This window comes from Apium graveolens, chromosome 5 (assembly GCF_009905375.1).
Source record: "Apium graveolens cultivar Ventura chromosome 5, ASM990537v1, whole genome shotgun sequence".
NCBI lineage: Eukaryota > Viridiplantae > Streptophyta > Magnoliopsida > Apiales > Apiaceae > Apium > Apium graveolens.
This window is the reverse complement of record NC_133651.1, coordinates 86,275,812-86,347,900: the sequence shown is the minus strand read 5'-3', so window position 1 is coordinate 86,347,900 and position 72,089 is coordinate 86,275,812. Positions and strand designations below refer to the sequence as shown.

The 72,089-nt window shown below is 35.8% G+C and overlaps 4 protein-coding genes across 4 annotated transcripts; 2 read left to right on the top strand and 2 right to left on the bottom strand.

Annotated features, from left to right (window-relative positions):
* Window positions 1–24,301: 24,301 nt before the first annotated feature.
* LOC141660237 (uncharacterized) lies at window positions 24,302–24,703 on the bottom strand. The gene has a single exon (XM_074467204.1). It carries the CDS (start codon window positions 24,701–24,703, stop codon window positions 24,302–24,304), a length of 402 nt encoding a protein of 133 aa, XP_074323305.1.
* Window positions 24,704–44,766: 20,063 nt separating this feature from the next.
* Window positions 44,767–47,736, top strand: LOC141724228 (nucleoside diphosphate kinase 1-like). The gene is made up of 4 exons (XM_074526288.1): window positions 44,767–44,993; window positions 45,387–45,435; window positions 46,690–46,921; window positions 47,418–47,736. Exons 1-4 carry the CDS (start codon window positions 44,943–44,945, stop codon window positions 47,530–47,532), a joined length of 447 nt encoding a protein of 148 aa, XP_074382389.1. The 5' UTR covers window positions 44,767–44,942; the 3' UTR covers window positions 47,533–47,736.
* Window positions 47,737–48,500: 764 nt separating this feature from the next.
* LOC141724227 (uncharacterized) lies at window positions 48,501–56,454 on the top strand. Its single transcript, XM_074526287.1, has 5 exons — window positions 48,501–48,902; window positions 51,587–52,030; window positions 52,466–52,558; window positions 53,150–53,289; window positions 55,885–56,454. The coding sequence occupies exons 1-5, from the start codon at window positions 48,528–48,530 to the stop codon at window positions 56,315–56,317; spliced, it is 1,485 nt and encodes a 494-aa protein (XP_074382388.1). The 5' UTR covers window positions 48,501–48,527; the 3' UTR covers window positions 56,318–56,454.
* A 1,510-nt stretch (window positions 56,455–57,964) lies between these two features.
* LOC141661471 (blue copper protein-like) lies at window positions 57,965–58,908 on the bottom strand. The gene is made up of 2 exons (XM_074468487.1): window positions 58,679–58,908; window positions 57,965–58,533 (listed from the first exon to the last, which is right to left on the bottom strand). Exons 1-2 carry the CDS (start codon window positions 58,833–58,835, stop codon window positions 58,097–58,099), a joined length of 594 nt encoding a protein of 197 aa, XP_074324588.1. The 5' UTR covers window positions 58,836–58,908; the 3' UTR covers window positions 57,965–58,096.
* Window positions 58,909–72,089: the final 13,181 nt, after the last annotated feature.

Below are 72,089 nucleotides of genomic sequence, written 5' to 3'. Positions count from 1 at the left end.
GGCTGGTTTAATCTGCAACACATGCCTCATGTTCCTCATACCATGGACACGCACTCACTTCATGACTCTATCCACGATTGTAATAAGAATTTTGTAGTCTTGGAATGAAGTGAGGGCGAATGGGGGTTATACTTCAGGCGCGATTTCAGCAGCCAAGTGGATAATGCCCCCTACATCCTCCATGTTATAGATGTTGAGCTTCACGACATTGATTGCCTTATTGATGACAACAGGAAAACCCCTTATTGGGAGTTTGTCATGGAGACCAAGCTTGTCGAGGCTGGCATTACCAGCCTCTCTAGAGAGGGTATTTATTTTTATTTTATCTCAACTTTGTTCAAATTTGTTCTTATATCAACACTTCTTTCATTACATTTCAACCGTTGAGGCCCTAGACGTGATGATTGACAATAACGACCAGATCACGGGAAAGATGGCTAGAGAAGCAGCTAAGCAGACTAACCGCATCCCCAAGGTTCCAGGTTTCCTCGAGGCCTATGGCTCTGGAAAGAAGAGGCTCAAATATTTTTATTGAAATTTGAAAACCCCCTCCGAACCTTCACGGGGGATGTCCACCAATGCCTCGGTGTTTCGGAGTCCGACCTTTGCTCTTGAGTGGTCAATGAACTGCATTACTCCTCCAGACCTACTTCACGTCTCTTCGGCTGAGAAGTTTCTCAAATCCGAGGTGTTGGGGGCTCATGCCTTGTACCAGGTATATTTCGACTTGCATATATTTTCATTCAAGTATACTTTTTTCAGAATTTTCAAGAAGTTTTCACGGGAAGGTCAAGGAAAATCCTTCTGGAGGCCCTGGACCATCCCTTCAGGAGGTCTTGGTCGGCCTTAAGGCCTTCATATGGCCTACTCAGCCCTTCTCGGTCTTGGTCGGCCAGGATCACTCTTTTGAGAAGGTCTTAGTTGGACGGGACTCTATGTGTTCGGGACTTGGCCTTCTGAGTCTTAGTATCTTAACTTCTGTGTGAGTTAGTCCTTTTATGACTTCTCTTTGTGTTTTCTTTGTCAGGACAATGCCTAATTCCTTGCATCCTCTACTCAGATTATCAAGATAAGGAGTGACTATGCAGCGCTGCTAACTTCCATGAACAAGATGAAGATCTCCTCAGATGAATGGGAATCTAATGCTCATCAGGCGGAAGCCAAGGTTGTTGTGTTGGAGAAGAAATGCTCCAAGAAGGTGAAGAGGAGAAATATAGAGTAGAGGAAGCTTAGGGACGTGTATCACAAATCACAGGAGTTTAACCAGATGATAGATGACCAAATGCGCCTCGTGAACTTGGCCTTAGGATGGCAAAGGGGCGTTAAAGCCGTTCATAGCTTGTATGTGAACGTGGTCGATCCGAGTCTCTTCACTTGCCCCCGAGAGATCCCTGTGTTAGATATGTTTGATAATGTCATGGCTAATATGATTTATGTTTAGTTTTCAGATCTTACTTAAACAGGAATAAATCAGTACTTACTGGAAGTCAGGACTTAAGGATATCAGTACTTATATTATCAGGAGATAATCATCAGAAGTTAGATATCAGAACTTAAGTACTGAAGGAAGTTCAGATAAGCACAACAGCTGATTAAGGAAAGAAGATCGAGACAAACACAAGAAGAGATATGCATGAAGAAGGAATTATATGAAGAATAGAATACTTGGAAGAAAAGATATCTGATTGATATATTTTAGGAAGCAGAAATATATTCCATATCAATTAGCAATTATCTTGTAACTGTGTAGTATATAAACACAGATATAGGGTTTACACTATAAGTGTTATCATTATCGAAAATATTATTCGTTGTAACCCTAGCAGCTCTCGTGATATTTGTTCATCACTGAGAGGTAACAGTTCTATACTGTAACAGAGTTTATTGTTTCAATAAAGTTTGTTTTCTGTTACTTGAGTTATTAAAGTTCGATTTGATTGTACTTTACACTGTATTCACCCCCTCTACAGTGTGTGTATGGCCTAACAAGTGGTATCAGAGCCAATTTGTTAGCGTACAAACATTTTAAGATCCAAATACAATCATGTCTGAAACAGAAACTCCAACTAAGCCCACCAAAACTGAAGAACCTCCAAAGACACAAATTCAAAGCCGATATGAGACCATCAGAGTTCCCACATTGAGACCATCTGAATATCCCATATGGAAGGTGAGGATGACCATGTTTCTGGAAGTGACAGATCCAGAATATCTTGATAGAATCAAGGAAGGGCCTCACAAACCAACCAAGCTCGCTGTTGTAGTTGCAGGTGAAGCAGCAAAGACTGTACCAAAGGAGAAGAGTGATTACACTGCTGAAGATATTGCATCAATTGCTAAGGATGCTAAGGTACGACACTTACTGTATAGTGCCATTGATAATGTAATGTCAAACAGGGTAATAAACTGCAAGACTGCAAAGGGGATATGGGATGCCCTGGAAACAAGGTGTCAGGGAACTGATACGATTAAGAAGAACAGGAAGACAATACTCACTCAAGAGTATGAACACTTTGACTCAAAGGCTAATGAGTCATTGACTGATTTATATGATAGATTTGTCAAACTCTTGAATGATCTGTCACTGGTTGATAAGGAGTATGATCTTGAAGATTCAAACCTTAAATTCCTGTTAGCTCTTCCTGAATGCTGGGATTTAAAGGAAACAACAATAAGAGACAACTACAATCTTGATGAAACAACTCTTGATGAAATCTATGGAATGCTCAAGACTCATGAACTTGGGATGGAACAAAGAAGTAAGAGGAAAGGAGGAAAGTCAAGAACAGTTGCTCTTAAAGCTGAAGAAGAATCCCCCAAAGCACCTACCTCAAGGAAAGACAAGGGTAAAGCTCTTTTCATAAAGTATGATACTGAGTCATCAAGTTCTGAAAGTGATGATGACTCGGAATCTGAAAGCCTACCTGAGACGGATGCTGATGAAGAGATGATGAAGCTGTGTGCTCTTATGGTGAAAGGGATCACAAAGATTGCATACAGAAAGTTCAGGAAGGGAAAGAAGTTTTCCAGGAAAGGCACAAGTTTTGATAAGAAGAATTTCAGAAGATCTGAGAGCAGAGGACGAAAGTCTGACAGAGGAGATTATACAAATGTCAAATGCTATAACTATGGTGAGAAAGGCCACATATCTCCTGATTGCAAGAAAGTGAAGAGTGACAAAGGCAAGGCTCTTGTCACAAAGAAGAAAAGCTGGATAGACACCTCAGATTCTGAAAGTGAGGAGAATTATGCCTTGATGGCAAATGCTGAGAAGGCAAGTGTTGAAAGCAGTTCTGAAGCTGCTGAATCAAAAGTACCTCAAACCACTTATGCCTTTCATACTGATGATATTAATGAGTTGAGAAGATATCTTAAAACCATGTTTGTTAGTTATAGAGATCAAACTCTAACATGTGAAAGATTAACTTCTGAAAATCTTGCTTTTAAGAAAAGAAATGATTTCTTAGAAAAGGAGTTAGTTATGTTCCATCAAACTCAGAAAGATAGAGATGATGCTTTTTATGTTAGGGATGAAGTGATAAAAATGAATGAATCTCTAAAAACTGAGTTAGAAAAGGAAAGAGAGGTTATCAGGACTTGGACTAACTCTGGCAGAATAACTCAGAATTTGTTAAGTAGTGAAAACTGGAAAGAGGGCTTAGGTTATGGAGAGTATAAGAATGATAAAGGAACTGTAAAAATTAAGCCTGTTGTTGTTAAGCAAAAGCCAATGTTAAAACCTGTTAAGTTTGTAGTTGTAAAGTCTGATAATGAGAAATCAGAAGTTAAAAAGGGGTTAACTTCTAACAAACTAAAACAGGAAAAGACAGTTGAAGTAAACATAGGCTTAATGACTAAGAAGCAGCTTAAGCATAAGCTGAAAGATGTTAAGAATGCAAACAAGGTAAAATCACTTAAGAAAAATAGGAATGGAAAGGAAGGTGTGAATAAAAGCAATGATTATAAACCTGTTCCTAAAGCTCCTAGGAAAACGTGTCATAACTGTGGAAGTTCTAACCATCTGGCTTTTTTTTGCAGGAAGAATAAGAACATAAACTCCTTACCTTCAAAGTCAGGAGTTAAGAGTCAGTCTGTTAGTAAGCCACAAAATCCTTGTTTTCATTGTGGTAGTTTATGGCATTCCATTTATACTTGTAAGGAATATCATAGTTTGTACTATGATTATTATCAAATAAAACCTTCTTTAAAGAAAGTTTCCATTGTTCCTTCTAGTGTAAATTCTGACTCAAAGTCTGATAGTGTAAATTCTGATAAGAAAAATGTTAACATAAACTCTAATGCTAAAGCCGCTGCAAATGTTAACAAACTTGATAAGGCCAAAGGATCCAAGCAAGTCCGGGTCCTTAAAACTAATCATTAGTGGTCTTTGTGATTGCAGGGCAACAGGAAAAACATCCTAGTTCTGGACAGTTGATGTTCAGGATATATGACTGGAAATAAAGCCCTACTATCAGACTTTGTGGAGAAAGCTGGCCCAAGTGTTTCTTATGGAGATGGCAACATTGGAAAAACATTGGGATATGGCAATATCAATCTTGGGAATGTCATCATTAAAGAAGTAGCTCTGGTCTCAGGACTTAAACACAATTTGCTGAGTATAAGTCAAATCTGTGACAGAGGTTATCATGTTGATTTCTTTGAAGAACACTGTGAAGTTGTGAGTAAATCTACAGGCAAAGTTATTCTGAAAGGATACAGGCGTGGTAACATTTATGAAGCCAAGCTTTCAACAAGTACTGATGGTTCTGCAATCTACCTGATGAGTAGAGCATCAATTGAAGAAAGCTGGAATTGGCACAAGAAACTCTCTCATTTAAATTTTAACAATATAAATGAGTTGGTCAAGAAAGATCTTGTGAGAGGACTGCCAAAGTCTGTATTTGCTCCTGATGGCCTTTGTGATTCTTGTCAGAAGGCTAAACAAAGAAAATCCTCATTCAAGAGCAAGACTGAATCATCAATTCTTGAGCCTTATCACCTACTACATGTTGATCTATTTGGTCCAGTAAATGTCATGTCTATTGCAAAGAAGAAATATGATTTGGTCATAGTGGATGAGTTCACCAGATACACATGGATGTATTTCTTGCACACAAAAAGTGAAACTGCATCTATCTTAATTGATCAGGTCAAACAACTGGATAAATTGGTCAAAGATTCTGTGAAGACAATAAGGAGTGATAATGGCACTGAGTTCAAGAATTTGATAATAGAAGAGTTCTGCAAAAACCATGGAATCAAGCAGGAATTCTCTGCTCCTGGAACTCCATAGCAAAATGGAGTTGTTGAAAGGAAGAATAGAACTCTCATTGAAGCTGCACGCACAATGCTTGAAGAAGCAAAGCTTCCAACCTATTTCTGGGCTGAAGCTGTGCAGACTGCTTGTTTTACTTAAAATGCAACACTCATTAACAAGCAAGGAAAGACACCATATAAGATGGTGAAGAAAAAGAAGCCAAATCTGAAGTATTTTCATGTATTTGGATGCCAGTGTTTCGTTCTTAAGACTCATCCTGAACAGCTATCTAAATTTGATTTAAAAGCTGATGAAGGAATCTTTGTTGGATATCCACTTTCCACAAAAGCCTTCAGAGTCTATAACTTGAGAACAAAAGTGGTCATGGAATCTATCAATGTCTCTTTTGATGATAAGAAGATTACTGGACTTAAAGATTTTATTGATCATGATCAGATGAGATTTGAAAATGAAGATATTGAGTTTATATAGCATCTTGTGTTAGTGTTGTTTACAATTACTAGCATAAGTGGAATGCTTGTGTGGCCTAGTGCTAGTGGGAACTCTTATATTTTTCTTTTCTATTACAAGTTTAATTATTTATATTGATTATTTAATTATTAATATAAAATATATTGAGTAAGGATTATTTTAATCATACTCTGAATATATTTTGTAATATTAATATTAATTAATCAGGATATAATATAAATAATAAGGAAAACCCATTTTGTTTATTTTTTCTGTTTTGTTACTTGGTGTACCACATATTAAACTCTGATACTGAAAATCCTGACAATATAAGTCCTGATACTGCAAACTCTGATGGATTAAACTCTGATGTTATTGAAACTGTGGTGACTACGCCAGAGGAAGATGCACCTATGCAGGGGGGGCATACTCAAGATCTTACCACATCTCAAGAAGCATCAGGACATACATCTGGCTCTTCAAGTTCTGATTCGTCAAGTTCTGATAAGCCAAGTTCTGACAGTACTGAAAATCTAAATTCTGAAGAATCCAACTCAGAGAGCATAGTTTCAGGGGGAGCATCAGAAAATGAAAATGAAGACAGCATGGATCATGGGGGAGCATCCAGTTCTAGAGAAAACCTTCCATCTGCAAGGAAGTGGACTAAATCACATACACCTGATTTGATAATTGGAAATCCTGATGCAGGTGTCAGAACTAGAACAGGTACTTCAAATGAATGTCTTTACAATTCTTTTCTTTCTCAGACTGAGCCAAAGAAAGTGGAAGAAGCTCTTCAAGATGCTGATTGGGTGCAAGCAATGTAGGAAGAGTTAAATGAATTTGAAAGAAACAAAGTCTGGACCCTAGTGCCAAGACCAAAGAATAGATCTGTTGTTGGTACAAAATGGGTATTCAGAAACAAAACTGATAGTGATGGCATAATTACAAGGAATAAGGCAAGGCTAGTTGCAAAAGGATATTCTCAACAGGAGGGAATTGATTATGGGTTAACATATTTCAAAATCCCTATTTACTGTGATAATCAAAGTGCTATTGCTATGACAGGTAATCCAGTTCAACACTCAATGACAAAGCACATCAGCATCAGGTACCACTTCATCAGGGAACATGTGGATGAAGGTACAGTGGAATTACACTTTGTTCCAACAGATCAACAACTAGCAGATATCTTCACCAAACCATTGTGTGAAGCTACTTTTACAAGATTGGTAAATGAACTTGGAATGGTTTCAGGTTCTTTTTCTAAATCTGCTTAGTTTTGTTCTGATGCATCAGACTTTATGATCAGTATTTACAGAAATTACTCTCTTTGTGTATTCTGTGCTTAATTGAAAACTTGTTTAAGTACTGACTGTTGTCTGATGTAACTTTCTAAACTCTGATAGTGATATGTCTGTTTATGTAACTATTCAATCCTATGAGGATACCTGTGCTAGATGTTGTCCTAGTAGTCTTTAATAAACTAGGGATCCCATGTTAGAAGTAATTATTTATGTGGAAATCTATTGACAGAAGCAAATTCTGATATTGAGCTTAGTTGAGTTTACTTTGTCTATCTTATTACTAAGTCACAAACTAGAATAATGCTTCTCATCTGTTAAGTTCTGATGCTAGTAAATCTGTTGAATGTCCTAAGTGCTGATAAACCTCTCTTATCAAAAGAAAAAGAAAAGAATCAAGGATTAAAATCAGGTACTCCTTTGAGATCTAGAGTAAAAAATGTGGAAGGAACGACCCAAGTGTATTGCTGGTATTAAGTAAATATGCATCAGAAAAGCAAAATATTTTCTTGGTGACTTTTCACACTCTATGGTTACTGGAGAAATACTCTGATAATAGCATAAATTCTGATAAGCAGTCGTGACTCACTTACACTGAGAAGCCACTGTAAAATGGAATTTAAAAAGATGCACAAAATAGTTGAGGTGGACTCAAGCATGAACTCATTCAATAGTAGGTTTCAGAATAATGACAAATTTTTAGTAAAGTTTTAGTTATGCCTTATTTCTAAGATGTACTGAAGTGAATCAGACTTTACTCTTTGTCTGATATTTAGCTTAATGCACACACTAAACACTTCATATGAATGATGAAAATTACTGTGGTGATCTATGTTATTTTAGATGAACAGTTTCTGTGTCACATTGCACAAATTCTGAGGACAAGTTCTGATTGCACGTTCTGATGATTAAGTTCTGAAGAATCTATATCAGAATTTGTGTGAGGACTTACTAAGATAGGCATTCATTTTTCGAGTTAAGAAATCATGTTCTGATAACTGTTAAGTTATGATATAAGTCTAAGTTCTGATATTAAAATCTGATCCTTTACTTGACTTATTTGTGGATAAAATCTAAAAACAGTCTCATTTTAAATCATAATATGTTTGGGTAGAATATTAACAGTCAATATCATTAGGGATAGTGGTTCATGTACATGTACAGTAATGTTTACTTGTTACTTGTGCGCATTAAACCCAGACTTACAATTCCAATGACTGTTTTTTGTCTTCCCAGTCTAGGGAGACGAGGTAGAATTAACTCTACCTGTTAGCATTAAATCTACCAGAAGGATGTACTTTTTCAACCCCAGAGGAATCAGCTCTTAAAGAGTTCATGGCTAGTTTGGGGTATGAGCAGAGTTTGGCAAAGCTTGGGCAGTTGAAACGGGCTCATATCAGAAAGGAATGGAGCTTCTTCTTTGACCGCATCACTAAAGCTTTTGGGAATAAGTGTTCAAACTTTGATGTTATCCCTATAATGAGTCAGCACATCGGGTATGCTATCATTAACCAAACTCATTTTGATTTTGCAAATACTGTGATAGGTTTTATTGGGGATAGGATGACAGAAGATAGGAATGTTGTTTACTTTGCTAGATTTTGTCAGCTTATTTATAACTACTGTTGTGCTGATAAACCCCGCCCTACCACTGATTTAACTCCATCTTTCAAAATTGCAAAACGAGCCTTTAATGATTTGGTAAATGCTGATGTTAAGAAAATGGTGGTTAGACCTTTACAGATTCCTCAATCTGTAAAACAGATCTTAGTAAATGCTGATCCTGACACCTACAGATCTGTTTATCCTGATGTTCAACCAACCACCACATCTCAAACACCACAACAACCATCAGCACATACCACTCATACTACTCAACCTACCCTCAGGACATATCTCAAATCATATCTCTCCACTTCACAGACAGCTCAACCTTCATCCTCAGCACCTACTGTGAAGTCTTCATCTTCCAAGCCAAAGAGGACAAAGATTGTTCCTCACACACTTCAGAAGAGAAGGAGGATTGTTTTGAGAGATGAATCTGATAGTGAGGAACAGGTTCCTACTTCAGAACCTGTTGATAAAGAAGCTGAGAAAGTTCCTTCTCAGAAGGATTCTGCAATTGGGGGATCTAAGCTTCTCAAAAGGCTTAGAAGAATGACTGTTGATGAAACTCCAAAGGAATCCATACCTTCAAAGAGATACAAAAAACAGAGGGCAAAAAGGACAGTTTCGGATGATGAGGAAGCATCAGCTAAGGAAGGAGATCAGGATTCTCTGATCTCACAAGAACCAGAATCTGCTAAAGCCACTGTTTCTCCATTAACTCCAACTAAGGAAGCTGCTACTGAAAAGGCCAACACACCATCTGTGTCTCCTAAGTCTGTATCTCCTGTTGATTCAGGCACAAGTACTGATATTGATATCCCGAACTTGGTTGTGCCTGAAGTACTTTACTTAGAAGCTCCAACAGCAACTAATCCATCAACAACACTTGTTACTGATGTTGCTCAAACTCCAGAATTCTCTACTACACCTTCTCTGCATCTAGATGCTGATGATCAGAATATAAGTGAGCATCAGGATATGGCTGTTGATCAGAATTTGGAACCAGATCAGTAATTAGAGGATGATGCTGACGCCTCCATTGTTACTCATACTGTTGTTTTATCAGAAGATACTGATTCTGTAAGTTCTGATGCTACAAATGCTGGAGATACTGGTGATGCTGCTCCAAATGCAGATGCTGATGAAGCAGGTCCTTCAGGACATGCACCTCAACAAACTGTTCTTAAATCTGAACTTGTTAAGAAGTTTGTTACAAGAGAAGCACCAGTGCCTTGGAGTGAAACTCCTGCAGGACAGGAGTGGACTAAGGAATGGAACTCAGTTACCTGTGCTCCAACTGCACAGCATCTGGATGAGCACTTGAAAAAAGTTGATGAGATGTTAAATACTGATGATTTCAAAACACAGCTTAGAGTCACTGCATTGAGTACTAAACATTTACAAGGTCTCCATTCAGCTACTCATGCAGAGTTACATCACTTACGGGAAGAATTAATGAAGCAAGAACAAGTTCAGAAGATTGACAAGAAAAAATTCTTCCAACCTACCTTTGACAGAGTTGCTTATATTGAGAAGACTCAAGAGTCACAACAAGCTCAGATTGATGATATTCTGAAAAATCAAGCTTCTCAGCAATCTCAACTTAATAAAATCCAATCCTCAATGGAATTGCTTGTCTCTCTTCTCTTACCTGCTGATGCCAAAAAGGGGGAGAAAGTAATTAAGTCCAAATGCAAAACTGATAAGACACTGAAGGGGAAGGATGATGAAAAGGATGATCAAGGAAACCCTAGAATGGGTAGAGGTCATAGTCAAGGTAGAGGTCTCTCATCAAGAAAAGCTGAAATCACAAGTCACAGGACAAGTTCTGATACTGGAAAAAGAATTAGTTCTGCTACTGGTAAAAGGATAAGTTCTGATGAACATTTAGATCTTGATGAAGAAATGTCAAGACAGTTATTTCTTCAGGAAAATCCAGGAATGGACTTGGAGTGTTTAATGGAAGAAGAAGCCAGACTTAAATCAGAAAAAGTCAAGTCTAAATCTGAAGCTTCTGGTAAAAAGACACTTCCAAAACTCAAAGGCATTGTGATAAAAGAAAGGACAAATACTGAAGCAACAATGGCTAAATCACAACCGCAGATAGATCTAAGATCCAAGGGTAAAGAAAAAGTTGGTGAACCTATCAAGGTTTATGTGCCTCCTGTGAATGAAGAAATTACTGATGAAAAGGATGATCTTGCTCTGACTTCAAGAAAAGTTTTTAAGACAACCTCTAACATGGCTCAAGTTGTTCAGAGTCAAGAGACAGTAAGTTCTGATATTTCAAAGAAGCAAGTAACCTCTGACATAGCTCAAGTTAACTTGATATCAGAAGATAAATCAAAGAAACTCCTACCAGGATTCACTAAAGCAAAACAGACTCAACCTTCGAAGACTGTTGCAAGTGGTTTTGAAGCAAGAGTGGTTACTGGAAAGGAAACAAGAGATAAAACTGGATTGGGAAGTGCTGATGAAAGAAGAATACAGAACACTACCAATGATCCAACTTCCTTGAGTGAACCAGGTATTGGAGCAACTCCTGAGAGATTGAATCAACTGGAATCTGTACAAATGGTTTACCATACCTACTTGAAAGAACACATCTTGTTGTACTTAATGACAGATGGTAGGGTTTATCATATAAGGCAAAATGCCATTCCATTGAAGTATTTTGAAGAACTGGAGCATGTACTATTCTTACTTCAAGTGAATGACAGATTAACAGAAAGTGCTGCAAACTATTTGAAGGATCAGATTCAGAGACAGAATAGGCTTTATTCTGTTAAGTCTGACAGCACATATCTTCCAAAGTACAGAGATCACAAGGGTGATATAGTTGGAATGAAGCCCAACACTGCTAAGATTATAACTACCTTTCTGGGTTACAGGGCTGTGGAATTCAATTTTGAGTCTAATAAGGCATATTTGATCAGACTGGATCAGACTGAATTCAATCTTTCAAATTGGTGAAGATACTGCAGAACTTAAAGATGCTAAAAGGAGGATGATTGATGAACTCAGATATGCTGAGAGATGTTTGTTGAAGAACTATCTCAGAACAACTCCTGACATCAGAGAGATCAAAAGATGAAGCCAAGTCAAGATCTACAACTGCTTAAATTCTGATATTTGTACAGACTGAAGTTGTTATCAGAAGTTAAAGATTGGTAAAGCTTTAAGGACTGTAAGTTGTAGTTCTCTAGTCTAATTCTCATGCATTTGTACTTAATGTTTTTGACATCATCAAATATTTGTTAAACTTGTATATTATACTAATTTACAAGTTGGGGGAGATTGTTAGATATATTTGATAATGTCATGGCTAATATGATTTATGTTTAGTTTTCAGATCTTACTTAAACAGGAATAAATCAGTACTTACTGGAAGTCAGGACTTAAGGATATCAGTACTTATATTATCAGGAGATAATCATCAGAAGATGGATATCAGAACTTAAGTACTGAAGGACATTCAGATAAGGACAGCAACTGATTAAAGGAAAGAAGATCGAGACAAACATAAGAAGAGATATGCATGAAGAAGGAATTCTATGAAGAATAGAATACTTGGAAGAAAAGATATCTGATTAATATATTTTAGAAAGCAGAATTATATTCCATATCAATTAGCAATTATCTTGTAACTGTGTAGTATATAAACACAGATATAGGGTTTACACTATAAGTGTTATCATTATCGAAAATATTATTCGTTGTAACCCTAGCATCTCTCGTGATATTTGTTCATCACTGAGAGGTAATAGTTCCATGCTGTAACAGATTTTATTGTTTCAATAAAGTTTGTTTTCTGTTACTTGAGTTATTAAAGTTCGATTTGATTGTACTTTACACTGTATTCACCCCCTCTACAGTGTGTGTGTGACCTAACACCCTGTTATGAACCCATCCAAGCAGGCCTTCGGGTCTGTGCCCGAGACTTCCCGCTAGCGGTCTCAATCTAGTTTAAGTCGTGGGGGTTCTGGTTCCAAGGGTAAGGCCCCTTCAGGAAGTCCCAACTCTAAATCGGCCCTCTACGGGAAAATCAGATGAGGAAGAGGATGAGGATGCCCAGGAAGCGGGAATGACGAGGAGGAGGTCTCTTTTGAGGAGTGATTATGATAGCCTTGTATGGCTTTGGATACCTCATGTGGCTTTATTTTCAGAACTTGTTTATTTGAACTATATAGGTTTGTAACCTGTTGGTCCTTTGAGACATAATTTGTGATCCTTTAGGATCTTTATTTATGCATTTCATTTGGTTTCATTTCATACTTGTCTTTTATTTTTGATATTTGGTCCTCGAGATTTGCATTCTTTAGATGCTCGTACTTAAATAAATTGGTAGACAAGATGATAGAAATAAACTCATAAATAGATAATATCTCTGAAAAACGGGTTCAACCCTTATATAAGATGATTTCATCGACCTTATTCATATATCTAACACTAAGTACTAGGAACACATTGCGAATGTCCTCAACATAATAAATTTTCAGGTATGAAGCGCGCCAAGCACATGGTACTTCATCACCACTCAAGGTCTCTAACTTATAGGATCCTCGTCCTAGTGTCTTCCTGATCTTGTAAGGCCCTTCCCAGTTAGGGGCTAGCTTTCCTCTCTCTCCGACTCCCGGCGCCTCAGTATTCCTTAAAACCAAGTCTCCTTGCTGAAATAATCTTTTCTTAAGCCTTCTATTATAATAGAGGGAGGTTCTTCATTGATGCTCTGCATTGCGAGAGTTGGCCTCATCTCTGACCTCATCAATAAAATCGAGAGCGAGCCTCATGCCTTCTTTATTAGTTTCTGGTTCATAAGCTTCGACCCTAGGTGATCCATGGGTGATGTCCAGGGGCACCTCAACTTCGGCTCTGTAAGCCAGCATGAATGGGGTAGCTTCAGTTATCACTTTGTAGGTGGTACAATACGCCCATAGTATAGGCAATAACTCGTCTTCCCAAGTGTTCCTTGAGCGTTCAACCATTTTCTTAAGTCCATCAAGGATGATTCTGTTAGCAACTTTTGCCTGCCATTTTCTTGTGGGTGTGCAACCGAGGTGAAGTGAAGCTCTATGCTATTATCATCATAATATTCTCTAAACTCTGCATTATCAACTTGTCACCCATTTTCTGTGACAAGGATGCGCGGGATACCAAACTGGCATATCATATTTTCCCAGAAAAATTGGGTAATGTGCTTGGTAGTTATCTTGGCTAGTACCTTAGCCTCAATCCACTTTGTGAAGTAGTCTATGGCTACCAAAATGAACTTCCTCTGTCCCGATGCCACAGGCAACCAACCAAGTATATCCATTCCACATATTGCAAAAGGGAGGGGTGTATTGATGGATGTAAGCCTCTCTGGGGGCTGTCGTACTATCGGAGCGTGCCTCTGGCATCTGTCACATTTCTTCACATAAGCTTTTACATTGGCTAGCATTGTTAGCCAGTAGAACCCCAATCGAGTTATCATATGAGTGAGGGCCCTGCCCCAAGTGCTCTCCATAAATCTCCTCATGGGCTCCCTTAAGCACCTCCCCTATTTCAAGAGGTCTCAAGCACTTCAAGTATGGAATAACAAAGGACCTTTTATACAGAAGGCCTTCAATCAATGAATATCTCAATGCTCTCACCGACAGCTTGTGTGTCTCCTGGGCATCATCGGGAAGTCATCCAGTTTCAAGGTGGGTTTTGATTGGATCTATCACCAACTGGTGCTATCAAATTTATGACATATATAGTAGGGGTCTTCAGAATCTGAAAGTAGATACTTCTCAGGTAGTTCTCGATTTCAGACAAGGTGAACTGGGATAGGACATCAACCGTAGTGTTCTTCTCTCTCAAAACGTGTTATGCGTACCATTCATCAAACTGAGTCAGTATTCCCTTCACGACTCTCAAGTACTTGGCAATAGTATCATCCTTGGCTTCAAACTCTCCATTGACTTGAGAAAATACAAGTCCTGAGTCTCCATAGACCATAAGGTTTTTGTCCCTCACGGCTCCAGCCAAGCCTAAGCCGACTATCAACGCTTCATATTATGCTTCATTATTCTTAGTTGGGAAGTCCAACTTTAAAGCATACTCAATCATGAACCCATCGGGGCTTTGCAAGACTAGGCCTACACCACTAGATTTTGTTTTGGACGCTCTGTCAAAAATGGAGAACCCAATACTCTTTCAGAATCATATATTTATCTTTCTCTTTCTCTTTCTCTCCTTCTGGGGTTACTATCTCTTACCCCCGACTTCTTGGTCACTAATGGTGCATTCGACCATGAAGTCTGCAAAGGCCTGAGCCTTGATGGCTTGTGCTTGATGTCAAATTCTCCTAACTCAATCGTCCATTTGATGAGCCTTCCACTGGCCTTCGGGTTATGAAGAATGTTTCTCAATGGTTGGTCCGTCAGGACTTCGATCTTGTGTGCCTGGAAGCGCAAACTTCTCAGTAGTGGAATAGTTCAATTCCTCTCTTTGGAGTACTTTATTCACATAGTAGACAAGCTTCTAGAGTTTCTATTCTTTCTTTATTAGAACTATACTCACGGCTTGTTCAGATACCGTGAGGTATAAATAAAGGATGTCCTTCGGACTAGGTTTGTCTAACAAGGGTGCCTTAATCATGTATTTTTCAGCTATTCAATGGCCTCTTGGCTCTCAGTTGTCCACTCAAAAAATTTCACCTTCTTAAGGGTTTTGAAAAAGGGTAGGCTTTTTTCTCCGAACTTGGAGATAAACCTCCCTAGAGCTGCGATTCTTCCCGTCAGCTTCTGAACGTCCTTGATGGAGCGTGGTGGCTCCATGTACAGGATGACTTTGATTTTATGGGGGTTGGCCTCGATTCCCCTCTTGGAGACCATGAAACCCAAAAATATTTCAGACCCAACACCAAAAGCACAGTTGGTGGGGTTTAACATTATCTTGTGGTGTCTCATCACTTCGAATGTCTCTCTGAGATGATTAATATGATCGAAGTTGTTTAGGATTTTGACTAACATGTCATCTGAAAGGAATATGTCCTAAGTCCAATCATGTATTAGGATTTAGGAATAACTTTTATGTAATCTGTTTTGATTTCATTGATATTAATAAAGACTTGTTTTGTTTTTATTACGGGCTTTATCTATTTAAGTGTTTAAATAAGATATACCATAGTTTAGAGTAAAGCTTTTTATGGATTATGATGAGATCATAATAGTGAGACCTAAAAAGATGATAACTCTAAACTTAAATAGTTCCTGGTCATAGGATTACTAACTGGTAATTAATAATCCGCAAAGATCGGTACATACTATGTTTGCTTCATTTTGAAGGATGTCTGTTCTCATAGACATTTGTGTGGTGACACTATAGCTAGTATGTAGGTGCTTATTATGGAATAAGTTCACTGAACATGACTCGCCCAACTGAACAACTGATGGAGTTCACTCACGTGTCAGCAGTTGTTCGCTTAGTGATAGTTGTACAAGTATCCTTGGACTTGAGGTCATCATAGTCATCTTGTGTACACTGAACTATGCTTTGGTTTAGTTCTTAGTCTCCAGGGAAAATTATTAGGGCTCTTCTGGGTATAGGAATTTGTACACGAAGATAGTGTATGATCAATAAAGGATCTACCCCTTCCAGTGAAGGAAGCGAATGTTCAAGGCTGATCCACTTATGCTAGTTCAGGAATCTCTGGCCAGAGTGAATGAAATTAGAAAGGAGTTTCTAATTTGCATAGAACTACGCATAATAGATGGTAAGCAAGTGATTGAATTAGATAGGCTTGACACGAGATCCATGCCTTGTATTTAATCGGGACATTGTAGGGTAGAAGGAGTTTATTGTACGGTAACTATTCACTGACAGGTTCTTGGTATTCTAAGCAGGAAATTCATATTATCCGGATAGTCGCGATATGTTGAGAAGCATCACTCACGATGTAGAATAAATGTGATTAATTAATTAATCATATTTAATAAATTAGAGAATTTATATAAATAATGATAAAATAGTTTTATTATTATTTATTTCTACTACCGGCTTAATATTGAACCTACAGGGTCACACCATAAAAAGAGAATGATTTTATGGTGGAGGAATTAATTAATAATGGCTAATAATTATTTATTTGTGAAATAAATAATTAATTGGCAAATTTAATAATTGATTAAATGAGATTTAATTGATTATAAATTAATTAAGAAAATTTCTTAATATTATTAATTAAGGATTTAATTTTTGAAAATTAAATCAAGAGAGAGAATTAGTTCTAAAGTGTTTAGAAAAAGGATTAATAATTAAAAGGTGTTTTAATTATTAATGAGAATAATAAATGGGATAACAATAATAATATTTATGGGAAAATTTCAGCTGAAAATTTTGCCTATAAATACACTATTATAGACCCTATTTTATTCTAACCCCAGAAATCCAAAAGTTTCAGAAAACCAAATTCTCTCCACCTCCTCCTCCTCCTAAAAGTCGTTTTCTTGGTGGATACCGGTGGAGTGCTTCACACTTGAGGAGCAACTGCTAAGGATCTCTGATCGTTGTCTCCGAATTATTTTAAAAGGTTAGATTCGATCCTTTGAATTTTTATTCACGATTTATATGCTTTTATTTGGATTTTGTATGTGTAAAAGTATTTTGCCATGCCCCGCTGCGTTTAAAATCCAACAATGGTATCAGAGCATAGGTTGTATGCATATAGATCTGTGGTAAAAATTTCAGAATTTTATGTGCTTGTATGAATTAATTATGATTTTTACAAGTTATATCATGAATTAATTTTGTCTGATGAGAAATCGTTTCTCAGAATAATTTTGAATGTTGATCTGGGTTCTACAAGTGTTGTAGATCGTCTGGGTATTTTTTTCATAATTTTAGGATGTATAGATTTTTTATTATGAATTTTTGAAGTTGTTGAAATTAAATTCGTATTAAATAATCATATATATATATAATTGTTTGTATGTATATATCTATCATATGCATCTGCTGTGATCTATTGCTGTTTGCACGGTAAAAGAGAAGCACAGAGTAAAGCAGGTCAGACAACACGTAAATCGAGGGAAAAGGCGGCGACTGATAACAGGACAAAGGACCGCGCGTCGACCACGCGCGCGTGGGGCTCACGCGCTGGCGTGCCACGCGCGGCGCGTGGAAGACACGCGCTGGTGACGTCGTGCTGACGTCATGCTAACGTCATCAGATGACGTCATGCTGACGTCAGCATAGGGGTTTGGGCGCGTGAAGCACGGGGGTGCGCGTGGCGGAATTCAGACACGCGCCTGACAGCGCGTGTGCGCGTGGCGGCGCGTGGGGAATCTTCTCGGGGCGCGTGAGGGCGCGTGGGGGCTTAGAATTGGGTGATTTTGGTGCCGTTGGATTCGTCTTTTCGAGACGCTTCTAATGGTATATTATATGATATTTTATGAAATTGTTTCGAACTGTTTATAGCTAACATAAGTGTTTTTAAGCTGTTTTTAACTGTTTAAAATACTTTTAAATACTTCATGTGATACATAGAGATGTATATTGCTTAGACGAATGTGCTAGATGATATAACATGCCTACCTTGATGTTTATTCATGTTTATATATGTGATATATGCTTAGTTTATCATGCGATGATAGATTTAGGTGAACTTGAATGAACATAAGGCGTTTGTTAGACAACCTAGTATAATGAAATTGTTTCATAACCTTAATAATAATATTATGAATACAATCATGAGATTCTTGTGTTTATGAAACACGTAATTGAATATGAATTTTCGATATGAGAGAAAGGATGATTCTGTCAACAACAGATTTCTATCTGTAAGAAAGGGTTATTAAGTGACGCCTCATGACAATGCTCCACCCGATCTGGGAATCATCTGATTATTGATTATTGATTTGAAATATTTAATTTAAAAGGAAGAATCTCTTTATAATATGATTATGATTGTAACGTAATATAATCCCTCTAAAATTAAATAATATCAAGTAGTAATTGGCCAATGACACAACGGGCTTGTGTCGGTCATAGCCTTCTAACATGATAGAAAAGTAGTTCTTATTTTTGAATCATTGTCGGTTCGTGCTACAGCCGAGGGCTTTGATTTAGAAATAAGAAATACTTGTCTATTACATAGAGATGTGTACATTGAATAAGAATCTAAAGGTCGGTACGTGCTACAGCCGTGGGCCTTTGGGGACTGATTCAACTGTACGGAATGTTGGGTTAGACTTGACTTAGAATATTGAGTTTGTCGTGCTACAGCCGAGACTCAATTATTCAAGAGGCTAAAGTTTGATTATGGAATAACATGAGATGTAATTGACAAGAGTTGTCTGCCTATTGAACATTGCATGGCGGTTCGTGCTACAGCCGGGGTTGTGTAATGGAATGTAGGATCCCTATTCCCACTAGCATTATGAATGCTTAATTTTTCACGTAGAGGGTTGAATAAATTAGGAAAACTAGTGGGAGCCACTTATGAATAAAGACCCGATTCATATAATGTTTTGAAATGAAATTGAATATTTGCTAAGTGTTGTTATGTGTTTATCATTTACAGATTTACTTTGTACGTTATGTCTTCTGCACTATCACTAAGGAGCATACTGGATGCTCACAAATTGACTGGTCCTAATTATGCTGACTGGCTTCGAAACTTGAGAATTGTTCTCAGGATTGAGAAGCTGGAATACGTGATTGACTCACCTAAGCCTACTGAACCTGCTAGTGATGCACATAATGATGAACATGTTGTGTATCGTAGGTGGATAGATGATGCAAATGTTGCTCAATGCATCATGCTAGCTTCCATGAACATTGAGCTACAGAAGCAACATGAGCATATGGATGCTCATACTATCCTCATGCATCTACAAGAGTTGTATGATGTGGCGGGGATGACAGCTCGATATGAGATATCGAAGGAGTTGTTCGGTTGTAGGATGTCTGAGGGATCATCTGTGAATGACCATGTACTTAAGATGATCAATTTGACTGAACGTCTTGGACAACTTGGTTTTGCCATGGATGGGGAGCTGAGCCAAGACTTGGTCTTGCAATCGCTTCCGAGTTCGTTCTCGCAGTTTGTTGTGAACTTTCACATGAATAAGTTGGATGTCAGCCTGCCTGAACTCCACAACATGTTGAAGACTGCGGAATCGAATTTTTCCCCTAAGAAGAGTTCTGTTCTTCTAATTGGTGAAGGTTCCAATCCTAAGAAAAGGAAAAGGAACCCTTCCAAGAAGAAGAAAGTAGGTGAGAAAACGCCGGTTCCACCAAAAGCTGAAGACCCCAAGAGCAAAGTTGTTTGCTTTTACGGTAACAAGGTGGGGCACTGGAAGAGGAACTGCAAGGTTTACCTTGCAGAATTGAAGAAGAAGGGTAGTGAGACTACCGCTTCTGATTCAAGTATGTTCATGATAGAAGTGAATATGTCATTTCTACTTGGGTATTAGATACCGCCTGTGGTTCTCATATCTGCAATTTGTTGCAGGGACCAAGGAGAAGTAGGACTCTTGAGGAAGAGGAGGTGATTCTACTGATGGGAAATGGAGCAAGAGTTGCTGCTGAAGATGTAGAATCATTTCATTTACATATGCCTACGGGCAAGACTATTGTTTGAAATAATTGTTATTTTGTTCCCTCGATTGTGAGGAATATTATTCCCATGTTAGACTTGGGTGGATTTTTCATTTATTATTGAGAATAATGAATGTTCTATTCATAGAGATAATATTCTTTATGGACGTGGTACTTTAAATAATGGTCTGTATATATGTGACATAATTTACTTCAGATTGAACAAACTAATAAAAGAAAAGTGATGATGAAAATCTCACTTCATAGTGGCACTGCAGTCTCCATTTAGTGGACATGGAGAGAGGGTTGCAGATTTGCTAGGAATGGTACACACAGTTGTATGTGGACCAATGTCTACGCAAGCCATGGGTGGATTTTCATACTTCATTACTTTCATAGATGATAGATCTGGATTCGGATATGTGTTTAATGAAACACAAGACTGAGGCCTTTGAAAAGTTCAAAGAATATAAGTATGAAGTGAAAAAACAACCAAACATAGTATTATAACTCTTCGATCAGATCGAGGTGGTGAATACTTTACTGGACTGTTTCTAGATTATCTCTAAGTAAATGGTATAGTCTCCCACTGGACTCCTCCAGATTGGTATCTGAAAGGAGAAATTGAACTTTGTTAGACATAGTTCGGTCCGTGATGAGCTATGCAAATCTTCCAGTATTCCTATGGGGTTATGCATTGGAAACCTCGGCATATTTACTGAATAAGGTGCCTTCCAAATCTGTTCCTCAAACTTCGTATGAGATATGGAAAGTAAGGAAACCGAGTCTTAAACACGTTAAGATTTGGGGATGTCCAGCTTATGTCAAGTAAGTTGACCCAGATAAGCTGGAATATCGATCCGTAAAATGTAGTTTTGTGGGATATCCTAAAGAGATTTTAGGGTATCACTTTTACACCGATCATCGGGTGTTTGTCTCCAGACATGCTACCTTCTTGGAAAAGGAGTTTATCCTTGAAGGAAACAGTGGGAGCAAAATTGAACTTGATGATGTTCAAGAAGCACAAACTACTACGGATCAAGTGGAAACACCTGTTCTGACTGAACAACCTTTTGTGGAACAGCCCATTCATAGATCAGGGAGAGTGTCTCGCCAACCTGAGAGGTAATATGGCCTTGTCATTGAGAATGACAATTAGTTGTCAATCATTTGATGATGACGACCCTGTGACCTATAATGAGGCTATGAGTAGTGTTGACTCAGAGAAATGGCATAGTGCCATGAAATCCAGAATGGAATCTATGTATACGGTATACAAAAGATAGATTATAGCAGATGGCCAGGTGGAGACCTATAAGGCCAGGCTTTTGGGAAAAGGATTCAAACAAAGGCAATGGATTGACTTTGATGAAACTTTTTACATGTAGCCCTGTTAAAATCAGTTCGGATTTTGCTTGCGATTAATGTGGTTTAAAGCAAGCTTCTCGAAAGATGGAACATTCGTTTTGATGAAATAATCAAAGAGTTTGATTTTATCAAAAACGTAGATGAACCATGCATCTACAAAAGGGTTAGTGGGAGCGCGGTAACATTTCTTATATTGTATTGAATTAGAGTTGACACACACAACAATATAGCAGACCCACTCACAAAGCTACTTTTTGAAAGTCACTTTGATCGTCATAAAGATGAGATGGGTATTAGATACCAGAGTGATTGGCTTTAGTACAAGTGGGAGATAGAAAGGAATATGTCCTAAGTCCAATCATGTATTAGGATTTAGGAATAACTTTTATGTAATCTGTTTTGATTTCATTGATATTAATAAAGACTTATTTTGTTTTTATTACGGGCTTTATCTATTTAAGTGTTTAAATAAGATATACCATAGTTTAGAGTAAAGCTTTTTATGGATTATGATGAGATCATAATAGTGAGACCTAAAAAGATGATAACTCTAAACTTAAATAGTTCCTGGTCATAGGATTACTAACTGGTAATTAATAATCCGCAAAGATCGGTACATACTATGCTTGCTTCATTTTGAAGGATGTCTGTTCTCATAGACATTTGTGTGGTGACACTATAGCTAGTATATAGGTGCTTATTATGGAATAAGTTTACTAAACATGACTCGCCCAGCTGAACAACTGATGGAGTTCACTCACGTGTCAGCAGTTGTTTGCTTAGTGATAGTTGTACAAGTATCCTTGGACTTGAGGTCATCATAGTCATCTTGTGTACACTGAACTATGCTTTGGTTTAGTTCTTAGTCTCCAGGGACAATTATTAGGGCTCTTCTAGGTATAGGAATTTGTACACGAAGATAGTGTATGATCAATAAAGGATCTACCCCTTCTAGTGAAGGAAGCGAATGTTCAAGGCTGATCCACTTATGCTAGTTCAGGAATCTCTGGCCAGAGTGAATGAAATTAGAAAGGAGTTTCTAATTTGCATAGAACTACGCATAATAGATGGTAAGCAAGTGATTGAATTAGATAGGCTTGACACGAGATCCATGCCTTGTATTTAATCGGGACATTGTAGGGTAGAAGGAGTTTATTGTACGGTAACTATTCACTAACAGGTTCTTGGTATTCTAAGCAGGGAATTCATATTATCCGGATAGTCGCGATATGTTGAGAAGCATCACTCACGATGTAGAATAAATGTGATTAATTAATTAATCATATTTAATAAATTAGAGAATTTATATAAATTATGATAAAATAGTTTTATTATTATTTATTTCTACTACCGGCTTAATATTGAACCTACAGGGTCACACCATAAAAAGTGAATGATTTTATGGTGGAGGAATTAATTAATAATGGCTAATAATTATTTATTTGTGAAATAAATAATTAATTGGCAAATTTAATAATTGATTAAATGAGATTTAATTGATTATAAATTAATTAAGAAAAGTTCTTAATATTATTAATTAAGGATTTAATTTTTGGAAATTAAATCAAGAGAGAGAATTAGTTCTAAAGTGTTTAGAAAAAGGATTAATAATTAAAAGGTGTTTTATTTATTAATGAGAATAATAAATGGGATAATAATAATAATATTTATGGGAAAATTTCAGCTAAAAATTTTGCCTATAAATACACTATTATAGACCCTATTTTATTCTAACCCCAGAAACCCAAAAGTTTCAGAAAACCAAATTCTCTCCACCTCCTCCTCCTCCTAAAAGTCGTTTTCTTGGTGGATACCGGTGGAGTGCTTCACACTTGAGGAGCAACTGCTAAGGATCTCTGATCGTTGTCTCCGAATTATTTTAAAAGGTTAGATTCGATCCTTTGAATTTTTATTCACGATTTATATGCTTTTATTTGGATTTTGTATGTGTAAAAGTGTTTTGCCATGCCCCGCTGCGTTTAAAATCCAACATCATCAACATAGACCTCCATGGTTTTCCCAATTAGATGGGCAAGTATCTTATTTACCAACTTTTGGTAAGTAGCTCCTGCATTCTTAAGTCCAAAAGCCATAACAAGATAACAAAAGACATCGAAGTCAGTTATGAAAGATACCTTGGGGTGTCATTTTTGTTCATTTTGATCTTATTGTAACCGCTGAAACCATCCATGAAACTCAGCATCTCGTGCCTAGCGGTAGCATCGATCAGGGTATCAATCCTTCGTAGGGGGTAGCAGTCCTTAGGACAAGCATCATTCAAGTTAGTGAAGTCGATGCACATCCTCCACTTCCCATTGGCCTTCTTGACCATCACGCAGTTGGTTAACCACTCAGGGAATTGCACTTCCTCAATGAACCCAGCTTCTAGAAGCTTCTCGACCTCCTGCTTAATGGCTTCCATCCTATCAGGGGCATAAGTTCTCTACTTCTGTTTCACGACCTTCTGAGTTGGATCGACATTCAGTTTATGAGTTATAAGGTTCAGGTCAATCCCAGGCATATTAGCTGTCTTCCAAGCAAACACATCACTGTTCTTTTGTAAGAAAGTTGTCAATTGGCCCTTCAAGGGTTTGTCTAAAGATGCTCCAATATACTTGACCTTCTCCAGGTCTAAGGAGTCTAGGAGAATTAGGACTAAGTCCTCTGCTGGCTTCCCTCGAAGTTCTTCATTCTCATGGACATCCATGTCTTTTATGGGGGGGACCTATCCCGCATTCCCATTAGGCCTAAGAGCTGCAATAGAGCAAGTACAGACTGATTTCTGATCTCCTCTTGCCTCACCAACACTGTTCCTAGTTTGGAACTTCAGTACCATGTGGTAGGTTAAGGGAACTGCCTTAAACGCATGAAATCCTGTACCCATGATGGCGTTATAAGTTGAGGCTGCCTTAACAACCTGCAAGTTTAACATTGGTGTGGCCTCTCTGGGCTCTTCCCTAAAAGTTACGAGAAGTTGTATTGCTCCTTCGACTTGGCAGTCCACTTGATTAAATTCGTAGATGGGTGCGTCGAAAGGAGCCAGTTGGGAATCAATATAGCCCATCCTTAGGAATGTTTCATGGAAAAGAATATCCACGGAGGCTCCATTATCCACTAGGACCCTCATGACAATTTCCAATAATTGGTGTGATAAACAAATGTTCATCATGGGGAAATTTCAAACCTTCAAGGTCTGGGTCACCGAACTCAAGCGTCATCTCCAACTTGGAATGCTTAGACGGCTCTCCGACTATACTCATTACTTCTCTCACGTAAGCTTTTGAGAGTTCCTTGTAGTCTCGGCTGCTGTAGGTCCTACTGAGATCATGTTGATTATTGGCCCTCGGGGCTGTGGGTTGCAATCTTTGTCGTTACCCCTTCGATCATCATCTCTTCGATCATTATCTCCTTTTTCGCCTCTAGCCTTTTCACCCTTGGTGAAACATCTGAACTTTCCTCTTCAGATTAAATACTCAATTTCATCCTTGAGTTGCCTACAATCATTGGTATCATGACCAACATCTTTATGGTATCTACAGTATCGGCTCTTGTCTCTTTTCTCGGGGTCTCCCCTTAGTGGCTTCGGCCATTTGAACTCTTTGTCCTTCTCAATTTCCATAAGGATCTGGCTCCTTGGAGCATTCAATCTTGCATATTCAGTAAACCTTGGTGGTTGATTCTTCTTATAAGAGGAGTCAGAGTTTTTTCCAGTTCGAGGATACTTGTCCTTGGCATCATACTCCTGATCCATCTTCCATTTCTTTTTGCCTACAGGCTCATTACTCACCGCCATTTTTTTCATACTCTCTTCCACCTTCATATATTTTCCGGCCCTGTCCTGGAGCTGCAACATGCTTTCAGGGGGGGGGGGGCGCTTGGCCAGGAATATCTTAAAGAACTCATCTCTAGTCACTTGCTATAGGGCTATCATAGCTACCTTGTCGTCAAGATCTGGGACTTTTAGGGCCTCCTTCGTGAATCGGTTCAGGTGGTCTCTAAGGGACTATTTTGCTCCATGGACTATGCCTATGAGAGAAGCTGAACTCTTCTCGTGTACTCTGCCACTAATAAATTGCTTGATGAAAGGTTGGCTTAAATCCTTAAATGAGCCAATCGAGTTCGGGGGCAGAAGGGTGTACCATCTTTGAGCCATACCTGAAAGGGTTTGAGGGAAAGCCCGACACTTAATAGCGTCATTCATGGGATGTAGTAACAAGTCATTAGAGAATGTATTGACATGGTTATCCGGGTCGTCAGTTCCATCATATACTTTGATGGTGGGCATCTTAAACTTTCTTGAGATGTGGGTATTTATTATCTCTTCAGTGAATGACGGTAGGTTTGGATCATCAGGATCTCCTAGGAGCATCAGATCATTTGGATCAGCCCTTGGGGCAGCTGCCCTTCTTGGTGTTGGACCTTCCAGTTCTATAATAGGAGGAAAATCCTTTTTCCTTGTTACAGGTGGAGGTCTTGGGGTCAAGTGCACCTCCTGGTCATGCCTTGGCTTCATGAGCCCTGATGCTCTCCTGTACTTCTTGGAAATCATCCCTTGACTGTTCCTAAGTTGTTGGTAGCCACTAGGCATTGGATCCTTACTATCACGCCTTCTCCTTGGAGGAGCGACTTCATCGTTCAATGATTCAGAGTCTTTAGTAGAGTAAGGTCTGGAGAATTCTTGGTTCTTAGGGAAGGGAGCCAAGCCTCGGATGTATTGGGGCGTCCTCCCTTGTCCTTCACTCCAATTAGTGTATCCACTTCCTCCAATAACCTCGGGGTATAAAGACATCCCGTAAGGTGGGTTGGTCGTCACGATCGTGGAGTACTCATACCCAACGGATTGAGGGTTCACAGGTGCATGTAATTGCCCAAATTTGGGATTCATCCCTTGAGGAGTCGGGGGATTCGTCTCTTGAGGCTGAGCCTCCGATGCCCCTACAGGGGTTCCTCCTTGTGTGGAGGCATATGTTGAGTGCAGAGGTATTTCCACTATTGAGGCGATCGTCCGTGATGGGATAGGACCATCAGCTCCACTATTATTTCTGCTTCGTGTGTTCACCATGGTTTTTGTTATATTCCCACAGACGATGCCAAATGTTGTGGAATAAAAACTAGGGTGCGTTAGTAATTAATGTTAGTATTTATGAGATTCGAGTTTTAATGATTATTCTCGCGGTGGGGACTGTCTGTCCTCGCAAGATGCCTACATACCTCTGTGTTATTAAGAATCAAGCCAAAAACCTAGTTTTAGGTTGAGGGGTAGAGCCTTTTATATAGAAATGATTCTAGGGTTAGACTTGTGTTGGGACACTTGGGGACAAGTCTCCTACTTAGATGGTAATTAGGACTCATATATAGGAAGGAATTCCAGATCCTTCCTTGTAGGAATTTGTGTTCTTTTTTGACACATGTCTCTGCTCTTCTAGCCGTATTGGGCTAGTCCGTGAACAGCTCATATTCGTGGACCTTGACGACCTCTGCTAGTGGGCTTTGATCGCTTGGGCCATTTTTAGTCTGTTACGAGCCTAGACCAGTCTGGTATGTATTGGACTTTGGACAAGAATTCCACACGTAATTAAAGTGAAATTTAATGTGTTTTTAGGATGTATTTTCTATCAATATTAGAAATGTATATCAGAAATGTATGATAGGAAATCAATACACACACACGAGTTAGCTTATAATATTTATAAAACATATATATGAATATGTTGATTTTTGTATTGAATGCAACTAAGAGGTGCCTAGCATGTCCTGAAATGTGTATTTATTAATATTGAATGAGGGAGGAAGAAAAGTTAATACGTCAAAATAAAAATTTATGAACACTTAAATTCAGATAATGATTATAAAATAAACTATATGTGAACAATTTACTATATGTTATAGTAGTTCAAATAACCACAAACATTTTTACAGTAAACTCCATAGATCGCTTAATAGTGGCAAGGAACACCGTGACACATGTTTTTTTTATCGTAGATAACCCGCAGCCGCTACCCTTCATTTTCATACGGGCTCACGCAATAGCCTGCAAACTACATGAATCAAGGTAAACCGCATTTAAGCGACAAGCTCTGGCTCAGGAGGCATAATCATAAATTCTCCTCCGTGGGATTCAAACCTGTGACCAAGAGGATAGTTATCCCCTCTTTAACTAACCGAGCCAACCCTTGCGGGTAAATATTGAAGAAAATGTCCTACACCAATATCGCCACACCCTAAAAACTACTCATCATATACAAAAATAAATAAATCATTCATCCATCGGGTAATAACATGAATATACAATTAACAACGTGAGGTAAAACAACATTAATTCGAAAAAACTAGAGCATGCATGTGCATCGCACGGGTTATAAAGCTAGATAAATATAATACTCCAAACTAGTGCACAAACAAATCCCACCAACAAATTCTAAATTAAAATGACTTCTTTACTTGGATCAGATCTATTTCAGAATTTATTTACTTGAACCAATTTATTTAAAAACATCATTATCTTAATTATTTAGAAATATTATTTACATATTTTATATGTCTAATTATTGTAAATAATTATACTAATAAAATATATATTTTGATGTACTTGCTTAAGTAAACTGATCTTTGTTAACAAATTGAATTAATAAAATATTAAAATAAAATAAAAATTATTTAAAATATCCATCGCAAGGTTAGTAATATAAAGAGGTTTTTAGAAAATGTGTTTTTTGAAGGGTTCTTTTTTGCAAAAAAATGTTTTTTTCAATTTTTATTTGAAAAAATACGATTTTTTCAAATATTTTTTGTTAAAATACGATTTTACAATCAGACGCAAATTTAATTCAACTAAAAAAATACCTAGAAAAATAGTATTTTTGATAATTTTCTATATATTTAAAATTTTAAACTTGATGTTGAGTATATAAATTAAGAGCGCTCTCTCTCCATTGAGCAACCGTCTCAAAAATAAATTAAGAGGGGTTTCGTTAATTTTTATCTGTGAAAAGTCCCAATCCTTTTTTTCTTATTCGTTTTTCTTGGTTAAGTTTTCATTTTCCTTCAATAAGTGGTTTTGTTTTATCTCTCCTCGAGAGTTTAATTTTTGTTTTGATTTTTTCTTATTGTTCGTCATGTTCGAAATTACAAATCTGCGTGATTTTCATGATATTAATTCAATAATAAGGGATTTTATGGTGATACATCTATTCAAAAATAAGAGGATTATACATGTACATATCTTTTCAAAAAAAGTCGCTTGGTTACCTATTCAAGAATGAAAAATTCAATGTCGATATGATTATGTATTTGTTTAATTTCGAATATATGTGTAAATACCATATAATTTTTTATTCTTAAATTATTTTCCTTTCTAAAAGAAACTTGAATTGGTTAGCATTTTTTTCCTAGCGAATTTCGTTATAAAATTTCCGTTCTCTGTTTCTGTGTTGAATTATTTTACGGTTTACATTTTATAGATGTTTAATTTTCTTTACCTATCCCGCTTTATTCGGACTTTAGTTTGGCAGTTTAGGCAAAACTAACATAAAAACCCGTGCGATGCATGGGCCGTCCGTTTATGCAGTGTTTTTAAATAATATTTATGTGTCATTATATTATTTCGAGCGTAAATATTATATTTTGTAGGTCACACACACTGTAGAGGGGGTGAATATAGTGTATAATACAATCAAATCGAACTCTAATATCTTAAGTAACAGAAAACAAACTTTATTGAAACAATAAACTCTGTTACAGTATGGAACTGTTACCTCTCAGTGATGAACAAATATCACGAGAGCTGCTAGGGTTACTACGAATAATCTTCTCGAATTATGATAACACTTATAGTGTAAACCCTATGTCTGTGTTTATATACTACACAGTTACAAGATAATCGCTAATTGATATGGAATATAATTCTGCTTCCTAAAATATATCAATCATATATCTTTTCTTCCAAGTATTCTATTCTTCACGGAACTCCTTCTTCATGTATATCTCTTCTTATGTTTATCTCGATCTTCTTTCCTTTAATCAGCTACTGTCCTTATCTGAACATACTCCAGCACTTAAGTTCTGATATCTAACTTCTGATGATTATCTCCTGATAATATAAGTACTGATATCCTTAAGTCCTGACTTTCAGTATAAGTACTGATTGATGGTTAAGTACTGCTTTGTCCTTTTAAGTAAGATCTGAAATCTAAACATGAATCATATTAGCCATGACATTATCAAATATATCTAACAATCTCCCTCAACTTGTAAATTAGCATAATATACAAGTGTAACAGATATTTGATGATGTCAAAAACATTAAGTACAAATGCATGAGAATTAGACTAGATAACTACAACTTATAGTCCTTAAAGCTTTACCAATATTTAACTTCTGATAACAACTTCAGTCTGTTCAAATATCAGAATTTAAGCAGTTATAGATCTTTGACTTGGCTTCATTATCTGATCTCTCTGATGTCAGGAGTTATTCTGAGATAGTTCTTCAACAAACATCTCTCAGCATATCTAAGTTCATCAATCATTCTCCTTTTGGCATCTTTAAGCTCTGCAGTATCTTCACCAATTTAAAAGATTGCAGCTCTGAGATCATTGATCTTTGCTTTTCTTATATCCTGATCCAGTCTGATCAAATAAGCTTTATCAGACTCAAGATTGAATTCCACAGCCCTGTACCCTAGAAAGGTAGTTATAATTTGAGCAGAATTGGGCTTCATTTCAACTATATCACCCTTGTGATCTCTGTACTTTGGAACGTATGTGCTGTCAAACTTAACAGAATAAAGCCTTTTCTGTCTCTGAATCTGATCCTTCAAATAGTTTGCAGCAGTCCCTGTCAATCTGTCATCCACTTGAAGTAAGAATAGTACATGATCCAATTCTTCAAAATACTTCAACGGAATGGCATTTTTCCTTATATGATAAACCCTACCATCTGTCATGAAATACAACAAGATGTATTCTTTTAAGTAGGTATGGTAAACCATTTGTACAGATTCCAGTTGATTCAATCTCTCAGGAGTTGCTCCAATACCTGGTTCACTCAAGGAAGTTGGATCATTGGTAGTGTTCTGTATTCTCCTTTCATCAGCACTTCCCAATCCAGTTTTATCTCTTGCTTCCTTTCCAGTAACTACTCTAGCTTCAAAACCACTTGTAGTAGTCTTCAAAGGTTGAGTCTGTTTTGCTTTAGTGAATCCTGGTAGGAGTGTCTTTGGTCTATCTTCTGATATCAAGTTAACTTGAGCTATGTCAGAGGTTACTTGCTTCTTCTGAATATCAGAACTTACAATTTCTTGACTCTGAACAACTTGAGCCATGTCAGAGGTTGTTTTAAGAACTTTTCTTGAAGTCAGAGCAAGATCATCCTTTTCATCAGTAATTTCTTCATCCTCAGGAGGTACATAAACCTTGATAGGTTCACCAACCTTTTCTTTACCCTTGGATCTTGGATCTATCTGTGGTTGTGATCTAGCCAATGTTGCTTCAGAATGTGTCCTTTCTTTGATCACAATGCCTTTGAGTTTTGGAAGTGGCTTTTTACCAGAAGCTTCAGATTTAGATGTGACTTTCTCTGATTTAAGCCTGGCTTCTTCTTTCATTAAACTCTCCAAGTCCATTCCTGGATTTTCCTGAAGAAATAACTGTCTTGACATTTCTTCATCAAGATCTAAAAGTTCATCAGAACTTATCCTTTTACCAGTAGCAGAACTTATCCTTTTCCCAGTATTAGAACTTGTCCTGTGACTTATGATTTCAGCTTGTCTTGATGTGAATCCTCTACCTTGACTATGACCTCTACCCATTCCAGAGCTTCCTCGATCATCTTTTCCATCATCCTTCCCTTTCAGTGTCTTGTCAGTCTTGCATTTGGACTTAATTACTTTCGCCCCCTTTTTGGCATCAGCAGGTAATAGAAGAGAGACAAGCAATTCCACTGAAGAGTGGATTTCATTAAGTTGTGATTGCTGAGAAGCTTGATTTTTCAGAATATCATCAATCTGAGCTTGTTGATTATCTTGAGTCTTCTCAATATAAGCAATCCTGTCAAAGGTAGGTTGGAAGAACTTTTTCTTATCAATCGTGTGAACTTGTTCTTGCTTCATTAGTTCTTCCCTTAAGAGATGTAACTCTGCATGAGTATTTGAATGAAGACCTTGTAAATGTTTAGTACTCAATGCAGTGACTCTAAGCTGTGTTTTGAAATCATCAGTATTTAACATATCATCAGCTTTTGTCAATTGCTCGGCCAGATTCTGTGCAGTTGGAACACAGGTGACTGAGTTCCATTCCTTAGTCCACTCCTGTCCTGCAGGAGTTTCACTCCAAGGCACTGGTGCTTCTCTGGTAACAAACTTCTTAACAAGTTCAGATTTAAGAGTAGTTTGTTGAGGAGCATGTCCTGAAGGACCTACTGCATCAGCATCTGCATTTGTAGCAGCATCACCAATATCTCCAGCATTTGCAGCATCAGAACTTACAGAATCAGTATCTTTTGATAAAACAACAGTGTGAGTAGCAATGGAGGCTTCAACATCCTCTAGTTGTTGATCTGGTTCTAAGTTCTGATCAACAGCCATATCCTGATGCTCACCTAAAGTCTGAGCATCAACATCTTGATGCAGAGAAGGTGTTGTAGATAACTCTGGAGTTTGAACAGCATCAGTAACAGGAGTTATTGAAGGATTAGTTGCTATTGGAGCTTCTAAGAGAATTACGTCAGGCACAACCAAGTTTTGAACATCAATATCAGCATTTGTACCTGGATCAACAGGAGACACAGATGGTGTGGTAGCTTTTTCAGAAACAGCTTCCTTAGATGGAGTTGATGGAGAAGAAGTGACTATAGCAAATTCCTTGTCTTGTGAGATCAGAGATTCCTGATCCCCTTCCTTAGCTGCTTCCTCTTCATCATCTGAAACTGGCCTTTTTGCCCTCTGTTTCTTGTATCTCGTTGTTGATTTGGATTCCTTGGGAGTTTCAGGAACTGTCCATTTTCTAAGCCTTTTGAGAAGCCTAGATCCCCCAATTCCAGAATCCTTCTGAGAAGTCTTTTTCTCAGCTTCACCTACAACAGGTTCTGAAGAAGGAACCTGGTCCTCAGTATCAGATTCATCTCTCAAGGCAATCCTCCTTCTCTTTTGAGGTGTTTGAGGAACAGTCTTTGTCCTCTTTGGCTTGGAGGATGAAGGCTTCACAATAGGTGCTGAGGATGAGGGTTGAACAGTCTGTGAAGTGGAGAGATAGGATTTGAGATATTTCCTGAGGGTAGGTTGAGTAGAATGAATGGTAGGTGCTGAGGATGATGGTTTTTGAGTGTTTGTTGTTGGTTGGACATCAGAGTAAACAGATCTATAAGTATCAGGATCAGCATTTACTAGGATCTGTTTTATAGACTGAGGAATCTGTAATGGTCTAACCACTGATTTCTTAGTGTCAGCATGTACCAGGTCATTAAAGTAGCGTTTTGCAACTTTAAAAGGCGGGGTTGAGGAACTGACTAATTGAGGTTCATCAGTACAAAAAGTATAAATAAGTTGACAGAATCTAGCAAAATAGACAACATTCCTATCCTCTGTCATCCTATCCCCAATAAAACCAATTATACCAGTTGCAAAATCAAAATGAGTTTGATTTATAATAGCATACCCGATGTGCTGACTCAGAATTGGGATAGCATCAAAATTCGAACATTTGTTCCCAAAAGCTTTAGTGATGCAGTCGAAGAAGAAGCTCCATTCTCTTCTGATATGAGCCCGTTTTAACTGCCCAAGTTTTGCCAAACTCTTTTCATACCCCAAATTTGCCATTAACTCCTGAAGAGCTGATTCTTCTGGAATTGAAAAGGTACAACCTTCTGGGAGATGTAGAGCCTTGCGTATTGTACCAGGAGTAACTGCATAAGAAGAATTACCCACTTCGAAAACAATACTAGGAGTGCCATGTCTACCACCATCATCAAAGTGCCCAGTCCGCCAAAACGTCAGAACTTGTTGGCTCGAAAAGACTGAAGGCTGGGTTAATGCATACCCAATCTCACTGTGTGCAAGAAGATCTTGCACAAAATGCAATTCAGATGGAGCTTCAGCATGATCAAGAATTGCAGCATAGTTGTTTGGAACAAACTTAGCTCCATCAACGATTAAATCCTTAGGTGCCATGTGAAAAATTGAGATTTAAAATTGCCTGTTAGGTGTTTGATAAAATGTCTGTATGAAAAACCAACGTGAGAAGAAGAGAGAAAAAGAGAGAGAAAAAGCAAGTAGAGAGAAAAAGTATGAAGGAAATAAAAGATTAAAGAAATCCTCTCTCTGTCGTACTTATACTCTGGAGAAAAAAATGTTACCGTTGGACACCTGTCAGACATGCAGTAATAACGGATAGTTACTGGGCGCGAGAAAACAGTAATCATTACTTGCCCACTTGCTTGTTTTCAAGGAAAAATCGTTCCACTTACCCAGATATTCCATTAATCAAGGTGAAATAGTTTTAATTCAAAATTGAAACCGTTCCCACTGATTTAATTATTTTTCACTACATCATTAATATTCTAAAAATAAATCAAGTGAAAATGACCAAGATAAATCAGATGAGTAAGTGCTGATAAAGAAAAATCAGAACTTAAATTAAAACAGAATTTATATGGTCATCAGAATATGAATAATTATCAGGATTTATCAATGTATTACAGAATAACTTAGAGACAAAATCTTGAAACAAAAACAAATTTCATTAATATATCAAGAGAGTACATTGATGAAAATTGAAATTACATCAGTACTTATACAAGATTTCCCTAAGCTACGAAACCTAACATCAACAGCCTTAGTCCTAGCTAAGAAGCCTGACAAAGCTGATGATGAAGAAAAATAGGAAGAAGACAAGATTAAATCATTTCTTCTTCTTCCTACTCTCGACAAACAGAATGGTGAGTCTGATGATTCGCTCTTGCTGGCGGAGAGCTGCCAGTCTTTCCTCCTCCATTCGCTCCAGATGGCGATGGTAATCCATATAGAAGAACAGGAGGTGGGTCAGTACCTCTTGTGGGACAGAGTCCCATATCTCCTCAGGAATGGTCATGACGTGCCATTCCTGCTGCCAATCAGCACAGCTTAGCTCCATATTAAATGTTTGGTAATTCAAAAACATGTTGTATCTGACCATTGTGTTTTTGAAAGAAAAAGTATGAAGGTAAGTTTATGAGAAAGAATTTGATGGGAAAGCTGATGTGAAGTGGTTGCTTATATAGGCAAGTGAATGTCAGGAGACGCAAAGGAATTTAATGCTGACAGGTAGAATTAATTCTACTTCGTCTCCCTAGACTTGGAAAAAGAATAACATTCATTGGAAAGAGAAAATATGGTTTAATGCGCACAAGAAACAAGTAAAAGTAAACTGTTCAAGTACGAATACCATTAACCCTAACCATAGTGACTATTAATCTTCCACTTCAACATATTCTAGTTTGAACCGAGACTGTTATCAAATTTTATCCACAGACAAGTCAAGTAAAGAATTTAGACTGTAATATCAGAACTTAGACTTATATCAGAACTTAACAGTCATCAGAACATAATTTCTTAACTCGAAAAAGGAGTGCTTATCTGAGTAAATCCTCATACAAGTTATGAGTTATACTCTTCAGAACTTAATCTTCAGAATATGCAACCAGAACTTATCCTCAGAATTGTTGCAAGGTGACACAATGACTGTTTATCTAAAACAACATAGACCACCACAGTAATTTTCATCATTCAGATGGAGTGATTAGTGTGTGCATCAAGCTAAATATCAGACAAAGAGTAAAGTCTGATTCACTTCAGTACATCTTAGAAATAAGGCATAACTAAAATTTTGCTAAAGAGCTGTCATTATCCTGAAACCTACTGATAAATGAGTTCATGCTTGAGTCCACCTCAACTGATTTGTGCTAATTTTATGCATCTTTTTAAATTCTATTTTACAGTGGCTCCTCAGTTTAAGTGAGTCACGACTGCTTATCAGAATTTATGCTATTATCAGAGTATTTCTCCAGTAATCATAGAGTGTGAAAAGTCACCAAGAAAATATTTTGCTTTTCTAATGCATATTTACTTAATACCAGCAATGCACTTGGGTCGTCCCTTTCACATTTTTACTCTAGATCTCAAAGGAGTACCTGATTTTATTCTTTAATCCTTTTGTTTTTTTTTCTTTTGATAAGTGAGGTTTATCAGCACTTAGTACATTCAACAGTTTTACTAGTATCAGAACTTAACAGATGAGTAGCATTATTCTAATTTGTGACTTAGTAATAAGATACACAGAGTAAACTCAACTAAGCTCAATTATCAGAATTTGCTTGTGTCATAAGATTTCAATAGAAATAATTACTTCTTATATGGGATCATTTGATTATTGAAGACTACTAGGTCAGTATCTAACACAATTATCCTCATAGGATTGAATGGTTACTTAGACAGACATATCACCTATCAGAGTTTAGAAACATATATCAGACAACAATCAGTACTTAAACACATTTATCAATTAATCACAGAATACACAAAGAGATTACATTCTGTAAATACTGATCATAAAGTCTGATAACACAGAACAAGACTAAGCAGATTTAGAGAAAGAACCTGAAATCATTCCAAGTTCATTTACCAATCTTGTAAAAGTGGCTTCACACAGTGGTTTTGTGAAGATATTTGCTATTTGTTGATCTGTTGGAACAAAGTGCAATTCCACTGTACCTTCATCCACATGTTCCCTTATGAAGTGGTACCTGATGCTGATGTGCTTTGTCATAGAGTGTTGAACTGGATTACCTGTCATAGCAATAGCACTTTGATTATCACGGTAAATAGGGATTTTGAAATATGTTAACCCATAATCCAGTAACTGATTCTTCATCTAAAGAATCTGTGCACAACAGCTTCCTGCAGCAATATACTCTGCTTCTGCAGTTGATGTGGAAATTGACTTTTGTTTATTGGTGAACCAAGAAACCAATCTGCCTCCAAGGAATTGGCAGCTTCCACTTGTGTTTTTCCTGTCAATTTTGCAACCTGCAAAATCTGCATCTGAGTAACCTATTAGTTTAAAATCTGATTCTCTAGGATACCACAATCCCAGATCAGCTGTTCCTTTAAGATACTTAAAAATTCTTTTCACAGCTGTTAAGTGAGGTTCTCTTGGATCTGCTTGAAATCTTGTACAAAGACAGGTAGCATACATGATATCAGGTCTACTAGCAGTTAGATAAAGTAGAGAGCCAATCATACCTCTGTAATCAGTAATATCTACTGATTTACCAGTATCCTTATCCAGTTTTGTTGCAGTGGCCATGGGAGTGGATGCACTTGAACAATCTTGCATTCCAAATTTCTTCATCAAATTTCTGGTGTACTTAGTTTGACAAATAAAAGTGCCTTCTTCATTCTGCTTGACTTGAAGGCCCAGAAAATAGCTAAGTTCCCCCATCATACTCATCTGATATCTTGACTGCATCAGTTTGGCAAACTTCTTGCAAAGTCTGTCATTTGTAGACCCAAAAATGATATCATCAACATAAATCTAGACCAGAAGTAAGTCCTTTCCATGGTTGAGGTAGAACAATGTTTTGTCTATTGTTCCTCTGTTGAATCCACTTTCCAGAAGAAACTGAGCTAAAGTCTCATACCATGCTCTAGGAGCTTGCTTAAGTCCATAAAGTGCTTTATCAAGCCTGTAGACATAATCTGGATGTTTGGAATCTACAAAGCTTGGAGGTTGTTCAACATATACTTCCTCCTCTAATTTTCCATTGAGAAAAGCACTTTTCACATCCATTTGAAAGACAGTAAACTTTTTGTGAGCAGCATAAGCCAAAAATATCCTTATGGCTTCTAACCTAGCAACTGGTGCAAATGTTTCATCATAATCAATTCCCTTCTGTTGAGAATATCCTTTTGCAACCAGCCTTGCCTTATTCCTTGTAATTATGCCATCACTGTCAGTTTTGTTTCTGAATACCCACTTTGTACCAACAACAGATCTATTCTTTGGTCTTGGCACTAGGGTCCAGACTTTGTTTCTTTCAAATTCATTCAACTCTTCCTGCATTGCTTGCACCCAATCAGCATCTTGAAGAGCTTCTTCCACTTTCTTTGGCTCAGTCTGAGAGAGAAAAGAATTGTAAAGACATTCATTTGAAGTACCTGTTCTAGTTCTGACACCTGCATCAGGATTTCCAATTATCAAATCAGGTGTATGTGATTTTGTCCACTTCCTTGCAGATGGAAGGTTTTCTCTAGAACTGGATGCTCCCCCATGATCCATGCTGTCTTCAATTTCATTTTCTGATGCTCCTCCTGAAACTATGCTCTCTGAGTTGGATTCTTCAGAATTTAGATTTTCAGCACTAGCAGAACTTGGCTTATCAGAACTTGACGAATCAGAACTTGAAGATCCAGATGTATGTTCTGATGTTTCTTGAGATGTGGTAAGATCTTGAGTATGCCCCCCCTGCATAGGTGCATCTTCCTTTGACGTAGTCACCACAGTTTTAATAACATCAGAGTTTACAGTATCAGGACTTAGACTGTCAGGATTTTCAGTATCAGAATTTGAGTCTTCATTTTCAAATCTCAGCTGATCATGGTCAATGAAATCTTCAAGACCAGTAATCTTCTTGTCATCAAAAGAGACATTGATAGATTCCATGACCACTTTTCTTCTCAAATTATAGACTCTGAAGGCTTTTGTGGAAAGTGGATATCCAACAAAGATTCCTTCATCAGCTTTTAGATCAAACTTGGATAGCTGTTCAGGATGAGTCTTGAGAACAAAACACTTGCATCCAAATACATGAAAGTATTTCAGATTTGACTTCTTTTTCTTCACCATCTCATATGGTGTTTTTTCATGCTTGTTAATGAGTGTTGCATTTTGAGTAAAACAAGCAGAGTCTGCACAGCTTCAGCCCAGAAATAGGTTGGAAGCTTTGCTTCTTCAAGCATTGTGCGTGCAGCTTCAATGAGAGTTCTATTCTTCCTTTCAACAACTCCATTTTGCTGTGGAGTTCCAGGAGCAGAAAATTCCTGCTTTATTCCATAGTTTTTGCAGAACTCTTCCATTATCAAATTCTTGAACTCAGTGCCATTATCACTCCTTAAGATTTTCACAGAATCTTTGACCAATTTATCCAGATGTTTGACATGATCAATCAAGATAGATGTAGTACACTTTTTGTGTGCAAGAAATACACCCATGTGTATCTGGTGAACTCATCCACTATGACCAACGCATATTTCTTCTTTGCAATAGACATGACATTCACTGGACCAAATAGATCAACATGTAGTAGATGATAAGGCTCAAGATTTGATGATTCAGTCTTGCTCTTAAATAAAGATTTTCTTTGTTTGGCTTTCTGACAGGAATCACAAAGGCCATCAGGAGCAAATACTGACTTTGGCAGTCCTCTCACAAGATCTTTCTTGACCAGTTCATTTATATTGTTGACATTTAAATGAGAGAGTTTCTTGTGCCAATTCCAGCTTTCTTCAATTGATGCTCTACTCATCAGACAGATTGCAGAACCAATAGTACTTGTTGAAAGCTTAGCTTCATAAATGTTACCACGCCTGTATCCTTTCAGAACAACTTTTCCTTTAGATTTACTCACAATTTCACAGTGTTCTTCAAAGAAATCAACATGATAACCTCTATCACAGATTTGACTTATACTCAGCAGATTGTGTTTAAGTCCTGAGACCAGAGCTACTTCTTTAATTATGACATTCCCAAGATTGATATTGCCATATCCCAATGTTTTTCCAATGTTGCCATCTCCATAAGAAACACTTGGGCCAGCTTTCTCCACAAAGTCTGATAGCAGGGCCTTATTTCCAGTCATATGTCCTGAACATCCACTGTCCAGAACTAGAATATTTTTCATGTTGCCCTGCAATCACAAAGACCACTAATTATTAGTTTTAAGGACCCAGACTTGCTTGGATCCTTTGGCCTTATTAAGTTTGTTAACATTTGCAGCGGATTTAGCATCAGAGTTTATGTTAACATTTTTCTTATCAGAACTTACACTATCAGACTTTGAATTAGAATTTACAGTAGAAGGAACAATGGAAACTTTCTTCAAAGAAGGTTTTATTTGATAATAACCATAGTAAAAACTATGATATTACTTACAAGTATAAATGGAATGCCATAAACTACCACAATGAAAACAAGGATTTTGTGGTTTGTATCTAACAGACTGACTCTTAACTCCTGATTTTGAAGGTAAGGAGTTAATATTCTTATTCTTCCTGCAAAAAGAAGCCAGATGGTTAGAACTTCCACCGTTATGACATGTTTTCCTAGGAGCATCAGGAACAGGTTTATAATCATTGATTTTATTCACACCTTCCTTTCCATTCCTATTTTTCCTAGGTGATTTTACCCTGTTTGCATTCTTAACATCTTTCAGCTTATGCTTAAGCCGCTTCTTTGTCATTAAGCCTATGTTTACTTCAGCTGTCTTTTCCTGTTTTAGTTTGTCAGAAGTTAATTCCTCTTTAACTTCTGATTTCTCATTTTCAGACTTTACAGTTACAAACTTAACAGGTTTTAACTTTGGCTTTTGCTTAACAACAGGCTTAATTTCTTCAGTTCCTTTATCATTCTTATCTTCTCCATAACCTAAGCCCTCTTTCCAGTTTCCACTACTTAGCAAGTTTTAAGTTGTTTTTTCAGAGTTAGTCCAAGTCCTGATAATCTCTCTTTCCTTTTCTAACTCAGTTTTTAGAGATTCATTCATTTTTAGCACTTCATCCCTAACATAAAAAACATCATCTCTATCCTTCTGAGTTTGATGGAACATGACTAACTCTTTTTCTAAGAAATCATTTCTTTTCTTAAAAGCAAGATTTTCAGAAGTTAATCTTTCACATGTTAAAGTTTGATCTCTATAACTAACAAACATGGTTTTAAGATATCTTCTCAACTCATTAATATCATCAGTATGAAAAGCATAAGTAGTCTGAGGTACCTTTGTTTCAGCAGCTTCAGAACTGCTCTCAGCACTTTCTTTATCAGCATTTGCCATCAATGCATAGTTCTCCTCACTTTTAGAGTCTGAGGTGTCTGTCCAGCTTTTCTGCTTTGTGACAAGAGCCTTGCCTTTGTCACCCTTTGCCTTCTTGCAATCAGGAGATATGTGGCCTTTCTCACCACAGTTATAGCATTTAACATTTGTATAATCTCCTATGTCAGACTTTCCTCCTCTGCCTTTAGATCTTCTGAAATTCTTCTTATCAGAACTTATGCCTTTCCTGGAAAACTTCTTTCCCTTCCTGAACTTCCTGTATGCAATCTTTGTGATTCCTTTCACCATAAGAGCACACAGCTTCATCATCTCCTCATCAGCATCAGTCTCAGGCAAGCTTTCAGAATCTGAGTCATCATCACTTTCAGAACTTGATGACTCAGTATCAGACTTTATGAAATGAGCTTTACTCTTGTCTTTCCTTGAGAAAGCTACTTTGGGGGATTCTTCTTCAGCCTTAAGAGCAACTGTCATTGACTTTCCTCCTTTCCTCTTGCTTCTTTGTTCCATCTCAAGTTCATGAGTCTTGAGCATTCCATAGATTTCATCAAGAGTTGTTTCATCAAGATTGTAGTTGTCTCTTATTGTCGTTGCCTTCAAATCCCAGCATTCAGGAAGAGCTAACAGGAATTTAAGGTTTGAATCTTCAAGATCATACTCTTTATCAACCAATGACAAATCATTCAAAAGTTTGACAAATCTATCATATAAATCATTCAATGACTCATTAGTCTTTGAGTCAAAATGTTCATACTCTTGAGTGAGTATTGTCTTCATGTTCTTCTTAATTGTGTCAGTTCCCTGACACCTTGTTTCCAGAGCATCCCATATCTCCTTAGCAGTCTTGCAGTTGATTACCCTGTTTGACATTACATTATCAATGGCACTATGCAGTAAGTGTCGTACCTTAGCATCCTTGGCAATTGATGCTATATCTTCAGCAGTATAATCACTCTTCTCCTTTGGTACGGTCTTTGCTGCTTCACCTGCAACTGCAACTGCGAGCTTGGTTGGTTTGTGAGGCCCTTCCTTGATTCTATCAAGGTATTCTGGATCTGTTACTTCCAGGAACATGGTCATCCTTACCTTCCATATGGGATATTCAGATGGTCTCAGTATGGGAACTCTAATAGTCTCATACCGACTTTGGATTTGTGTCTTTGGAGGTTCTTCAGTTTTTGTAGGCTTAGTTGGAGTTTCTGTGTCAGACATGATTGTTTTTGGATCTTTAACTGTATGTGTGTTAACAGATTAGCTCTGATACCACTTGTTAGGTCACACACAATGTAGAGGGGGTGAATACAGTGTATAATACAATCAAATCGAACTCTAATATCTTAAGTAACAGAAAACAAACTTTATTGAAACAATAAACTCTGTTACAATATGGAACTGTTACCTCTCAGTGATGAAAAAATATCACGAGAGCTGCTAGGGTTACTACGAATAATCTTCTCGAATTATGATAACACTTATAGTGTAAACCCTATGTCTGTGTTTATATACTACACAGTTACAAGATAATCGCTAATTGATATGGAATATAATTCTGCTTCCTAAAATATATCAATCAGATATCTTTTCTTCCAAGTATTCCATTTTTCACGGAACTCCTTCTTCATGCATATCTCTTCTTATGTTTATCTCGATCTTCTTTCCTTTAATCAGCTAATGTCCTTATCTGAACATACTCCAGCACTTAAGTTCTGATATCTAACTTCTGATGATTATCTCCTGATAATATAAGTACTGATATCCTTAAGTCCTGACTTTCAGTATAAGTACTGATTGATGGTTAAGTACTGATTTGTCCTTTTAAGTAAGATCTGAAATCTAAACATAAATCATATTAGCCATGACATTATCAAATATATCTAACATATTTTATTCTTTGACAAAATATGTAAATATGAAAATATAATATTTGCAACCTAATAGTATTAATAATAATAATAATAAGTACTATATTTTTAAAAAAATGTATGGATCAAAAATACATTTGAACTGGTTTTTCTATTTTCAAATTCGTTATGATATAAGGTCATTATCATATTATCTATATGTCCAAAATTACATTCGAAATAGGTACTGAAATTTTTAGATTTTAAATATATTATACCACATTAAAAGTATCTGTAATTTATTGATGAAAATTATTAAATTATTTCATATAATATAACATGATTTTGATGAAAATATGTTCTTGATATGTGAATTACGATATCCTAAATCATGATTAGATGAAGATGTGTGGCATGTGTTATTTTATATTTATTTCTTGTTTTTTAGCGTAGATTTGGCGTCATAGTTAAGTGATACATGATGGGGAGATCATCAACATAGTCTTTTTTAGCATATGTTGCACATACTTTGTATAAATAGATGTTGGAACATATGTTGTATGTAAAAAAACTCATACCTAATTTTATTATAAAAGTATAATTGAACTACTAACCTTATAATTGTAGCCAAATTTTTTTGATACCTTTATTGTGGTTTACCTTTTTAATTTTCATATCAACTATATAATACTTCAATGTCTTTAGATTTTTATTGTTAATTTAAAATATTAAAAAATTATTACTTTGATACAGTATGTTATAAAATTGACTCGTTATAAAATTTTAATTTTTTATCATTAATTTTCCGAGCTTGATGATTAATACTTTTAATGATTTTCATGTAAGTGTTATAAACCAAATCTCAAGTAAATGATTTTCTACAATTTCAAATAGTAAAAAGAGAGTAGATATGAGTTAGGCCCTATGAAGTTCATCAGAACATGAAATATTTAGCTTAATTAGTTGAGTAGTTACTATTTTATCTTTGAGAAAACTCACATTTTTAAATAATTTTTTATACTCGTATTTCTTAGGGGTGAGCAATGTAGCATATCATGTTCAATTGTTAAAGATCAAATCAGATATTCGATATTCTGAATTATGAAAAACTATTCTTGTTCTAGTTCCCTTTAATCAGATATTATTTTTAACCATATCGCCTCAGATTATTCGGTTCAGAATTAATTCTTTATTTTTAGTTTAATTTGTAAATGATTAATCAATTTAATTGTAGTTTGATTCATTTTATTTAATTGGTATGTTATATATTGATTGACGACATATTATAAATGATAGTTTTAAGACTTTAATATAAGTAACTTATTTTTTTATTTTATTTTATTTTAACCAAGTAAAATTTATAACTCAATTCTATTAGTAGGTCTTGTAAACGCTTTTTATTATTATTTGGTTGACTTTTGATTAAGAATATAGAATTCCCCTAAATTCACCTTTATATCACAGGTTATAATATTTCAAATTCATATATCATCAATATTACATCATTTAGATATATTTTCTCACACCAAATTTGATGTCTTTGTCACTATTCTTATATCTATAATTTTTTTAAAAAGATTTAGTTACACGTCAAATTCTGAATTCACAAGTTTAAAATAAAAAATAATTTAAATAAGAATATTCTTTCAGTTATCTTATTTAGTGTTCTCCAAAAAATTATAATCTCTTTATAAATCACCTTTTATAATAAAAAAAATTTAATATGATATAGTCCATGTTAAAAGTCCATCAATTTTTCCTTTCAAAAATGCTCACTGAAATTTTAATTTTTGTGTTTAATTAATTCGTCACATTCATGACTTAAAGTTTCTATAATAGTATAGTGGTACTCGTTTAAACTATTAAGTTATATTTGAATTCGTTCATTTTTATTCGAAATGAGTTATATCTCAATCATGGTTCGAGCCCGATTATTCATATTCTTTTTCAATTTAAAATTCATTTACGTGAATTATTAATTTACAAGTATTAATGGACATTTAAATAATATATAAGACTTATCTGAAATAATAACTTGATCTCGAATAAATAAGATATTAAGAGAATATAAATATAAGAGTTTTAATGTATATGGTTAATGCTTTTTAATAACAAAGTGAATGTTTGTGTAACTTAAATGGTTTATGTGCTGATTTTACATTGAAGAGGTCTTGGGGTAGGTAATTTATTTGCTCAGGAGGGAGGAGGGAGGCGTGACACGTAGGTGCTATTATATAGATAAAAGGAAGGATGAGAACAAGTTAGTTATTGTTAATTGCATTCAACAAGTGACACGTTTTACACGGATTAGACACACCACATTTTTAATTTTTATTCAGATTCATTTCTTGCCACTTATATAAAGTACATTACTCATTCACTAATCTAGAAACATAAGAAACCAGGTGAAATTAATTACTGGATTAGCCAAATATACATTTATCAAGGATGGAACAAACATATATCATGATCAAGCCCGATGGTGTTCAAAGAGGCCTGGTTCGTTTCTTTAATTTATTTTCTTAACACTTGTTTAATTTCTATTGATTCTGAATTTAGTTCTTTTTATATGATTTATTAGTTCTGCATTCCTTAATCTGGGTTTTGATTATTTTTGCTTGGTTGTTTGTAATTTATAAAGACGTTCTTTAATGAAATTGATCGATTTGTAATAATTTACATTTTTTCAAATGTTAGTTTTATTGGTAAATCTATCAGGGTCATCTCAAATTATTTTTGTAAAGAGATGTGATGTTTTATACTTAAATGTGAGAATCAGATGATTTATCAACTTCATGGTTCGATCATTGAGATTTTTGTACCTGTAAACACATTCTTATTTGGTTAAGGAGTTCAACAGTTTATCTCATGTTATACTATTTATTATACCAGGTTGGTGAAATCATTGGCAGATTTGAGCAGAAGGGTTTTATTTTGAAAGGTACCTTCTAGTTGTTATCAGTTCTGCAATCGTTGATTACATAACTAGTACTATTTTTTGATATGTTTGGGTAGAAGAGGTAGGAGCAACCAGATTATTTAGAGTTAATCTACAAACTATAGAAAACAGCTACAGATCACTAGCCACTGAGGTACAGATCACATCAACAGTTTTTAGTTTGTTGCTTAAATTAGTTCGCATTTGAACATTTGGAAAGTTAAAATGCTTTTCAATAATCTAACAAAAGAAGAATTAGGATTTGTGACTTGCCTACTAGTCCCATGCCTCTCCTCTTTCAGAATTAGTGAAACCCTCTTATGAATTAACTTTGATGTATAACTACGTCCATACAGGCGCAGTTCTTTTGGGGGTGGAGTCTTCTGCCACCTAACAGTCACCAATTCTATACATTATGTTGAGTCACAATATTTGTTTGCTCTGTTTTTTTATATACACTACAATTGTTTGGTTACATCTAGCTTTAATAGCGAGGAATAGATGATTTCATTCAGTAGATGATATTAGGACATAAAATAGAATTTATTTGTTCCAATCAATGTTCTTTTATCAAGTTTACCATATAGGTCTTTTAATTTTTATGTAGCCAATCCTAATGAAATTTAATCTGATGCTTCCATTAATGATGGAACATACGGGTAACGGGTATTATCCTCCCCTCCCCTTCTGGATTCTCTATTCCGCCACTGTTATGGTTAGATTTTTTTTTCTTATGTTGTGTTTGGGTGGAGTGAATGGAATGATTGAAATGAAAGGAAACTAATGAAAATTGGAGGGAAGATTTGAAAGAAAATGAGATGGTGCAAAATTCTTATGATAAGAATTGTAAACAAATTGGATGCAGTAAGAAATGGAGCATTCCATCTTAAATTGGGGTGCTTACATTATAGTTTATGTAGTTACGAATGGAATGGGTTAAATAATCAAAATTTTGAATATTTAGTCATTTTATGCTTTAAATCTCATTCCATTCCATTCAATTGCATTCACCCCAACCAAACACAACATTAGTGTGATATTATAATCCTTAGGTCACCTAAATTAGGTTCACGGACGATGGGATTGTGTAACTGCTCATGCCAGATATCCATGTTTATCCTTTCTTATTGAACTTGATTTGTGAAATTCATGTCTCTGTTTTTCTTTTGCGAAGTTGCATGTCTATGTTTTAGCTTTGAGGTGATTGCTGTAAGATTTAATTTGTAATTGAACAAAGCAAACCATGTAAACAATCAGGTATGAAGCTCACTACTGTGGATCAGTCTTTAGCTGAGAAACACTATGCGGACCTCTCTGCAAAACCCTTCTTCCGTAAATTGGTCGACTATATTATATCTGGTCCTGTTGTTGCCATGGTTTGGGAGGGTAAGAATGTTGTTACAACTGGTCGAAAGATTATTGGTGCAACAAATCCTTGCGAGTCTGCTCCTGGCACTATCCGTGGTGATTTTGCTATTGACATGGGCAGGTAGGAAATGGTTTCTTTGTAGCTTTTACTATTTTATATTGCTTGTCATCAGGGACGGAATAAGAGGGGGGCACGGGGTGGCGGCCGTCCCCCCAAAACTTATACGTTTTTCAGTTTTTTGGTAAATATTTACAAAAATTATTGTTTAGTCCCACCAGTTTTTGATATACAGTATGTATAATAAAAAAATAATTTAAATATACATAAAATTATACATAGATTCTAGTAGATACCTTATTTGCGTGCAGCGAAATCAGATATTCTGAAACTTTATCAACATAAAAAAAAATGTTTAGAGAAGCAATTCAGATCTTATTCTCTCTATAGTTCTTCCTTTGAGGTAACATGTACTATGAAGTAATATGTTGTTTTACTTTCCACAAAAAACTACGATATCAACGTTATCTGTTTGCCCCCTGAAATATTTTTCTGCTTCCGTCCCAGCTTGTTATGGAATAAAGTTAAAGTGTATTTGACTATATGTATGGATCTGCAGGAATGTCATTCATGGCAGTGATGCTGTTGAGAGTGCGAAGAAAGAAATTGCCCTGTGGTTCCCAGAAGGCCTTGCAGAGTGGCAAAGCAGCATTCACTCGTGGGTCTATGAGTGAACTTAATGGTGTTAAGCTTATGACTGTTGCTCTAGTTCTATTTTCTCCTTCCTAGCAAGTTAAACATTCGACTCATTGAATCCTATAATCCCGAATGGAGAATTCGATAAATAAATCGAATAGTGCCCAAAAGGGTCTAATTTAAATTTGCTCGTGTAAAAGTTTTGGCAATGCTATAACAATATTTTCCCGTGGTTTTCTGAAGTTGGAAAACTGTAGTATGTCGACAGTTCCTATACCAGTTTTTGCATGTTACACCGGGGAGATGACTTCTTGTGCATTATCTCAGACTCCCATACATAGATTTGCATCGAGGTGATTTTCAAGTTCGGGTCAAACAATTGTGAAGTCTAACAGTGAACTCCCTAGTTTTGGACGACAGAAAGAACATAAAAAAAGAGTTATGACTTTTTTTCCTTCCCAGTCCTCACAAAAGTAGGGAAAAGCTTTCAAATTTATCCTCTTAGTGATCCCAGCACTAGAACTTTCGTAACAACTTTTTTTATTTCCAAGCAAATGTCAGGTTTCATGTTAAGTACAATGTACTTTTGCATACTTCATTCGATCCTAGCAATTTCAGTTACGGGTTATGAGTGAGTGTCTCTTCGAACATGACTCGGAGACGATACTCTATTTTGCATATATATTAAAAATAAGAGAAAATCGGGTCTCAAGGATCTTCTCGGACGAATTACATGAAAACATTTTACAATGTAAAATTTTATAAATCTTTAAATTTAAACAGAACACACTGCATTCAGTAATAATATAATAGCCTTGCTTTTTTTTTTAATCTCGTTTAAAAATAAAATCTCGCGGGAGTATTCTCAAAAGTCAAACCTGATAATCCCTTAAAAAATAATTGCAATTTCTTTCAAAAAAAAACATTTTTTGGAATAATATACATTTTTGTTTTGAAAAATATCCTCAACACTCTGTGTGTATATAAGGTTCAATCATTAACCCAGTATAACTGAATTTACATTTGTGTAACAATGCAATCAGGATGTACACATATCTGCAACACCCTAAACCCCTCAAACATACACTTTCTAGGGTTTCTCCCTCCCAATTTCTCATCATCTCACCTCAATTTCGCTCCAATTAAACCCCCATGCCGGTGCATTTCGCGCAGCTTCGAGCACAATCGGAGCCCTAAAGGAAGGAATTGCAGGGATAGATTGAATGCCAAGGGAAAGGATAATGTCTGGAGTGTCGATAACGAGCCGGAGAAAGCGAGAGATGGAAGGAGTAGGAAGAAAAAGAGAGAAAGGAGAGTGAGGAAAGCGGGGAAGAGGAGTGAGAAGAGTGGGAGAGTTATGGTGTCTGGCTCGGTTTTGATGGAGGTTGAGACTGTTTTGCAGACTCAGGTTGCCTTTCATATTTCGTTTAGTTGCTTAATTGCTTGTATTTCTTACTTATTATGTGTTTATCTGACTTTCAGTATGTATAGGTGGATACAAATTTAGTTAAACATAATATTTATTTAAGGACAAATTATGAGGACAGGAGGTAGTGTGTTATAATTTGGATATGGCTGAGTTGGTTGATCGCAGTATTTAAGTAAGAGAGTGCTAGGGTTTGAATATCTGTGCTAATAGTCGTTTTGAATACCAGAGCATACCTTAACTTTTACGGGTTATACTGTTGCGGTGATTTGGATTCTAATACCAAAAATAACTTTTGGCATTCCCTGCAATTAGCGTCTCCCCTGCTGTTTATAGTGTATAGTAATACTGGTCTACTGCATATGGCATGTGTAATTGTATATTGGTGAATAACTATTAGTGCATACATGTATGCAGTTATGTGAGAATAAAGACACGCACCTTAATTTTTAATTTTTTTCGATTGCCTTGGAAATCTAAGGCTTTTCCTAAATAACTTTCGTCAATGATCATACAGTTTTGTTTTTCATGAGTAGAGATATTCGAGCAACCTGAAACTTTTATCCGTGCTTTGTTGATCTACACTGCATGTGATACATTCAGACACACAAACACGCCCTCACATACAACAGAATGACCAGAAATATTTTGTGACGAGTGTATGTCAATCCCATTCCATACACAGGTGAGAAAACTCGTAGAAGACTTTATCTGGAATCCAGATATAAGATAATATCATTTTTTTGGATCACGCTATTGTTTTTAACTTGATTTCATGCTTATCTCATGCTTGTTGATCCCCCTAACTTTCTTACTACCTTCATCAAAGTGATTGTTTAAATGTAATTATGAAAAAGAAGGGGAAAAATTGGTTATGAATTAATATGAATAGGTCAATAGGCTATTCACGTGGAATTGACTTTTAGTTTCCATCTTTACCTACTGTAAAGTCAATTTATTTGTAAGAGTTGGGCCTCTAGTAGTTGGATTTATAACATTCTCCTCTCAACAAGATCTCAACCTCAAGGGAAAAAATTTGGAGCGTTGAGATTGAAGAACCCTGCATCTCCTATGTAGAACCGGTACTATCTATGTGTGTTGGAACTTGGACCACTTAATTGATACTTGCAGAGCATGAACACCCTTCCCATGACCTGGCATATATTGAACAGGGTCTACAAAAAACCGACCTCTTCTCCTTCTTCCTTGGTGTCATTTTAAAAGGTGAAACACAGTATGGACAACATTACCAGGTGGTAACTCAGTTGATCATTTTCGGAGGTGATATTCTCTATCATTTTTAAATTATCTACAGGAATTGGGAGAAAGTTGAAGGCAATACATAGCAGCAATTAACATCTGTTTATTACATTGGAACCTTTTGTACACCCTATATGTTTATTATGTTCATGGTATAAACCATGATATATTTAAAATTTGTAATGATCTGTGCCTCTACTTCAAGTTTTTGCATATAGCAGCCACCTTATAGTTGGAGTAGCTAGACATAGGGCTTGAGGAGTGGATACCATATAGGGAGATTATCAATGACAAACCAAGTGCGGTCACCTTACAGTGAAGCCATCAGAACGTTGAATTGCTTAAAATACAAATTAAGAATTTCTGGTTCTTAAATATCATTCCTTGTCATCTCTCGATTTCAGTTCAATTCAAAGTTTATAGTAAAGTATTTGTGCAGCTTCATTGGCAAAGGGAAAGGATAACTTGTGGAACATCGGTTATAAGATGACCAAGTTTGAGGAAAGTAGAACGAGCAGGAGAAATGTGAGAGACAGATATATGAGCAATAGGAGTGAGGATGATGAAGTTAAGGGAAGTCCAGATGTTTTGCAAACAGGGAAAGATAGACATCTACTGTTTTAATGAGTATTTGTTGGGTTTTTTTAGTTGTAGTTTTTTTAGTTGTAGTTTTTTTGTATTTTTGTGTTTTGTTAAATTATTTTATTTACTCTACAGACTACAGAGTCATCGTAACCGAAATTATTTGTTTTCATGTTATATGATACATAGTTTACGATTATTATATATCGAGAATAGGGCTGTCAAACGGATAATTCGGATACGGATTTATCCGCAACTGTCGGATTCGGATACGGTTAATATTCGCTTTATTTCGGATAGAGATAATATCCGCTTTTTCCCGGATACGGGTGCGGATATTTCGGACGGTGTCGGATATTTTTGATGGTCATACCGTATTGACGATGATTTTCGAACAATTTTTTTATGACTAAGCTCAAATGATATTTTTATATATGTATAAAGTATTTTAGTATTTGTATAATTATATAAATTTTGTATAAATGTATTATTTAATGCATATACACACACTACAAGCTAATAGCATAGAATTAAAATTACGTATAATTATATATTATATAATTTAAATATCATATATGTATTTAGTTTCGGATTCGAATATCACGGATTCGGATACGGATAATATCCGCTTTTTCTCGGATACGAAAAATATCCGCTTTTTCTCGGATACGGTGGCGGATTTTTCGGACGGACTCGGATTTTTCGGATTTTTTTGACAGCCCTAATCGAGAACTTGCACTCCCCTTTATATACGGATGTTTAGCCCTCCTGAAAATGAGGGATTTCTATATGCTTTATGGATTTTAATGTGTTGTTTATCTCAGGAACCTGTAATTCGGCCAGCATGGAACACATTTTCCAGTAGCCTTAATGGAATTTGGAAGGGAGTGGGAGCAATATTTTCACCAATAACTGCTGAAATGGAACCGATTGATGTGGGGAAAAGGGGCGAGCACTTATTTGACTGCTACACTCTTTGTCATATAGAAACAGTGAGCTGCCCTTCTGCGGAGCAAAAATCTCAGATCAAAAGGCGAGTTAATTGGGTGACCCTAAATGCACATGGTGAAAATCAGCAATTGAAGGGAACTGAGCACAGAAGTAAAGAAAGATATGTACCTGAAGATAGTTCCATATCCCCTAAAAAAGTATATGATGCAAGTACAGTAAATCATATTTTACCCAAATACGAGTCATGTAACTTTGATACAAGTGATGTGATGGAAGATGATGTCATGAGTATGGAGCCTGGCCTTGTTTTCTTTGAGGTAATATTGAGTTGATTATTCTATGCTAATTTTTTAAGGCACGAATTACAGACAATGCTTAATACTTGTACCATTTTCTTCAAGTGTATATACTTTGTCTTCACTTATATGTGTACTTGATGCAACGAATTGATACATTTTTGGAAATTGTACATTATATAAAGCGTTCCCTGTCCAACCATATTCTCACTTCAATTAAAATAAATTTTTGAAAATGGATATCAATGTAGTAAGATATGAGAGGTTAGTATTTTACTTACTAGTAGGAGTACTGACTTGTGAGGAAGAGATCTGAGTGCTGAGTGCTGAATGTATCTCTTGGGTAAACTTTGGCAAATGAGTGATGGCATTGGTATGTATTTGTCCACTTGTACTTTTGAAGAAATTTAATAATAATTCTGCATATGCTGAATAATTTATATGTTTAATTTTTAGGATGGATCTTATTCAAGAGGTCCCGTCAATATACCAGTTGGTGAAGTTAATGAGTCTGATTACTTCCTCTCTCCAACTTTTAAGTTTGAGCAAGTAAGTTCTTCTGTTGATTAATTTGATATTACATTTGCTTCATAGCATCGTTACAGTAGTCGTAAAACGTTTATTTTATTGTTTCTTGACATTTAATATTACCTGATGCATAAAAGATCACTTCACAAAAAAAGTCAATCAAATTATTACATAAATTCAAATAACTTTGAGGAATGCAACATGACTTTTTTTCCTATTAATAAGATTATATTAATTGTTGTTTTTGGGTAGTCTTGCAAAATGTCAGTTTTATTACTAAATCACTGTCTGATGGATCAATAGCCAATGATTTAGTACGTTATCATCTTATTCAGTTTCATACAATATTACTGTTAACAGCTTCTGCTGCTGCTTACATGCATTATCAATGTTGGTTCTTTGTAAAAAAATTAGAAAGTAACACAAATGTTTTAACTAGTAAAAATGTTGGTATAAACAGCAATGTGAACGTATATACTTTTAGTTGTATGTATTTCTTACTAGACGAGGTTTCTATCAACTGTATGAAAGATTACCAATGTTGCGTACACATTACCGATGTTGGTTCATAAAGAATTAAGAGTTGCGCAATCTCACTACTGCTTTGGTTAGTGTTTGGTTAAAGGTTGTCACAAAAGACTACGAATTGTTCACACCATAGAGTTCAGTAATGGAGGCTCGGACATCCAAATTATGAGGGTAGCTGTTTACGAGGAAGAGTGGGATAGTCCTGTAAATCTTCCCGACTTTAGGTATATTTTCTTATCATATTCATTGTGTGAACCTTCATGTTAATATTTTTATGTTGTCATTAAGTTATCTTCTACTTGCACTGTTACATTTGGACTCTTAAAAGAGTATGAATGGAATACGGTAAAATGATGTGCAATAGATGGAGATGTAAAAGAAGATGAAGTTAGAAGGAAAAAATTAACAAGATTGTTAAAGTTAACGAAATAATAGACGCTTCTCCTTGGATATTAAATACACATTTCCTTTTCCATTTTTTTAAGTTCACCCAATATATATACTTCTGATAAGTGAAAGTGTATTATTTTTTGGTTGATAAGTCACATATTCTTGCTTTTTCTAGAAGCAATAGAGCTACAACCTATTTATACTATACTATTATAAGCAGAACACCTTCTATTTGGTAGTTGGTCGGTTGTTCGGTACAATTGTTTGGTACGATAAATAACAACCGTCAGATCTAAAGACAGGTAGATGGGAACCGTTGGATGTAATAATAAAATAATATTATATTAATATTTAAACTGCTCTCATGGATTCAGGGTTCGAATCCCGTCAACAGCATTTTATATTTAAACTTTTATATTCTTTATTTTTAACAATTTCTACAGATTCAAGGTTCGAGTCCGGTGAACAACATATTATATATTATATTATTTATTTTCAGTTAAGTCTCAAATTATCATAAAACATATATTTTTATAACTTATTATCTTCTTCAATTTATTTTTTCAACTATTGAAAATCTATATTAATATATTAATAATTTTAAGTTAAAATATATTATTAAAAATTATTCGAGTGTTAAAAGCAATCCGTGTATCGCACGGGTTACAGGCTAGTAGCAGATAATAACATGTCATCACTTAAGTCTAGGACCCATGCAACTATATCTCTTTAACAGGTCATGTTGTATTCTGATAGTTCTTAATCCTGCTAGAGAAATTATAGGAGTGCGCTTAAGAAAATAGATAGTTAATTTTGGGTAGTGGCATCTTAGATTCTGATCCCGCTGGAAATTTTATAAAAGAATCTTTATTCATCTATCTAGTGTGATTCTCTTGATTTTCCAACGTCAACTTGATTATAATTGTTAGTGCAATTTTTTTGTTGTACCCTCCTATTCCATTCATTAAATGTTTTTTATTACACCCTCTGTCCCATTTTATATGACCTACTTTACTTTTTTGAATGTCCCAAAAAGAATGAACCTTCCATTTGTAGCATTTATTTAAGATTACACACCACACATTCATATATAGATGTTCAAAAAATCGAAAGCCTGAAATCCGTTCCGGTCCCCAAAAAAACCCAACAAACCCGATCATGAAAAAAGGCCGGCCCGGTTCGATCCGGCCTGCGGGCCTTAAACGGGCCTCCTTTTTTCTTTAAAATCCAGCCAGGGCCGAAACCTGAAAAATCCGGATAAAAGCTCGGATTTTAAAAAATCCCAGTTAAAATCCCGGATTTAAAAAGCCCGGCTCGGCCCGGAGAAAAGCCCGAGCCATTCAAAAAGTCTGGATAAAAAACCGTTTTTTATATTAAATTTTAAAATATATAGTGTTTTTGATAAATTTTTAAAACGTATATTATACTATTAGAAGCAATTAAGGTTTATTTGGTTGGTCCGTATATTTGGTATATTAAATATCAATCGTTAGATTTTTAGGTTAATAAATGTGAACGATTTTTTTTATGTGACCTTGACATTTTATTAATTTTACAAGGCAACGAAAGGAAAGGAAAACATTACAGCAGGGCTGCCAACTTTTTACCAACCCTATGAACTAACAGAAAACAAGAACTGGAAATTAAACATACTAGTTAGGCCTTAGGGCTAAACGCCAAAACAAGACAGTATATTAAACATGTGCTATCTTATAGTTCAAGATATTATTTCTGAGGTATCTAAATTACTCACCTGTTAAGGCACAAAATATAAACTAATATCTAATATATAAATTAAAAAAGCCCGGATAAAGCCTGGTTCGGCTTGGCCCGCGGGCCTAAAAAGGGCCTCATATTTTAGAGGAAGCCTGTCCCAGCCGGATTTTTAAAAAATCCCGCCCGATTCGTTTCTAAAAAAACCGGGCTTTTCAAAGCCCGGATAAAGCCCAGCCCGATGGGCTTTTTGTGTATCTCTACTTTCATATAATACCCCTAGTTTAACACCCACTATCTCACTTTTGTGGTTCATATTAGAGTCGAGCTTTAATTTCTTAAAAATCGTGCTAATTTAATGAGGTCACATAATTTGGGACGGAGGGAGAATGTGTTTATAGGTGATTCTAGAAACCTATTTGTAGAGATAACATAGTTAATGGAAATAGATAGCTCAGTTGCAGATAATTTGTTTTTGACTTATATCTCTGGTTTGTACCTCCTAAAGGTTACATAGTTAAGCCATTTACTCCAGCGCGAACATCTAGAAATTGCCATTTTCTAGCTGTTTTAGTTGCTACACTTTCTGAACTTCACGTTCCTGCCTTGCTTGTTTTGCAAAGCACCATGATTGTATAATTTGGGCATGATTTGAATTAGCCCTGTTCTTAAAACTCTTTAGAGATAACTGATGTAGTTGCGTATAATTTTTACAGTGCGATCGAGTTCGATTTGAAGCCATTTTCCCAGAGAAAGAGAGTACAACCATCACAGCTGGTTGGGTCCTGGAAAGTGTTTGAGGTCAGTGCTACACCAATTTATGGTGTGGAGGTCATGGCAGAGGAAATTGAAGGCACCATTCCTTATGTGTACCTTTGTACAGAAACATTGAAGAAGAGAAACCAACCCGATAACCCAGTGTACTTCGGGGAGGAAGAGGTTTTAGACATGGCCGACGTTAAAGTTCTTTGGTTACCTGGAGGCATAACAAGTTACGTAGATGTGAACAAGGATGGTGTTTTATGCATTGGGGTTGGCTGGTACTCGGATGAAGGAATCAATCTTGTTATGGAAAGAGATTATGGTCTAGATGGAAAGCTCAAGGAAATTAGAACCAAGTCCGAAGTAAAGAGAAGGTGGCCTGAATGACTTTTCTTGGACAGCATCTCTTTTTGGCCACTGACGTAAGTACTGTACATGTGCTAGTTTAAGAGTTAAACTCGTATTGATCTTCTATTTGGTCAAGAATTTTAGAGAAGTTGTGAAATATAAATTAATTTCATTTCTGATGTGCATACATAATCATTTTGGTTAGTGTCACTTTTTATACTTCAAATTTAAAGTAATCTTAACTATCCTATTTTTAAGTGTTGTCAATGTGCTGCATCCTCTAATATATTTTAAGTGCTGTCTATTATAAATTATAGGAGCAAATCTTTAAGTTATTACTTTTGTCTGAAAGTGTCAAACGAGATGTTCTACCTTGGTGATTTTTTTGACAGGGGAGTACTAATCAACTTGACCTGGTAAGCCAGTTATCTATAAATCTACACAGCCATTACCTTGCATTACCTTATCTGACCTGGTAAGCCATTTATCTATAAATATATACAACCATTACCTCGCATTACCTTATCTAAATATAATAGGACTGCAACCTTTAGTAGAGTATTGTATGTACTCTACATATTCTAACAGGATATCATATAACTTCGTTGAATAGAGTTTAAGATTATTGCAAGTCAAGCTAGATGTTCAATAAGATATTTCCGACTTCAAAGTTATTTGACAGGGATGGACTAATAAACTTGATCTGGTAAACTCTGTAATCTACAAAAATCATTTAACCATTACATGTCTATGTTTCGTTGATCTTAAATTTCGTAGGTAACTTGCACTTCCTGTAAACTAAGTTGATAATATTAGACAAAATGACAAAGATGAGATGATATCCGCTCTCGAGGCAAAATCTTTACATATACCGAAACAAGTTTAAGACAACCCATGAGCAGTGGGAATACCCCCTCAGGGAGCGATGTTGGTGGGTAAGTGTAATGATGCGACAACCACAATACTTGGGAAAACACCTTAATTAGATATGAAATTCTGAGTCATCATCTCAACATATCTAATACAGATGATAATATATGAATACATAATAGTTCTTCCGTCAACCAGGTCATATACTGTAACACAAGCGGGCAGTTTAGAAAATTCCTTGATCTTTTATAGGCTTGATTTTGAAGTGGAGTTAAACGAGATAGAAGAGAAAGATCATTATATATAGAGAATGATGCAATACAATGTGAAGCATTAAGGGTCGATACTCAGTTCCAGGAATCAACTAGATGCTAGATAAAAAGTGATTCGTCAGAGATAATTATGGCTACTTATGAGTAACTTTGTTGATGGCTTCCTGGCAACATAGTTCGAAATGAAATTAGAGAAGAAACAGCTAGCTTGGTGCCTGTGGTAAATTATAAAATGATACGATAACGTAAATGGAAAGTTGAAACTGCTACAAACAATAAAAAGAAAAATCGAATAGATAATTAGTTGCAGAATGCACAAGAAAAGATATGTACAGGATAATAGAAAATAAGAAAGCCTTTCAGGATTCTGAAGTGTATATTCGAGGAATTGAGGTCCAAAATAGTGGAATGGTCGAGCTTAAGTGTATTAAGCGAGAACAAAAGATACGTTTTTGTGAACAAAAGTTCAACTTATTTTTGGCACTGTTGAAAATTTCGTAATTGAAGTATTTACAAAAGAAATATGAAATATATGCATTTTTTGTTGGTTTTTATTTTACTGAACGAAAGTAGATTTTATTGATCAAATGAATCAATTTCATCCTAACACAATAAATTAAAACTCACACAAATACAATGTTACAACAAAGAAATTATCCAAAGCACTGCCTCTCTCCTAGCCCATCAAACCCATAAGACCTGCAAAAACAATAGAAACTCCCACCACTAATTTGTTCGTGGAACTGAAGCCACCAACTGCACCATTAGGCGACTCTGTTGGAGTCGATGGTGAATCGGGACTGCTAGGCGGTGTGTCTTCTTTTGGTGGAGTGTCTTCCTTTGGTGGAGTTGAAGGGGTGGCGGGTGTTGATGGGGTAGTGGGAGTACTTGGGGTGGGGGTGGGGGTGGAGGCTGCTGCAACCGTGACACTTAGTTTCATGCCAGCACCACAGTGACCAAATGTTGGACACATGAAATACATTGAACCTGTCTCTTTCAATGCCACAGTGGTTTTCCCTCCGGTATATGAGTTTATCGGATTGCTAGAAGAACAAGAGGTGTAGTCGGATTGACTTACTTCATTCACGCTGTGTGAGGATCCGTAGTTGAATACTGTTGACACATGCAATGCAGAGTAAGTTTATGCACAAAACTAGACCTATTAGGTGTCAACAATGACAAGGTGTTAGACTTGAATGTCGAAAACACCTATTAGCATAAAAATCAGATATGTATGTAGTGATCCCAGCCAACTTACCGAGATTGTCACCGACGACAAATTTTTCACCAGCAGCCCAGTTGGTAAAATCTACGTTTTGGTCCCAACCACTAGAACCTCCGACAGTATGATCAACACCATACACTGCAGGGACAGCTAAGAGACTAAGAAGAAGAAAAACAGATGCAAAGGCCATGATTAAGATTTCAACTTCTCAAGACAAATTAAAATAAAGAGGAAAATGTACAATCTCAGCAATGTAGATGACAATCTATATATAGAAGAGGGGGAGGGGGGAGGGGGGGGGGGTGTCAAGTTTTGTGATGGAAATTGAAATGGTAGCGGCTTATTTTTATAATCAACATGTAAATATATAAGTAAGATATTATTAGTACTTGTAAGATTAATATGTTGGCCGGTCATCATTTGTTTTGCACCAACTCTGGTCTTATAATATGCTGCGCCACCACTGCACCTGTCTTAGCTTATACCTAATGTATTTGGACTTTTTCTTCTGTTATCTCTCAGCTGACTTGAAGCTAATATATTATGAGTATTCTAACTGCTCTACGTACCTAATATGATTGTTACTTTCTTCTTCATAATGTCATATTTTTATGTATTTGACAAGGGAAAAAAATATTTAATAAAATTTAAGTTACTACGTTTCTGCGTTTATAAACTTTATTATTAGATAACTCAAGTAGTTAAAAACCTATCTATATAAACTTGGTTTGATTCCCGCTCATCCCGAAATCGAGATTTGTTGAAACGGATACTCAATTCAGACTTGAACGAGGTATGAACAGGCGATCCACACCAAGTTGTTTTACCTTGGTTGTGTTTCAAACAAGTTCTCTCCGAAAGTTTAGAACTCTGCCGAGTTTAGACATTTTAGTCGAGTTCGAACCGTATTCTGATAGTATTCAACTCAATGTATTGCATGTGTTAATTCTCTAGTATTAGAAACCTTCCTTTGCAAAACAAAGTTATATTACGATCACTTTCCAGAGTCCGATGAAATGAAGAAGCTAGGGTGTCATCGCTTTACTCATACAATTGAACAGGTCTTTCCTAAATCAATCAAATATATTGCACTTGTATGTAAAATACTTAAAAAAAATCCCTATTCATTACGAATCATTACTTTCACAATTTTTAATTAAAAAATTAGTAACATATCCCAACACGTAGCCCCCGGTATATAAAAATGAAGATGATGCAAGAAACTAAGAATATCATACAGCACGAACTTGCGGACCCGTTCTTCACTTGGTCGTATAATTGAAAAGTTTGGATTACATAAATAGTAAATTATAATGAATAAAGGGATATGATTGACACCAGGGTTGATCAAGCATGCATTACAATACCTGTAAAATGAAAGTTAGGTATATACATACTCTTCTATTTCTCTTTTCTTTATGGAGCAATTTGTATTCCTAATCAAATAATTTATTTATTTTTTAAGAAAAAAAAAAGAGAATATTGCATATGATGAGAAGGTGGTCAACACTTGCCCACATCCTCGGTATCTTCCTTGTATATGTATTTACAGGTAAAATTAGGCGTGTGCTTATATATTATAATCGTTTTCATTATGGAAAAGTTAAACGATAAGATTATTTTTTATGGATATCGACGAAGTTTGAGTTTTAAACACATGTCGGTAATCATGTAATGACATGGGAAGTTGTTAGTTTTACTTGGCCTCACCGTATATACGTCAAGTTCCGGAAATGACCTTCAGGGATCACGAATAGTGATTATGTTACCTTTTTAAAAGAATTCGATACGATAGATATGAATTCTGTATGATTAGGTATTGAGATTCTAAGGAAGGTGAATGATGACAGCAGGTCAGCCATAGACTATATTAATGCAGTAATAATTTTTTAAAATAATGAGACGATAACAATCGTGAGTATTGTATTGCAATGGATGTTGAGATTGATTACCAATAATCGGGTCGTGGTGATGTATAAGTTATCATTGATAGACTAAGTCGATTATCTACTGACTGAATATTTATTCCTTCTTATCGACAGAATGTCGTATTGCTATACGAGGAAGGTTGTGGTGCAACCGTAGAATTCTAGTAATGATGATGTATAAAATGAAATCCCAGATTCGATTTTCGATGTCAAAGGAGTTTCAAAGGTGATTGTTTATAAGTTCGAGTAAAAGCATGGGTCCATAGAATAAATGATGGATGGAATAGCAAAAATATTAAGACACGCGAAATGCGATGCAATAATACTTGTTATTGATATATATATACATGTATATGTGTTTCGTTCTCCGGTGATAAACTGAAGGGTTTCGAGCACATAAACGCAACAGGAACAATAATTAAAAAACGTGAAAAACCAGAATTTTCGAAACCCACCGCAGGATCCACGCGAAAAACAGATATTTAATTCGTATATCAGATTGTTTACCTTAAGAAGCTTTACAAATTGGTTGAATAATAGAGATTCAAAGATTGTTCAATCACCACACATCCCGCTCTCGCGATCTACGCTCTATCGGTATCCACACGAATGCTTGAACTCAAGGATTGGATGTGTACTAGCACAAACTCGTTTTTTCTTGCTCTCTCTATCTTCTCTCTTGGTGACCAGGGTTTTTGTAAAAGTCTTGCACACAAAATCAGCCACACAAGAGATATTATATAGAGAGAAAAAGAATTATAACTCTTAACTAATTATGAGTTATTATTAATTCGAAATTCCTATTTGTATAATATTTAAGTCACACTTAATTATTTAACAACTGAATTTCATAATTGATATTAGTAAATTCGAATATCATTATTTACCAAATTAATTAAGTCATACTTAATTAATATTATAAATAATTTGAACTACTTTAATTTAATTTAAATCCAATTTAAATTAAATAATCTTTCAAACATTTTTTGTGTGTGACCCTATAGGTTATTATTACGTTGGCAACGAATTTTAAATCTAATATAAAATCATAAAAAATGAGTGGCATCTAGTAATACATCATTGCTACCCAAGTAATAATATTTGAATCGGTGATCAATTATACCTTTCGTGAATAATGTACAATGTAATATAATCCCTTTAACCAAATATTATAGATTAAACTGGAGGCATGTAATGTGTCATCCTCATCATAGTTTAATCCAAGTTTTCTTGATCAATGAGTAAATTATCTTATCAAATCAACATTTGAGCGTGGCCACGCATTTCATTGTCTAGCTCACTGAAGAGACCAATAATATCACTCATAAAATAGGAGAGTTAAATCTCATCTAGATCATTCATATTTCTCATACGATTCATAATATACCCAATGTTAGGAGCAATTCATGATATTATACAGAAACTATAAGAAGCATCTATATATGGTAATTACTAACATCGACGGATGATGGTAATAAGCATCAACAGATGATGATTGCAAGCATCAACGAACGATGATGATATCGACGGATGTTGATATTCGACGGATAACGATATCAACGGATGAAGATGTCAACGGATGATGAAATTAGTATTTATCACATCAGTTGATCTTTGAAAGGAAAAGGAAACAAGAATTTCAAGTCAGTGGAGGACTTTATCTCAGAAGCAATAGTATAGGTTTCCTGGTTGTTAATAGAATAGGATTCCTTATACATTGGTAGATGTGCTCTATATAAAGCAGAGATTAGGTTCATGTTATACGCATTGCGATATTATTATATCTTTCGCATAACCTAAAAGCTCTCAAGGATATTTGTTCATCCTTTCGAGAGAGTACTTTTGTAATAAGTTTTTATAAGATCGATATAATAACTGTTGATTCTTTTGAAGTTTTGTCTAGTGGATTATATTAACTGTATTCACCCCCTCTACGGTTGATTTAGGGCCTAACAATTGGTATCAAAGTTTGCTGTTAATGTACAAACAGTTTAAGATCTGAAGATTGATCAACCATGTCAGATAAAGGAGAAGAAGAAACACAGAATCTGGATCCGAAACCACAACCCCCAGCCACATCACAGATAAGAAGCAACATGAGTAGGTATGAAGCAATCAAAGTGCCCATCCTGAAAGTGCATGAATATCCAATATGGAAAGTCAGGATGGCCAAGTGTTTGGAAGCCACAAATCCTGAATACTTAAGCAGGATCTATGATGGTCCCCATAAACCAATGAAGGTAGTTGTTTCAGTTGTAGGATAACCAGAGAAGATGATAGACAAAGACATGAATGACTATACTCTTGAAGATATCTAATCTATCATGAAGGATGCTAAGGTTAGACATATCCTGCACAGCAGTCTTGACAGTGTTATGTCCAATAGAGTCATTAAAATATAAAAAGAGATATGGGACGCTTTAGAAGTAAAGTGTCAAGGTACAACTGCTATTAAGAAGAACATGAGGACAGTACTTACTCAAGAATATGAGCACTTTGACTCAAAAGACAATGAATCCCTAACTGAGATCTATGACGAATTTCAAAAGTTGTTGAATTACTTATCCCTTGTCAACAAAGAATATGATTTGGAGGACTCAAACTTGAAGTTCCTACTTGCTCTTCCTGAAAAGTGGGACTTTAAAGTCACATCAATCAGGGATGACTATCAACTTGACATCACACCTCTAGATGAGATCTACGGAGTTCTGAAAACTCATTAACTAGAGATGAAGCAAAAGATCAAGAGGAAATGATCAAAACCTAGACCAGTTACACTCGAAGTTGAAGAGAAGCCAAAGGAGAAATCTAGAAGGAAAATCTACTCCTAAGGGAAAGCCATGATTGCTAAGTCAGATACTGAATCATCAAATTTTGATGCTGACTAAAATCCTGATATTGAATCAGATACTGATAGTAATCATAATAACAATTAAGATATGGATCAAATGGCTGCTTTACTAGTTAAGAGTTTCAAGAAGATGGTCTACAGAAAATTCAAGAAAGGGAGAAGATTTTCCAAAAAAGGTTTCAGTTCCCCAAACTCTGATAAGAGGAACAACAGAAGAGATACTGATTGGAAGGAAGCTAGATCTGGAAAACCTGACAAATCAAAAGAGAGATGTTACAACTGTGATGGACTTGGACACTTTACAGCTGACTGCAGAATACCCAGAGCTGAGACCCAGAGCTGAGAAGAAACAAGCTTTGATCTCAAAGAAGAGAAACTGGGATGATTCATCAGACTCAGATGATGGGATCAATTATGCTCTCATGGCAAATGCTGATGCTGAGACCAACATTGCTGAATTAAAGGTACCTCAGTCTACTCTTGCATTTGATACTGATGATTTTTATGAATTAAGATTATTTCCTAAGACTCTGCATGTTAGTTTTAGGGATGAAACCTTAGAGAACAATAGAATCAAGAGTGAAAACTTTGTGCTTAAGAAAAGGAATGATTACCTAGAAACTAAGTTGCTTTCCATGCTAAAAATTCAAAAAGAAAGAGATAATGTTGTTTATGTTAAAGAAAAATTGTTAGAAAATTATGCTTATCTAGAAAAGGAGCTAGCTAAAGAAAGAGAAGTCATTAAACTTTGGACTAACTCAGGACAAACAACTCAGAAAATCTTAGAAAAGGATTGTTGGGGATCAGGATTAGGATATTCAGCTAGATCTAATTCTGATAAAAAAAGTGGAAAAGAAACTGAGAAAACAGAATCAATAAAAACTGATAGCGAGATCAAATTGAATAAAGTTCAAATAAAGACCATTAAGTTTAATATTAGTGCTAATTCTGTTAAGTCAATTCATGAGGACAGTACTACTTCAGCACCTAGATCAAACTTAATTACTGAAAAGAGTGAAAGGGTTCACACAAACTCAGTAAATATTGGTTCAATGACTTAGAGACAGCTTAAGCAAAAGCTGAAGGATTTACACATGAAAGATAAGAGGAAAAGGTCTAGGAAAAATAGGAATAGCGAGGTAGGTGTTAATAAGAATGAAAACTATGTAACCCCACATAATGCACCTAGAAAGACCTGTTCAGACTGTGGTAGCATTAATCATCTTGAAAATTCTTGCTGGAAGAATAAAGAGATAAAAATTATTCCTTCTAAATCAGAGTGTAGGAATAGAACAACTAGATATAAACCACGGAATCCTTATTTTCATTGTGACAGTATTTGGCACTTTATTTATACATGTAAAGAGTATCACAATTTGTATTATGATTTTTATAAACTGAAACCCTCTTTAATTAAAGCAAAATCTATTGCTGCATATATAAATACTGATACTAGGAATGTTAACATAGACTCTGATATGAAGTCTTCTGCTACATATGTTAACAAACTTAAAAAGGCCAAAGGATCCAAGCAAGTCCGGGTCCTTAAAAATACTAACTGATTCAAATTACTGATTACAGGGTGACAGGAGGAATGCTCTAGTCTTGGACAGTGGATGTTTAGGACATATGACTGGTTATGAATCCCTGCTATCAGAATTTGAGGAGAAGGCTGACCCAAACGTTTCTTTTGGAGATGGCAACTTAGAAAAAATCTTGGGATATGGAAAAATCAAATTTGGAAATGTCATCATTAAAAATGTAGCTCTAGTTACAGAACTCAAGCATAATCTGATCAGTGTGAGTCAAATCTGTGACAGAGGTTACCATGTCAATTTTTATAAGGAGCATTGTGAAATTGTCAGTAAGTCTGATGGCAAGATCACATTGACTGGTGTGAGACATGGTAGTTTGTATGAAGCCAGGGTCTCCACAAGAACTGATAATTCAGAAGTTTGTCTACTAAGTAGAGCATCTGTGGAAGACAACTGGAACTAGCATTAAAGACTTTCTCACCTCAACTTCAACAATATCAATGAACTTGTGAGGAAAGATCTTGTAAGAGGAGCCCAATGCAGTGTTTACTCCTGATGGCTTATGTGATTCATGCCAGAAAGCCAAACAAAGGAAGACATCTTTCAAGAGTAAAACTGAATCCTCAATTCTTGAACCATATCATCTACTTCATGTTGATCTCTTTGGTCCAGTGAATGTAATGTTTATTGCCAAGAAGAGGTATGCACTTGTGACCGTTGATGAATATACAAGATACATATGGATGTATTTTCTGCACACCAAGGATGAAACTCCATCCATTCTTCTTGTTCATGTGAGGGAGTTGGAGAAAGGATCAACATACAAAGTGAAGATCATCAGAAGTGATAATGGACCTGAATTCAAGAATAGTTTTATGGAAGACATCTGTAAACTCAAAGGGATAAAATAAGAGTTTTCTGCTCCTAGAACTCCACAACAAAATGGAGTTGTTGAAAGAAAGAATAGAACTCTTGTAACATCCCAAATCGATAAGAATAAGAGTGTTTGGGAAATTTATAAATACAAGTCAATAATCAATGTGTACCAAATCGCTAGCTTTTTCGGATTAACATGTGGTGGGTTGTTGGGTCCGGTATGCATTCAATTGTGGGCTTGAATGTTATAAATCTGATAGAAGCTACAAGAACCATGCTAGAAGAAGCAAGATTTCCTACCTACTTCTGGGTTGAGGCTGTACAAACTGCTTGCTTTACACAAAATGCAACATTGATCAACAAGCATAGAAAGACACCATTTGTAACACCCCCAAATCCGGGGTCGGGGATCCGGGTTGTCACGAGATCCATTTCCCTTAATAACACCCAATCTTAATACATAATCAACTACTATGTACTGTGACCCCACAATAAACACACACACCACAAGTTATAGTCTCAGAGATGAATATTCAAAAATAATCACAAGTCGTTTTATTCCACAATTATATGTCAATACACCTTAAAAGGTTTTCTGGATAAATTTACATTTCTTTGCCATTATTACAATTCATAATATACATAAGTCTGGTACATTATTAGTTGAAAACTTAGCCTATTGGTAATTTCTACCTCAGCTACAACGGCCTCAACGCTTCCAGAAAGCTGCGGAACGTTTCCTATCCGCTTGCGAATTGGGAGCTTGGTCCTGTTCATCTTATCTATCTGATGTTGTGTGATGAAAGAAGAAAGCAAGGGTGAGCAGCAAGCCCACCAAAATAATATGTATAATGATTAACAATACATGAGCCTACTCATAATACTCATGAAAGTCTTGGTCAAAAGAAATGAACCAGGTTGATATCTTAATGCGATGAAGTCGCAAAATATTCAGTATATATATATATATACATATATACTTTTCAAAATATTGGAAGTCCTCTTCCATGCATAATATACACAAAGTCCTAGTGTATAATTGTATAAAAAAATATCGTTGCAAGGTGATCTCATATATCTAACCTTGTCTCAACGTTTTTCTGAAAATCTTTGTCATTCATAAGACAATTATTAATTAGATATAAGTTTAAAAGACGAAGTTACAAGATACCCCAATATACTTATATCTTTCCCAAATACTACTTGAACTACCACCGTTCAAGTTATAATCAGTTTCAAAAGTTCATCACATAGATGAGACTATAAGACAAGATTTGAATAGATTCAACCTTTGAAATATTATTAAAGGAAATGAAGTTATGGTATACTTCATTTAGTTCTGATATATATATATATATATATATCCACATATACATCTTCTTTATACATTTCCTGAAAACCTCTGTCATGTAAAGTATGAACAGAATTGCAATATCCAATAAATTTGGAAAGGAAAAGAATTTTGGCATAAACCAGATATCTTGCTGATCAGGCAAAGATACCAATGAGTAACCTTTTCTACTAGTAGATGGACGAATTCCCCACTGGTCATCACCCTGGTCGCAATAGGACCTTATGCTGGACTGCCACTCAGCCACTTACGCATTTGATGGACTCCCACTGAGCCACTTACACTATCATGGACGCCCACTGAGCCCATGTTGCTTATGCCGACTCAATAGATGGACTTACTTCCCGAACGTTGGGTAAGTAATCAATTCATTTACCAAAACTGCAACCTTGTTGCGGATATAAAATACACCACAGAGCCGGATCCCTCAGGTTTTGAGCGAGTATTTAAATCCCCTTAAAAAGGAAGATCTTAAATATAAAAATGAGTTTTGGGATCCGCTCTAACTTTTAAAAATCATTTTGAAGACTCGAAAACACTTTATTGAGTGTTTGGAGTAAAGCTGATTTAATGAAGTAAATCAGTCCCCAGTATATTTAGAAAATGTCTGAATATTATTATTTAAATAATATTCCCATAAAGAATAATCTTTATAAAAATAATTGAAGTAGAAGTATTAAAACTTATACTTGAAACGAGTATTAAATGACCAAAGATATACCTATACGAAAGTACTATCTTTATTTGAATAATCGAAAATAAGTTTGATTATTGACACCTTATTCTTTAATAAAATAAAGAATATATTGCAGTAATAAGCGGAGTCATAATACCTCGAATGAATATTATAAATAATATTCATAAAATAAAGGAGTCATACATCCTCAAATGAATATCCAAGTAATATCCAATAATAATATAAAAGAGTCATAAGCCCTCGAATAATATTCGAAATAATATTCAATAAATAATATAAAGAGTCATAAGCCCTCGAATGAATATTCAAATAATATTCATTTAATAAAATAAAGAAGTCATAAGCCCTCGAATGAATATTCATAATAATATTCATTAAATAAAATAAAGAAGTCATAAGCCCTCGAATGAATATTCATAATTGTTGGATTTTTAAACGCAGCGGGGCGTGGCAAAACACTTTTACACACACAAAATCCAAATAAAAGCATATAAATCGTGAATAAAAATTCGAGGGATCGAATCTAACCTTTAAAAATATTTCGGAGACAACGATCAGAGATCCTTAGCAGTTGCTCCTCAAGTGTGAAGCACTCCACCGGTATCCACCAAGAAAATGACTTTTAGGAGGAGGAGGAGGTGGAGAGAATTTGGTTTTCTGAAACTTTTGGGTTTCTTGGGTTCGAATAAAATAGGGTCTATAATAGTGTATTTATAGGCAAAATTTTCAGCTGAAATTTTCTCATAAATATTATTATTATTATCCCATTTATTATTCTCATTAATAATTAAAACACCTTTTAATTATTAATCCTTTTTCTAAACACTTTAGAAATAATTCTCTCTCTTGATTTAATTTTCAAAAATTAAATCCTTTAATTAATAATATTAAGAACTTTTCTTAATTAATTTATAATCAATTAAATCTCATTTAATTAATTATTAAATTTGCCAATTAATTATTTATTTCACAAATAAATAATTATTAGCCATTATTAATTAATTCCTCCACCAATAAATCATTCTCTTTTTATGGTGTGACCCTGTAGGTTCAATATTAAGCCGGTAGTAGAAATAAATAATAATAAAACTATTTTATCATTATTTATATAAATTCTCTAATTTATTAAATATGATTAATTAATTAATCACATTTATTCTACATCGTGAGTGATGCTTTTCAACATATCGCGACTATCCGGATAATATGAATTCACTGCTTAGAATACCAAGAACCTGTCAGTGAATAGTTACCGTACAATAAACTCCTTCTACCCTACAATGTCCCGATTAAATACAAGGCATGGATCTCGTGTCAAGCCTATCTAATTCAATCACTTTGCTTACCATTTACTATGCGTAGTTCTATGCAAATTAGAAACTCCTTTCTAACTTCATTTACTCTGGCCAGAGATTCCTGAACTAGCATAAGTGGATCAGCCTTGAACATTCGCTTCCTTCACTGGAAGGGGTAGATCCTTTATTGATCATACACTATCTTCGTGTACAAATTCCTATACCCAGAAGAGCCCTAATAATTGTCCCTGGAGACTAAGAACTAAACCAAAGCATAGTTCAGTGTATACAAGATTACTATGATGACCTTAAGTCTAAGGATACTTGTACAACTATCACTAAGCGAACAACTGCTGACACGTGAGTGAACTCCATTAGTTGTTCAGCTGGGCGAGTCATGTTCAGTGAACTTATTCCATAATAAGCACCTACATACTAGCTATAGTGTCACCACACAAATGTCTATGAGAACAGACATCCTTCATAATGAAGCAAGCATAGTATGTACCGATCTTTGCGGATTATTAATTACCAGTTAGTAATCCTATGACCAGGAACTATTTAAGTTTAGAGTTATCATCTTTTTAGGTCTCACTATTATGATCTCATCATAATCCATAAAAAGCTTTACTCTAAACTATGGTATATCTTATTTAAACACTTAAATAGATAAAGCCCGTAATAAAAACAAAACAAGTCTTTATTAATATCAATGAAATCAAAACAGATTACATCAAAGTTATTCCTAAATCCTAATACATGATTGGACTTAGGACATATTCCTTTCAATATCCCACTTGTACTAAAGCCAATCACTCTGGTATCTAATACCCATCTCATCTTTATGACGATCAAAGTGACTTTCAAAAAGTAGCTTTGTGAGTGGGTCTGCTATGTTGTTGTGTGTGTCAACTCTAATTCAATACAATATAAGAAATATTACCGTGCTTCCACTAACCCTTTTGTAGATGCATGGTTCATCTACGTTTTCGATAAAATCAAACTCTTTGATTATCTCATCAAAACGAATGTTCCATCTTTTGAGAAGCTTGCTTTAAACCACATTAATCGCAAGCAAAATCCGAACTGATTTTAACAAGGCTACATGTAAAAAGTTTCATCAAAGTCAATCCATTGCCTTTGTTTGAATTCTTTTGCCACAAGCCTGGCCTTATAGGTCTCCACCTGGCCATCTGCTATAATCTATCTTTTGTATACCGTATACATAGATTCCATTCTGGATTCATGGCACTATGCCATTTCTCTGAGTCAACACTACTCATAGCCTCATTATAGGTTACAGGGTCGTCATCATCAAATGATTGACAACTCATTGTCATTCTCAATGACAAGGCCATAATATCTCTCAGGTTGGCGAGACACTCTCCCTGATCTATGAATGGGCTATTCCACAAAAGGTTGTTCAGTCAGAACAGGTGTTTCCACTTGATCCGTAGTAGTTTGTGCTTCTTGAACTTCATCAAGTTCAATTTTGCTCCCACTGTTTCCTTCAAGGATAAACTCCTTTTCCAAGAAGGTAGCATGTCTGGAGACAAACACCCGATGATCGGTGCAAAAGTAATACCCTAAAGTCTCTTTAGGATATCCCACAAAACTACATTTTACGGATCAATATTCCAGCTTATCTGGGTCAACTTACTTGACATAAGCTGGACATCCCCAAATCTTAACGTGTTTAAGACTCGGTTTCCTTTCTTTCCATATCTCATACGAAGTTTGAGGAACAGATTTTGGAAAGCACCTTATTCATTAAATATGCTGAGGTTTCCAATGCATAACCCCATAAGAATACTGGAAGATTTGCATAGCTCATCATGGACCGAACTATGTCTAACAAAGTTCGATTTCTCCTTTCAGATACCAATCTGGAGGAGTCCACTGGGAGACTATACCATTTACTTTGAGATAATCTAGAAACACTCCATTAAAGTATTCACCACCTCGATCTGATCGAAGAGTTATTATACTATGTTTGGTTGTTTCTCCACTTCATACTTATATTCTTTGAACTTTTCAAAGACCTCAGACTTGTGTTTCATCAAACACATATCCGAATCCAGATCTATCATCTATGAAAGTAATGAAGTATGAAAATCCACCCATGGCTTGCGTAGACATTGGTCCACATACATTTGTGTGTACCAATCCTAGCAAATCTGCAGCCCTCTCTCCATGTCCACTAAATGGAGACTACAGTGCCACAATAAAGTGAGATTTTCATCATCCCTTTTCTTTTATTAGTTTGTTCAATCTGAAGTAAATTATGTCACATATATACAGACCATTATTTAAAGCACCACGTCCATAAAGAATATTATCTCTAAGAATAGAACATTCATTATTCTCAATAATAAATGAAAAATCCAGCCAAGTCTAACATGAGAATAATATTCCTCACAATCGAGGGAACAAAATAACAATTATTTCAAACAATAGTCTTGCCCGTAGGCATATGTAAATGAAATGATTCTACATCTTCAGCAGCAACTCTTGCTCCATTTCCCATCAGTAGAATCACCTCCTCTTCCTCAAGAGTCCTACTTCTCCTTGGTCCCTGCAACAATTGCAGATATGAGAACCACAGGCGATATCGAACACCCAAGTAGAAATGACATATTCACTTTTATCATGAACATACCTGAATCAGAAGCGGTAGTCTCACTACCCTTCTTCTTCAATTCTGCAAGGTAAACCTTGCAGTTCCTCTTCCAGTGCCCCACCTTGTTATAGTGAAAGCAAACAACTTTGCTCTTGGGGTCTTCAGCTTTTGGTGGAATCAGCGTTTTCTCACCTACTTTCTTCTTCTTGGAAGAGTTCCTCTTCCTTTTCTTAGGATTGGAACCTTCACCAATTAGAAGAACAGAACTCTTCTTAGGGGGAAAATTCGATT

Excerpts from the sequence above, each read along its gene's own strand:
- LOC141660237 (XM_074467204.1), bottom strand. The coding sequence starts at position 24,703 with ATGAGGGTCCTAGTGGATAATGGAGCCTCCGTGGATATTCTTTTCCAT.
- LOC141724227 (XM_074526287.1), top strand. The coding sequence starts at position 48,528 with ATGCAATCAGGATGTACACATATCTGCAACACCCTAAACCCCTCAAAC. Across the intron at positions 52,031-52,465 it reads CTGGCCTTGTTTTCTTTGAG|GATGGATCTTATTCAAGAGG; the intron begins GTAATATTGAGT and ends TTTAATTTTTAG. Across the intron at positions 53,290-55,884 it reads GTAAATCTTCCCGACTTTAG|TGCGATCGAGTTCGATTTGA; the intron begins GTATATTTTCTT and ends TAATTTTTACAG.
- LOC141661471 (XM_074468487.1), bottom strand. The coding sequence starts at position 58,835 with ATGGCCTTTGCATCTGTTTTTCTTCTTCTTAGTCTCTTAGCTGTCCCT. Across the intron at positions 58,534-58,678 it reads TGTCGTCGGTGACAATCTCG|TATTCAACTACGGATCCTCA; the intron begins GTAAGTTGGCTG and ends ATGTGTCAACAG.
- LOC141724228 (XM_074526288.1), top strand. The coding sequence starts at position 44,943 with ATGGAACAAACATATATCATGATCAAGCCCGATGGTGTTCAAAGAGGC. Across the intron at positions 45,436-46,689 it reads GAAGGGTTTTATTTTGAAAG|GTATGAAGCTCACTACTGTG; the intron begins GTACCTTCTAGT and ends GTAAACAATCAG. Across the intron at positions 46,922-47,417 it reads TTTGCTATTGACATGGGCAG|GAATGTCATTCATGGCAGTG; the intron begins GTAGGAAATGGT and ends ATGGATCTGCAG.